Genomic DNA, 72,089 nt, shown 5'->3' with positions numbered 1-72,089 from the left:
TAGAGGCATGGAGCAAAGGGAACACTCCTCCATTGCTGGTGGGTGTGCAAATATGGACAATCACTTTAGAAATCAATGTGGTGGTTTCTCAGAAAATTGGGGATAGTCCTACCTCAGAATCCAGCTATACCACTCCTGGGCATATACCCAAAAGATGTTCCACCATACCACAAGGACACTCACTCAAATATGTTCAGAGCAGCTTTATTCACAATAGCAAGAAGCTGAAAACAACCCAGATGTCCCTCAATGGAAAAATGGATACAGAAAACGAGGTACATTTACACAATGGAATACTATTCAGCTACTAAAAACAAAGACTTCACGAATTTTGCAGACAAATTGATGGATCTAGAAAATATGATCTTGAATGAAATAACCCAGACCCAAAATGACATACATGATATGTATTCACTGATAAGTGAATATTAGCCCCAAAGCTCAGAATATCCACCATATAACTCACAGACCATATGAGGCTTAACAAGAAGAAAGGCCAAAGTGTGGATGCTTCAATCTCACTTAGAAAGTGGAACAAAATAATCACAGGAGGCAGATGGAGGAAAGGACCTGGGTGGGAGAGGAGAAGGGGAGGGAAAAATGAAGAGCAGGAACATGTATGGAAAAAGACATGAGAGAAGTTTAGAGGGTTAGTAGAATCAATAGACATATGTAGTAGTGGGGGATGGGGAAGGGGGGAACCACTAGAAAGTCCCAGACACCAGAGACTGGAGAGGCCTCAGGAACCAAAGGGGATAACATTAACTGAAATATTCAACAGTGGGGAGATAGAACCTAAAAAGATCACCCCAGTAGACCATCATGGCCCCCAGTTGAGGGAAGGGCCGCTCACCCATCACAAAATTTTTAACCTAGAATTGTTCCTGTCTAAAGGAGATACAGGGACAAAAAAATAGAGCAGAAACTGAAGGAAGGGGCATCCAGAGACTGCCCCACCTTGGAATCCATCCTATCTGCAGACACCAAACAGCCACAGGATTTCTCATGCCAAGTTCTTGCAGACAGGATCCCAGTAGGGCTGTCCTCTGAGAAACTCTGCCAGTACCTGACTGACAGATGCAGACACTCATACCCTATCTTTGGATTGAGCCTGTGGAACCCAATGGGAGAGATAGAGAACAACTTAAGGAGCTGAAGGGGATTGCAACCCCATAGGAAAAACAATATCAACTAAGCGGACTCTCAAAGCTCCCAGGGACTAAAACAATCAGAGTATATATGAGTGGGTCCATGGCTCCAGTTACATATGTAGCAGAGGATTGCCTTATCTGATATCAATAGGCAAGAAAGTGGCCCTATGGAGGCTTCTTACCCCAACAAAGGGGATGCTAGAGTGATGAGGCAAGAGTGGGTAGGTGGGTGGGTGGGTGGGTAAGTGAGTAGGGGAGTACCCTCTTAGAGGCAAAGTAAAGGGGGGATGGAACGGAGGGTTTGTGGAAGGGAGACCTGGAAGGGAGACATTTTAAATGTAAATAGATAAAATAATCTCAAAAATGGTTATATATATATAAAGTTAAACTAGTGCCTACCTAGAACTTTCACACTGATGAGTGTTCATGATCCTGGAAGGTACTCTGCATGCTATGAGAAGAGAAAGGTAAACAACAACCCAGGTAAACTACAGTCCCTTCTGTTTGTAGTGGTGACCTGCCTGCAAGATATACTCAAGCAAATAGTGGCACAAAGCACATAGGGGTAATAAGGCAAGACCTCACTAGATTTAAGGCCCACTCCATGAGATGGAACCCATCCTTGGCACTGCTCAGGTGGCCAAGAATCTGAGACTAGATAGGTCATGAACCTGGGGCAAAACCAAATAGTACTGTTTTGCTGAAGGAACATTGTAACAAAATGACTAGCAACAACATTCTGCTATTTCAGTATCTTCCTGCAGCATGGTAAGCTTCATCATCAGAGAAGCTTCTTCCTGTAGTAGATGGGAATAAATACAGAAACCAACAACCGGACAAGGTGAAAAAAGTGAGACACCTGGGAACACTGGGTCCTAAATACAATGTCTCCATCAATTCCTACACCTCATGGCTCACAGAACCCTGCAGAAGAGGAGGTGAAAAGATAGTAAGAGCCAGGGTGATAGAGGACATCAAAGGAACAAGGCCCTATAAACACAGAAGGACTGACTCACGCAAGAACTTACAGAGACTATGGCAGCATTCACAGGGCTTATGCCAGTCTGTACCAGATTGGGTCCCAGTTCTGAAAGAAGTGGACACATGCCCCCATCTCTAACCCCAAAGCCATCTCTAGTTGATAATCACTCATGAATAATTTTTTTCAATGGAGTCTAGTAGGGTCCACAAACCACTCTTATGGCCAGGCCTCACACCCAACAGTGGATGGCCAAAGTAAAATAAATTCAATGGTATTTTTGGAATTCTCTTTTTGGTCTCATAATGCCTTGTCTGAGTATTTGTTTTCTTTCTTCCTTCTATTTGTATTTATGTTTTCTTCTGTGTTTTTTTTTCTATTCAGGTTTGTTTTTATTTTATATTATTTTTAATTAGTACTATTACTATATATTATTTTAGATGCCTGTTTGCTAATGAGAGAGAGTAAAAGAAGGATATGATATTTGAGTAGGTGCGGAGGTGGGGAGGATCTGGCAAAAGTTGGGGGCCATACGTAGAATGTGTAAACTTTGAGATCGTTTGCTTTGGATGTTTTCAGGTTTTGTTTTTATTTTCTTTTCATTCTTTATTAAAGCAGTATTTTTATGTATTGATTTTGATTTTAGTTTTTTTTATCTTTGCCATTCTGACGGGTGTAACATAAAATCTTTGCATCTATTGTATTGCTAGTTCTTCAACCTAGAACTGACCTTAATACTTGCATGTAATTAAAATGGTATGAAAGCAAAAAGGAGGAGGGGGGATGGGATAGGGAGTTTCTAGGGTGGGGAATTGGTGAGAAAGAATGACATCTGAAATGTAAATAAATTATAAAAAAGAACTAAAAAAAATTAAAACATTTCTTTTTAGTGCTTCTCAACCATTTGTGTTTCCGTTTTTGTGAACTCTCTGTTTACATCTGTACTGTACCTACCTTTTTGTTTTGCTTTTGGGAATTTGTTTATTTTGTTCTTGTTTTTGTATTCATTTTGTTTTGTTTTTCAAAACAGAGTTTCTCAGTGTAGCTCTGGCTATTCTGGAAGTAGCTGTGTAGACCAGCCTGGCCTTGAACTCAGAGAGATATATCTGCCTCTGGCACCCAAGTGATGGGATTAAAGGAGCACACCACCACCACTTAGCTTGTACCCCATTTTTAAGTTGAATTATTTGTTCTCTTGATGTCCAGGTTTTTTTCTTTAGATCTTTATATATTTAAGATATAGTGCTGGATGTGTAGTTGGTAAAAAATCTTTCCCAATTCTGTATTCTGCCATTTTGTATAAATGACAAAAATCATGAGGTCCCACTATTTTATTAACATTTGCACTATGATCATATTCCACCCATCCTTTTTTTCTGTATCTGTTTCTTATTCATATTCTCTTCTTCCAACTGGTTTCTTTCTCTCCCCTGGGTTATATGCATGCAAGTCTTGTGAAGGTAGGTCCATCTTCTGTGTTCATGATTACAGCAGCCATTCCAAATTCTTAGAGATTCTTTCTATTCTTCAATTGTTTTACTCTTTCCAACCCCACTCCCATGATATTCCTTGAGCCTCATATTGACTGACATGAAAGTCTCATTTAGGACTCAGTGCTCAATAGTCACTTATGCTTCAAACATACACCAGATGTGAGTCTTTGCCATTAAGAAGCTTCTTTGACACAGGTAGATAGCATGATTACATGTGTGTAAGCATACATTTTTAAAGGGTACTGTTTTCTCCATTTATTTATTTATTTTATATCCTGACAGCTTCCCCACCTCCCAATTCCCCCCCCCATAGAGTCCCTCCCCATACCACCTTCTCCTCTGAGATAGTGGGCCCACCCTGGATATTTCCCTGCCTTGGCACATCAAGTTTCTCCAGGGTTAGGCACATCCTCTCCCACCGAGGTCAGACAAGGCAGCTCAGTTGGGGAATAAATTCCACAGACAGGCAACAGCTTTAAGAAAAGCCATTGCTCCAGGTGTTGGGGGATCCACATGGAGACTGAGCTCCACATCTACTACATATGAGCCTGGGGGCCTCTGTACAGCCTGTGTATGCTCTTTGGTTGGTGGCTTAGTCTCTGAAAGCCCCCAAAGGGCCACATTAGTTGACTCTGTTGGTCTTCCTATGAAGTTCCTATACCCTTCAGGGTCCTCAATCCTTCTCACAACTTGTCCACAGAGTCCCCGAGCTCCATCCAATGTTTGGTTGTGAGTTTCTGCATCTATTTCAGTCAACTGCTAGGAGAAGCCTCTCAGGATAGTTATGCTAGGCTTTTCTCTGTGAGCATAACAGAATATCATTAATACTGTCAGGGATTGGTGCTTGCATATGGGATGGGTCTCAAGTTGGGCCAGTTATTGGTTGGCCATTCCCTCAGTCTCCGCTCCATCTTTGTCCCTGTATTTCTTTTAGACAGGACAAATTTTGGGTCAAAAGTTTTGTGGGTGGTTTGTTGTAGCTATCTCTCCACTGGTGTTCCTGTCCGGCTACAGGAGGTGACCTGTTTAGGTTCCATATCTCACTGCTTCAAGTCTCAGGTAAGGTCACCCACATTGATTCCTATCAGTTCTCTGGCAAGTCCTAGAAATTCCCTACTTCCCCAGCCGCAGCAGCTGCAGATTTCCATTCATTCTCTTGGCTCTCTGGCCTCTCTCCTGTCTCTTCCAATACCTGACTCCCTTCCCCATCCCCTGTAGATATTTATTTAGTGAAATACCAGTAGTACATTCTTCCCTAGAGCCTATAACCTAGCCATAGAATTCTGATCAGGTTTAAAGCACCAAGCATTTGTTCATATAGAGTAAGCCTCAAGTCCAATCAGGAACCCACAGCACATGTGGATATATAAAATGTAATTTTTGTACCACTCTTATAGTAGTGGGCATATCTTGACTGTTATGAAGAAACTGTAGCAAATTGGCTAATTGTAGTAGGGTAATTTATGACTTTCAACCAGAAGTTTGCACTGCTTACATGTTTCAAAAATTAAGACAGAATATGAGAAGTTTTAACTGTATGGCATCTGCCCTGCCCCATTGCTCATGATTCTGGAGGGCTGGCTGCTTCGTTGCATGTCCTCTTCCCTCACATCTCCATGTGAACCCACCCTGAAACTGTGTGTGGGGTTGAAGGATGACTTTCCCCAGTAGAGGAGGGCTGCCCATCAGTCAAAAATATATGAGTAGCTGCATTCTCTGATAGAACACACAAAAAAGCTCTCAGAAAAAGGAGACAAAGATAAAAGATTTAAGCCATCAAAGAATATAGAACTGACGAAAATTAGCCTATATATCAATGGAAGAATATAAACTAAAAAAGACTAGTGCATATTTATATACTTTACTTGCACCCAGATCACAAAACTTCTCTTGAATAAAGAGTACTCTGAAAAACTGGTGCTACCGTATGAGATTCTCCTCAGGAACAGTAAATCACCAATCTTACCACAAAATATGAAATGAAAAAGTATTTACCTTAAAATTAATCATAAAAATAAAATGTAAAGGCTAAAATTATATAATAACCAAAAGATAATATAAATAAAATATCTAAAAATTTTGAGTTCTCAGTGATTTCTAGGGTAAGTGCAACAAACCTGAACCATAAGAAAGTATCAAAGTTTAAAACTTGGCCATTGAAAATTCATGACTAATAAAGTTAAATTAATATCTAGACAAAATACTGTGAATCAATTAACTATTAAAAATTTTAAATATGAGCTTTATTTTTAGAGTCCATATAACTCAATAAAAAATAAGCACATTTTTAAATAGACAAAACTTTTTAGTACAAAAATATGTGAGTAGTTAATAAACTATCTATAAACAAAATTAGAAGATTATCAGCATTATTATTCACTAAGTACATGTAAACTAGAAACACATACACACAAAAAAACCGCTACACTAGTGTTTCTCAACCTTCCTGATGCTGTGACCCTTTAGTACAGTTCCTCATGTGATGACTCCCCTACCACAAAATTATTTTTGTTGCTACTTCATAGCTTTATACTGTTATAAATAGTAAGGTAAATATCTGTTTTTTTCAATGGTCTTATAAGAACACTATGAAAGGGGTTGTGACCCACAGGTTGAGAACTGCTATACTACACATATTTTTTATATTCTTTCATATATTATGTCCCAACTACAGTTTCTACTCCCTCCTCTTTGCAGTTCATCCCCCAATCCCCACCACCTCTCTCCCATGCTTCTAGTTCCCTTCAGAATAGGACAGGCATCCCAGAGGGTCCACTGACCTTTTTTTCTTTTTTTTGTGTTTGTTTGTTTGTTTGTTTGTTTGTTTGTTTCCTCCTAGATCTTTGGGTTATCTTATAGGCAATATCTCAAGTTGGGACAGTTATTGGTTAGACATTCCTACAATTTATGTGCCACCTTTTACACACTTTGCAGGCCAGACAAATTGTAGGTTGAATATTTTGTGGCAGGGTTGGTGTTCTGATACGAGTGTGGGCTCCATAGAATATGAGTCTTCTTCTGGAAGTTTTGGCTATAATATGGAGCCATGGAGATAGGTTGCTGCACCTCCTGGTACTTTTGTGGCCTCCATTACAGCATTGCTACTACACACTCTAAAAAATATCTTTGAGATTCCTAAAGCATGTGGCCTATAATTCTACTCAAAATAAAACACATTACATAAATATTAATTCAAAAATGTTTCTGAAAGTTTTATTTTGAATAAGTAAAAACTACAGCTAATTTTGATATTTTTCAATAGATAAATGGACAAAAAGTGATACATCTATAGAGACACTAGTCAACAGTTGAATAAAAGAAATTACTGACACATGCAACAGCATTGATGATCTCAAATACATATCAAGACAAAACCTTTATATACAACAATGTTCAATAGTTGTATTAATTTTTTTATAACTCCAATTTTATGAACTCTTAAGAAACTGGGAATAAATGACAAGAGTTATATTATATTACATAAAGAACCAATGCTAGAGGATAGTGGAAATATTTTATATGTATACTTTTATTGATGATTTCAAGAAGCATCCATTTTTCTTTTCTTGCTTTTTCTTTTTTTGAATGTTAATTTTTATTGGATATTTTCTTGCATTTTAAATGTTATCCTCTTTCCTGGTCCCCCCCAAAACTCCCTAGCCCATCCCCCCTCTCCTTTTTCTATTAGGGTGTTCCCCCATCTACCACTTTTGCCTCTCTACCCTAGAATTCCCATACACTGGCGCATCCATTTTTCAAAGAGCATGAAGTTATATGCTATTGGTTATATTTAATACACATAAGATGTACTCCAATACCACTGATATAAATAATTTTAATAATGAGAAAAATATTTTAAAAGGTGCTATATCTATATAAATGTCAGGGGAAATTTACTTCAAGTTAAAGGTATTACCAGAGTAATTAGAATCAGAAAAATAAATAGTTTATATTACAGTATATTATAGTCATTTTGCATCTCATCTCTTTAAAAGTATAATGGCTATAAAGTACATGAAACAAACAATAGAAGAAATACAAAAATATGTAAAGAAATCTGGATTCATAAACATTTTAATGCACCTCTGACAAAACAGACAATAATTATAAAGTCAGGAAGGTTTTATGAATGATGTCATGAAAAGCAAAATATGTATGTATTTATCCCCATGCCATGGCAATTCAACTCTCTTTGGGGCTAGACAAAATCCTCTACCACTGAGGCCAGACAAAGCAGCCCAGCTAGAACATATTCCACAAACAAGCAACAGCTTTTGGGAAAGTTCCTGGTTTAGCTGTTCCAGACTCACATAAAGGCCAAGTTGCATATCTGCTACATATGTGCAGGAGGCCAAGACCCAGTCCATGTATATTCTTTGGTCTCTGAGAACCTCAGGTTATCTGACTCTGTTCTTCTTCCTATAGGGTTCCTAATCCTTTCTGGACCCCTTAATACTTCCCAGACTCTTCTGCAAGAGTCCCCAAGTTCCAGCTACTGTTTAGCTGTGTGGGTGTCTGCATCTGTGGAACCTCTTAGAGGACAGCAATGCAAGATTACTGTCTGCAAGCAAAACAGAGTATCATTAATAGTATTACGGATTGGTGCTTGCCCATGGGGTGGGTCTCTAGTTGGACAAAGGCTGAGGAAAAGGAAAAAGAAAAAGAAAGTTAGCAACATATAAAACAGTGACTCCTCATTAAGTGGGACACACCCTGGAAAGACAAGGCCAATTCAATATTCAAATACATCAGAGTAATTCAGCATACTTACAACAACAACAAAAGTAACCTTTTATAACCTCTTAACATGCCCATAACAGGAATTTTCCTTTCAAATACACAGCATTGGCAAAAATCATAAAATAGACAATATTTTATGATTTAAAGACAACAGACATGTTTTGCTCTAAGACAAGAAACAAAAAAACAAGACCTGAACAATGTTTTCACTTATTGTATATTTTTCTCATTTCACTTTATTATTTCATATATATTCTTTAGCAAACAGAGCTCCTCCTTGTATTCAAAGGTCCTTACTTGCCTTATACTTCATTGGTTTTTTTGTTGAATTATTTTTTATCAATGTATTCTCTACATACTCCCTTCAAATTATAGAACACTTCTCTCCATCTGGCCCTGTCTTAAAGCCTTTTTATCTTTCTTATCTTTTTTATTTTTCATGAAAAATCTCTTCCAGTAATTCTGCTGGTTTTTGTAATTATTACTTATCGAACATATATTGTAGTATGACAGTTAATTTTATAATTTCTTCTCCCCATTAGTTTAAAGCTCCTAGAAGAAAGAAAGTAACTTTACTGTCTTTCCCACAACACCCACTAAGGACTTTGAGTAAAGTTTATCATTATTTACTATTTCTTAAGCAAGATAAAGGTTATTACTGAATTCCAATGCCTTTCTTGTTATCTGTCATCTATAAAGCACAGAATCTTGCTACTTCATCCATTCAGTTAACATCTTTCTGCATAGTTCATCTTCTCACTGACATAGTTGTTGAAAGCTATATGAGGCATTAACTAATTGTGATGCAATTTTATATTTTACTAGTGTGCACTCCTGTCTTAGGATGGTGAGGCCTCCCTTTTTAGGGGCAAGGGTCTTAAAGTGTTCTCATGGCCATCATTGACTAACCAGCTTATCACGTAAGTTAGGGGTTAATCCTCATTAGTCTTGATTACAGAGGTTTTACAAACCCCTACATCCAGCCTGTATAGATGGATCTGTATAGGTTTCATTTGAATAGTGTCTATCTGTTGTCGTACAAAAGCCATCAGTTTGTTGAACAGCATGGACCCGAGAGACAAGAGACTTAACAATGCCTGAATAGTCAGTATAACAGCAACACTCTTTTGTAAGGGTAACACATAACTCCCACTATCAGAGGTGTAAAAAGTATAAGCCTCTTCTATTCTGTTTACAAATGTGTTATAGCAGAATCTAAATATATAGAAATACAGAACTGATCATAGCTTTGATCTTAACCAAACAAGTAAGGAAATCCTCGTTCTTGCTCCAGTCAATCTCAAACCCAAAAAACAACTATAGTAACTGTGGTAGTGGTTTTTCTCCTAGGTCTAAACAATGTTCTCCACTAAATCATAAGTTGGGGAACCAAGAGTCCAATAGAACCACCCTAGAGGTATGGGTGGTGATGTCTCCTTCCACATTGAGGACTTCCCAAGTCAGGTTTGCTGGTTGATCTGTTCCAGTTTGAAAGCAATTGAGAAGCATCTTCATGTTTCCTGCAAAGAAAAAATATGCTTCTCAGGAGGTTTCTCCTCCCTGGATTTGTTATTGTTGTCTATTTGTTTAATCAGTCTCTCTGGCAGCCAGCGATAGGGTACCATTCCCCTTTTTTAATTTTTTCAAATTGATTTTTCACTAGCAACTGAGCAGCTTGTAATTTTTCGGTTGTTAGGGACCACTGATCCACCCAGACGGGTAAGTCCCCCTTCCAGGTGATGGGATCCTCACAACACCCTAGAGGTGCAGCTGAATCAGTAGCCCTCATCAAAAATACCTCAAGCCTCTTCTTCCAGTGTTACAATGGACCTCAACAGGATGAGTAATCCTTTCTTCACTTTTTCCTAATCCTTTCCCTGGGGAAAATCCACAGTTTACCATTTGAGCCATGATTACTTCATTAGGGCTGCACATAATCAATCCCAACTAGGATAACAGATCTCGGCCCCAGAAATTAATAGGGAAGCCCAGGATGACATAGGGTTGTATATTCCTTGTATTGCCTTTATCTTTCCACGTCAGCACCTTAGAGCTTTGTTGTGGATTTTGACTTTGGCCAATACCCCTTAGATTGGTTAAGGTTGGGGTCAGAGGCCAGGTGGCAAGCCAATCACTCGGTTTTAGGATAGTCATATCAGCTCCTGTGTCAACCAAGCCTTGGAATGCCTTTCCATCCAGCCATGGTGTCATCATAGGTTTTTGTTTAACTATAGGCTGTACCCAGTATGCATCAGAGGGTACAGACCAAAGCCTTGATCCCCTCTCTTAGGACTCTTATATTTGTGATTAGTAGGGAACAATGGAAGTAACAATAGTTGAGCTATCCTCCTTCCTGTAGGAATGGTGACTATATTCTGAATTGCCTGTGCCATTACCTTAATCTCACCTTGATAATCATTCTCTATAACTCCAGGAAAAATTTGTAGTCCCTGCATAGTAGTACTGCTTCTTCCCACGATCAGGCCAAACACATTTGGATAAAGTGGTCCAAACACTCCAGTGGGTAAGGCCTGAGGTCCCATTTCTGGGATTAATACTGTGTGGGTGGTGGAACTGAGGTCTAGTCCTGCACTTCCTGGCATTGCTCGACTAAGTTCACACAAGGATTATTGTTTGCTGGTATGAAACTGACTGCTCCCATAAGCCTGTTTTGGCTTGTGTTGGTTCGGGGCCTGGAGCTGGCCCCTATTCCCGTTTCCCTGATTATGGAAAAGGGTGTTTCCTTGTGAGTCTCTTTTGGACCTACATTCACTAGCCCAATGCCTTCCACATTTGCAAAGTGGGCACAGCTTTTTTTCTGGGCTGTCTCTGGGTTAACTCATTTTCTGCCTTGCAATCTCTTGCCAAGTGTCTAGGCTTGCCACATTTAAAACAGACCTTTTGGTTTCTACTAGCCAAAAAATCTCTTACTGATTGTCCTTGCATGGCAGCCACTATAGCTAAGCCCTGTTGGTAGGAGGGACCTATGTCAGAACAGAGTCTGATATACCCCTTAAGGTCTGTCTTTTTCCTGTAGGGTCTTATGACTGCTTGGCAGGCAGGATTGGCATTTTCATGTGCAAGTTGTTTCACATAATCTACTCTTGCCTCTGCATTATCAAAAATCCTCCCTGCTGTTGTCATTAATCGATGAACAAAATCAGAAAATCGTTCATCAAGTCCTTGTCTGACTGCTGTTAAGGATGCATCAGGCTCACCCTTTGCCGGGAGTTTGCACCAAGCCTTTATGGCTGTGTTTTGAATTTGAGTGAATAAGCTTGGATCATATTGCATCTGGTTATCACTAGAAGCAAATTGTCCTTCTACTAAAGTATCAAAGGACCAACCATTGCCTGCCTGAATGTTTATCCTAGCTATTTCTTTACAATTCTCATGATACTCTTATTTCCAAATAAGATAGTCACCACTGCTAAGAACTGCTCTCACTAACATATTCCAATCACCAGGAGTCAGCCACTCCTCTGAGGCAGACTCTAAAATTGCAAGAGTAACATGAGCAGTGGCGCCTTATTGTAATACTGCATTTTTTAATTCCTTAATAATTTAAAAATTAAACCCTGTGTGATGTCTCCAAGCAACCCCTTGATCATCTCTGGTCTCAGATACAGGGAAAGCCTCAGCATCCCACTTCTCTGGATGATCTGTGGCTAATCTTAAGCTAGGAGACAGGGACTGGCTTTGGACTCCTGGTTGAGGAACGCAAGGAGCCAGAGGATTTTCAGTTTACCTCTTGAGACATCTTCCCTGTTTTTAATTTTTGTAGCTGATTAATTAAGTCCTGATACTCTTTTTCTAACTCTATTAGTTGTTTAAGAATAGAAATTTTGTCCTGTAACTCCTTTCTGGGATCTACAACCACCACCTCTATAGCAGGAGCACTTGGAGGTGGAGGTGTGTAGGGTGGGGGTCTTCGGGAAGAGGGCCATTCAGGGTCATAATGTTCGGCTGCCTCTTCCTCTAGGTCAGCACAATCTGGCTTTGACAAATCATCATCAACCTTTGGTTGTATTTTAGATTCTAATTTCGGATAAATATGTTTCTTTTTATTTTGAACATGAAAGACAGCATTCAAACAATGAGACAAAAGCAGACAATTAACACATGTGAGCAGCAAAAAACAAAACAAAAACAGAGAGTTGAGTTCAGGTTGACTTATTTCTTGCACCATTTTCATTAACATGACTTACCTTTCTCGGCAGCGTGGCAGATTCCCGAGGTAATCGCCTTCATTTCACTTCTGAATTTTCGGCAGATCCTTCTTCCAGTAATGTCCCTCATTGGGTCTCTCATTCTTGCTGCCTCATGATGGGTGCCAAAAATGTCTCGGACCCCTCTGCCCCTCGCTTGGGGGCCAAAATGTCGTGGACCACTCTGTCAATGTTGGAACCCACACTGCCAAAAGCCTTAGGGACTAAATTTTTAGAGCCTGCACTGCCCCAAGCTGCTCCAGTTCTTGGGTTGGGGGTTCAGCAAGAGAGAGAGTGAGGATGGACCCAAAGAATGGAGACCAGACAGAGTGTGATTCAATCCTGTTTATTCTTCAGTTTCTCTTCTTCTCTTCAAGTCCCTAGTTCCGAGTCCCTAGTTCCTAGCACCAAGTCTGAAGTCCTAATTCTAGTTCTATGTTGCTAGTCTCTTTCCCAGTTTCAAGTTTCCAGTTCCAAGTTCTCTGCCCCAAATCTCAAGTATCAAGTGCTTTCTTCTGTCTGCCTCTCTCTTTTATATGTCTCACTTCTAAGTCACACCTTTAAGTCTTGTCTTTAAATCACACCTTTAAGTCTCACACACCCAAGGGAAGATCCTGGGTATCTAAAACAAGATGTTATCAGAGAAAATCCTGGGTATCTAAAACAAGATGTTATCAGAGTGTGCTCAACTGTTGTAGGCTGTTATAAACAAGTCTTTTGTCAGAGTATATGGCTCAAGATGTCTGCAAGGATGATAGCTGCCTTCTGTTGGCTCCCCACAGATGACAGCACATAACTGAAAATCTTTACCAGTTCAGTAAGCAAATAATGCATTTTTCAAAGAAAAATTATAACTGAAATTCAAAAACCTCTTTCAAATGGACTATAAAGGGAAATTATGAAACTGATACTTCACCAAATTATATACCTTCAAAAGCCAAACAGAATTACAGGGGTGTAAAAACAGGTAACATATTTTTTCTGTTCATCTCACAGATTGGGAAGTCGCAGCTTTGTGTTCATCAGAAGTAGAGCTCCAAAGCAAAAAGAAAACAGATAATTCATTTATAATAAATTTCAACTAAAATGTCATTGAATTGTGTCAAGCACACCTCTAAATATACTTTCTAGTCACTATGCTGAGACAGAATTTTTAAGATTAGGTCAATATACGCAAAAGAAGATTAAAGACTTTAACAAAAATATAATATTTTCCAAAATATTGCTATCATGGTTATTGTCAGAAGGAATTCATTTCCTCTGATTTTGATACTCCAGTTCCATTGTCCTCCACAGAGAGTATGTGGACTCAAAACTTGTTAAATAGGTAGCATAAACGTATTTTGTGTAGTTAGCAATGTAATCTGAACATACTTTGAATGAATTAGGCAACAGTTGTTAATACACAGCATACTCTCAGAAAAAATGAAAACTATGAAGATTCCCAGTGCCTACAAGGTAAATAGTTCACTGACATTGGAGGAAAGGAAAAAAAGAAGATAAAGAAAAAAGAACAACAAAAATGAAGGTAATAGATCAAATCAATTCAACATAGATGCTTTGAAGTACAGTCATAAATAAAGATAAGTCATTAAAAATGAAAGCCACTATTCGGAAAGAAAAAAACTCCTCACAGAAGGCATAAATTAATTACTGTTCTTTCATTTTAAAATCCTCTAAACAGTTGTTGTTGTTGTGTTGTTATTATTGTATTGTTGTTTATAATCTCAAATAAGCCTGCTCAGGTTTAAGACCATTTAAAAAAATTTTTTAAACTTCTTCCTTAAATCATAGTATTTCCACTGGTTTTCCTTATAGGTTGTATTGGGGCGAAAAAGTGTTGGATTCACTCTCTTGCATTACTGCACAAAATTATAAGTGTTGGTACAGAGGACTCTCTCTCCTAATTATATAAATTATTTTACCAAGATTGTTGGGTTCTGTTCTAATGAACCACTGGTTTCAAGCCTTTAAATAACTGGAAATTATTTAAGGTAAACATTGATCTTAGTGAAACTTAAAGGAAAACTAGTGGAGGCAAACAGTTTCAAAAACAATAAGGTGTCTTCATTCTGTAGAATCAGAAAGGTTGTGTTTCTGCCACAAGAGGGCATGGTTGGTTGTGTCAAAGTTTTTTATCTCTGTAGTCTTTCTCCTACAAACTTAAGATGTCAGGTTGACTTAGCTGTCATCTGACCTAAATACAATTCCCAAACAGACATCTTTATGGGAAAGTCAATGTTCAGGATGGCTTAAAATAACAGCAGCACCATCAATATAGCAAGTGTATCTCATTATAAAGGACTATTTATTTCTGGTACATTAATCTTCTTGCAAGCTTCAAGTGTGTATTTTTTTTATGACAATTTGCTATTCTGTTTAATGACCTGGCCATTCAAATCTCAAGACTGTAGACAGAAGTAGGAAAATCTGAATAACAGAAGAATAACAGACAGGTTTTTTTGGCTATCAGCCTATTTTTTTTTTTTTTCTTTAATGTAGGGCAATGATTTCCTTTGGTTGGTAAGGTCAAGTGTGACTCCAAAGTCAACAGTTCCTGTGAGATCACATATTTAAAAGTACATCTGAGGGCTAGAGAGATGACTCAGCACTTCAGAGCATGGACTGCTCCTTCAGAGGATGTGAACATGGTTTCTAACGTCCACATTAGGTGGCTCACAACCACTTGCAACTCCAGCTCCAGAGGATCCTATGCCCTCTTCTGACCATTGTGAGCACTGTGCTCAAATACACACATAAGCACACACATATACATACAATTAAAAAGAAAATATGTTAAAGTATATTTGAAAATCTCCTTAAAATTTAGTGGTTTAGTATTTGAATGATTAAAATTGCAATTCATAATTTTTGAAAATTCAACTTTAAAGACTTTTTGTGCAGACATGGATTCTATTATGGCCAGAAGTAAGTACTAAAATCAGTATCCATTTGGAGTGTCTTTTCTGTAACCAAATAAAAGTATGTAGCAGTAACTCTTACTGTTCCTTTCAGTTAACTAGAAAACATAAAAAATTTTATGTTCACCAAGTAATTTACTATACTATTATACCAACAAACTGTAAGCAATAAGACACAGAATTAATAAAATAAACATCAATAAAATTAAGTAACATGCAGCATACAGGAGAGAGGGATCTTTATATTGTATTCTAGAGTGATTTTCATGATGTATTGTAGCTGCCTGCGGCCACAAGTCAACTGGGTTCACCTGAAAGGGGGGCTGGGAATTGAAGGGGGAAGGAGGGCGAGAAGAGATGAGGCCAAAACAAAGTTCTCTGATCAAGGCCCCAAGCTTTAATGTTCAGCTCTCAATTTAAAGGGGAAGACCCAACCCACAACCCCTCCTGGTTTCAGATGGGTGGGATAATCCATAGTCCATTCCAGGTCAAGGACGGAGATGTCTCAAGGCAAGCCCAGGGGCAGTTCTGCTTCTGTGCTCTGGGCAGCCAAGGTGGGTAACTCCACCTAGATCCTGTCACTTGACCTTGTGGTAAACAAGGTCTCTTCAGGCTTGCTCATGTTGGGGGGGAAGGGTACAATGTATCATTAAATAGAACCATAATTTCACCTATCCACCCACCAAATAATCAAGTCATAGCTCAGCCTAGTGACTTTCAATATCACATTTTCTACATAAAGTAATTAGACAATGATTTTAAGACAACAATAATAAATATGTTCAAGGAATTTAAAGAGGATATAAAAAATGCCCAAATAAAGACCATGAAAGAGAGGAAAGTGAAAATGGATTTGGGAGAATTTGAGGGAAGTATATCTATGATAAAAATATGTACTATGAAATTCTCAAAGAATTAATAAAATATTATTTCTAAACAGATATATTCAATTATATTCCTTTGGTTACTGCCAAGATATGTGTGTCACTACTACCTCAGTATACTTATTTGCCATCCCAGCTACTGTTGTGGTTCAAAGGCATCATAACTAAAAATGACTATCTGGTTGCTTCCCTCCTTTTGAAACCTGTGTGGTGCTTTCTGGTACCAAGAATGCAAGAATTCAGGGAGGAGACTTTTTATGTCAGACTCCATGCTGATCCTCCAAGTCTTGTGTCCAAAGAATATGGTCTCTTCACCTTGGACTTATCTTCAGTGTCTAGGGTACAGCTAAGGGCAACATCAATAGCCTAAAATGTTTTGGAAGTCTCTTGAACAACCTCAGCTAACAATTCAAAAGCTTCTGATGCCTAGTGTTGTGATTTCTGTTAGAAAGTCTATGGCTTCTGTGAGAAAACATTATCAACCCATATGAGAAATTTTCATTTGAACTATACATGCTGTAAGTATCTTTAGGTAAACAGTTAATTGTGTAGCTTCTTAAGACTTTCTCAGACATCCTTACTATTACTTTATCCTCCTTCTTCCATATTTGTCTCCCTCCCTACTTCATAATAAAGATCTCCCCAGTTTTTCCCATTTCCTTCATCATATCACTTATACCCTACTTGTACACTGTAATTCCCCTTACTATTACTTCATCCCCCATCATGGTACCTGTCTTAGTTAGGGTTACCATTGCTATGATGAAACACCATGGTCAGAAGCAACTTAGAGAAAAAAAGTTTTATTTCACTTACATTTCCACATTATTGTTCATCAACAAAGGAAGTCAGGAGAATGAATTAAAACAGGACTGGAACCTGTAGGAAGGAGCTGATGGATAAGTGCTTCTTACTGGCTTTCTCCCCATGGCCTCCACAAACTGACTCCTTCTAGCGCCCAGGGCCACCAGTCCAGGGATTGGACCATCTAAAATAGGCTGGGTCCTCCCCCCATAGATCACTAATTAAGAAAAATCTTACATCCTGATTTCATGGAGGCATTTTCTCAATCGAGATTCCTTCCTATCAGATATCTTTATTTTATGTCAAGTTAACAGAAAAGTAGACAAAATAATTGACACCTTATCAACTTGACACACAAATACATTATTTTTAAGCTGTGTCTCCATCAGTGTTTTATTGCCATGGAGCGGTATCGTGACCACAGCAACTCATAAAAGAAAGCATTTAACTGGGGTTTGCTTGCTGTTTCAGATGTTTAGTCCACTATCAATGTGGCAAGAAGGATGTCTTCAAACCCCATCTTCAGTGACATACCTTCTTCAATAAGACCTCATCTTCTAATCCATCCCAATAGTCCCACTCTCTGATGACAAAGCATTCAAATCTAGAAGCCTATGGGGGCCCTTCTTATTCATCACCACATTCCACTCCCTGCCCCACCTAAAGAATATATAATCATATCATGATGCAAAAATACATTCATCTCACCTTCAAAAGTCCCCATAGTTTATCACAATCTAATACTGTTTAAAAGTCCAAAGTTCAAAGACTATTCTGAAATGCACTGGAAATCATTTAACTGTAAATAACTCTTTATAAAATCAAATCAAAAAGCAGATCACATACAATGCTATAACATATACATTATGATTTTAAAAGAGAGAAAGGGGACCATAGAGAGGAAATACTGTGTTGCAGGAAGTATTAAAAGAACAGCAAGTTCCCTCACTATGCCCAGCACTGGCAGGCCACAAGGCCCCAGTGGAGTGTTCTCATCTCAGAAGACTCTCTGGCCTGGGGCCCCCAAGACTTCTCCACCCAGCTCGATAATTTCCCTTGGCAGGATCTACCAGACCAGCCCCATACTTCAAATCCCCCACTGCTTTTGTAGTGCACATCAGGCAAACCCATGCCTTGACTCTGTACCTTTCTCTCTTGAATCCAGTTGAGTTGCATAGGAAGAAAAACACCATACAAACTTAGTTTAGAAACAATGGTAACTGAATTTCTGGGTAAAACAACTAGAATCCTAATCTTGTAAGCCATATAAATTTAATTCCTCCAGTGGTGAATGCTGGTGCATTTGCCATGAGACTGGGAGAGACTAGCAGCTACATCTTGCCTTTATGCTATCCCCATCCAAAAACCCTAACTCTCTTTTGCTTCCTCTCTCCCCCATCCAACCCAGAAGTCCTGCCTATTCACCCAGTGATTGTCTCCTTTATTCATTAGGGGACTGGTTCACAAGAAGTTACCTAAGTACATGACCCTTGTCCTCAGCCCCTTCCAGGAGAGTGGAATTAGCATTAAAATACAAACAGCCCCTGTCTCAAAAAACAAACAAAACAAAACAACAACAAAAAAAAATACAAACAGCACCAGGCCCATACACAATACTGGACCAAAGTAAATCCAAAAACCAGCTGGGCAAACTCTAAATTCTGCATCTCCATGTATGGTATTAAAGAGCTCTTCAGATTTTCAATTTCTTTCAGTTTTGTAGACTACATACTGCTCTACCACCCCCCTGAGTTATTTCTACATCAAGTGTGCATCTTTTATTGGCAGGTTCCTCACAAATCTGGCATCTTCAATATACTGGGGTTTCCAACAAAACCCAGGCTTCACTTTCACAGCTTCACCCTATGTCCTCTCTAGGCTTCATTGCAGATACACCTCCGCCGTCTTCCTAGACTCAGTAGCTTACCTTAACCACAAAGATTCCACCACCACTTTCCTGTATCCTTGACTCTAAAGCCAGAACCAACAAGCCCAAAGCTTCCAAGATCTGCTGCTAGCTAGGGCTGGAACTTGTTCCCCTCTTTCAATTACATTTACATCAGCTTTCTGTTGTTGCTAGTTCCCTTCACTGCTTAAGCTTAGTTGGGTAGAGTCTTGCCTTAGATCATCACTCCAGTTGTTTCATTTAACATCAGGCTTTTCTTTAAATGTTTATTTTTTGAGCATTTAAATTAGCTCCATTACACTTCTTTGTGCCCCTTCTCTCCTCAAACTGCCCGTCTTATATTTTCCCTTGCTCAGATAGTTCATTTACATTATAGATCTACATAAGAGACTCATCTCCTAACCAATAGATCTACAAAAGAGATTCATCTCCTAACCACAAGACAAAGTCAATACTAGGCTGTCTTAAAATTTCTTTGTACCAACACTGTTAAACCCTTCAATTTAATCTCAGGCTGAATTTTTGCACAAAAACAGAAGGCAATCACACTTTCCACCAAAATAACACAAAAATAGGCTCTAGGCCACTTTATGATATTCTCCTCAGAAACCTCTTGAGCTGGACCATCATAATCTATATTACTCTCAGCACCACTGTCTTCCATTCTCCTATTATGACCCATTAAGCCTGGTTTAAAGAATTTAATTGCTTTCTGTTATGGTTTGTATATGCTTGGCCCAGGGAGTGGTACTATTAGAAGGTGTGGCCCTGTTGAAGTAAAAGTGTGGCCTTGTTGGAATAGATGTGTCACTGTGGGTGTGGGTTTTAAGACCCTCATCTTTGCTTTCTGGAAGCCAATATTCTGCTAGCAGCCTTCAAATGAAGATGTAGATCTCTCAGCTCCTCCTACACTTTGCCTTCCTGGACACTGCCATGCCCCCACCTTGATGATAATGGACTGAACCTCTGAACTTGTATGCCAGCCCCAATAAAATGTTGTCCTTATAAAAAGTCATTATATCTGTTCAACACGGTAAAACCGTAACTAAGACAGAAGTTCTTACCAGGGACTGGGGTATTGCTGTGATAGGCCTGACCATGCTTTTGTTTGGAAAATGTGGATTTGGAGACTTTGGATTTGGAGAACAGCAGAATTCTTTAAATGAGGCTTAATGGGCTTTCCTAGTAGAAATATGGGAGATTTTGTTGCTGAGAGTCATTTGAACTATGAAGACCTGGCCAAAGAAGTTTCAGTGGAGAAGAACTTCAGTATGTGGCCTAGAGACTATTTTTGTAGTATTTTGGTAAAAAACATGGCTGCTTTTTGCCCCTGTCTGAAGAGTTTGCCTGAGGCTAAAATGAAGAGACTCAGATTAATTGCATTGACAAAGGAAATCTCAGAAATGCCAGACACAAACTTTGTTCTCTGTTTAATTCTCTTGAAGAACATTTTGAGCATAGCAAGCTTAGGAAGGAAAAATAAAAAATATAGAGTTTAATAGTCAAAGGGTCACAAGGAAGTGTAATGGAACTGAATCCTGTGTTTGAAGATATTAAATTGAATTAAGTGAGTGGTGGCCTTGGGGCAAGATCTCACACAGTTAAATTTAGAACTGGTCATGGTGGTACACACCTTTAATCCCCGGAGACAAAGCCAAGCAGATTTCTGAGTAAAAGGCCAGCCTGGGACAGAGCAATTTCTAGGTGAAGAAAAGCTTAAATTCAGGCATGGTGGTACACAACTTCAATCCCAGGAGACGGGCATGCAGATCTCTAAGTTCAAGGTCTATCTACAGAGCAAGATCCAGGACAGCCAAGCTTAGGCAGTGAAGGAGTTGGAAAAGAGAAATCCGGTGATAATGTAATAGAACAAAGTTCCAGCCTCATCAAGCAGCAGAACTTGGCAGCTTCTGGGACAATTGAAGCTGGAGCTAAAATATTAGTGGTGATTATGAAGAGAGACCGACATCACTGAGAAATCCTCTGGGAAGTGTTTTCTGAGAGCACAAAGAAGCTATGTCCCAGAAATAGACAAGTTTATACATCTTGCCACAGCTGAACTTGGTACTGTGGAAGAGTCATCCAGGTGGTACTGGTTTTGAAGGTGTGAAGTGGTCACATTCCCAACTTGATGATAAAGGACTGAACCTCTGAATCTGTAAGTCAGCCCCAATTAAATGTTGTCCTTATAAGAATTGCCTTGGTCATGGTATCCTTTCAGAGCAGTAAAACTCTAAGACACTTTCCTAATACAAACTCCCAAAGTCAGCACTCCACCAACAAGCAGAATGGTTCAGCCTGTCATATTAATACTTTATTTCCTGGTAGCAGTTTCTGTCATAGTCAGTGTTCTATTGCTAAAATGAGACATCATGACCATGGTAATTCTTATAATGGTAAGCACTTAATTGGGGCTTGCTTACCATTTCAACATAATGCTGGAGAACTAGCCAAGAGTTCTACTTACAGATCAACAGATCTCTAAGAGAGAATCTGGGCTTGAAACTTCAAAGCCATCCTTGAGTGTCAGACTTCCTTCAACAAAATAATAACTCCTAAACCATTCAAAAAGTACCACTCTTTTATGATCAAGCATTCAAATCTATAAGCCTATGGATGCCATTCTTATTTATCTATCATGAACTGTAACCTTTTCTTTCTTACTCATCCTCATAATCATACACTGATAATAACATTATAATAGAAACCAGACAACACAGTATTCTTTTACTTTCCTAGTTTCTGTAGTTACTCCAGGTTATATATTCACATCTGAATACTTACAGCTCATAACTGCAGGTAAAAGAGAAAACACGGCATTTCTCTTTCTGGATCTGGCTTACCTCACACTAAGGATAATTTTTTCTAGGTCTCCATTTAGTCAAAAATTGCATTATTCCATTATTAAAATTATTAATAGCTGGATAGACTCCTATAATGGATATGTACAACATTTTCATTATCCATTCATCAATTTAAGGACACTTGGGATTTTTCTATTTTCTAGCTTTTGTGAATAGAGCAGCAATAAATATACTGACAAATATCTGTGAGCCAGGGTATTGAATCTTTTGGACATAAAACCAAACAGTGGTATAACTCTATAGTCATATAAGAGATTTGGTTTTGGTTTGTTGTCAATTTTCCACATTGGTTTCTGGAGTGAATGAATCAGTTTGCACTCTCACCAGAAGTTAGTAGGGGTTCCCTTTTCTCTACTTCTTCAGCATTTGTTGTCAGTTGTTTTGTTTTTTCTATTCTTGCTGGAATATGATGAAAGTCTAGGGCTGGTGAGATGGCTCAATGGTTAAGAGCACCAACTGCTCTTCAGGAGGTCATGAATTCAAATCCCAGCAACCACATGGTGGCTCACAACCATCTGTAATGAGATCTGATGCCCTCATATGGGTGCCTGAAGACAGCTACAGTGTACTCTGGGCCAGAGCAAGCAGGGCCAGAGCAAGTGGGGCCAGAGTGAGCTGAGGGGGAGGGAGAGCAGTGGAAAGAGCAGGGCCAGAACAAGAGGGAAAAGGGAAAGGAAAAAAAAAATGATGAAAGTCTAAAGTTGTTTTTATTTTGTTTTCCTAATTGATAAGAATGATAGACTTTTAAAGGTAATTATTAGCCATTTTATTTTTTGTGTGTAGAGTAGGGGAACTCTCTGTTCATTTCACATATACATTTCTAATGGATCAGTAGTAATCACTCATGAGACCCTATATATAGAGATGGCATCATACAGACTGAGTAAGTTGTACTTATATTATTTAGGGATATGAACATATCATATTAAAGAATAAGAGACCATAAACTTTTGAGAATGAAAAGTGGAACACTTGGAGAGAAGAAAGGAAAGAGAAGCAATTATTTAATTATAATTTCAAATCATAAGAAAAGATGTTAAAATATATAGTAAGTTGGTAAATAAGAGAAAAACATACCTGTAAAATGAAAAGGATATGTGAAAACCTATTTAAGATGGTAATTTATAGAAAGAAAAGGAGATGAAAATAAAAAGAAATTAACATTTGTTTCAATATACTTATGTTATAGAATGTGTATTCATAATCAACAAATGTGTTAAATATACACAAAATTAATTTTAAAAGATAATGTAGTCCATATAATTTGAAACATTTTCATACCTCCTGTCAAGTTAATGACATAATCATAAGAAATATTAAATAACTTTAAAAGGCTGAATGTTCTCAGTACAATTCACAAGGAAACAATTTTTTCTTTATGCCTTCCTGGTTTTTTTTTTTAATATTTCATAAGAAAAATTTTAAATCCTAAAAATTAAGACTTTGTCTTACCTAGAGGCACAAAAAGCACTTTCTACAACAGTACAAATAAACCCACTTGTGGAAAACAGAAAGTAAACTACAATTTTACTCAAAAGCAAATTTCCATGAGAAAACTGTTGTTTTGTATCTCTGTGTGCCATCTTTTCAAACACTGTTTTCTAATGAATGGAACCCTAGAATCCTTGAACATTTTTATCTTTGTTAGACTTCTGCTTCATCTAGAAAGAAGTTACTGTCTAAAATTGAATTCTACTGTGTTTGTAGAAACAAAACAAAACAACATGTCTTGGAGCCAATTACTAAGGAAAGAAAAAAAATTGAAAATTAAATTCAAATAACTTAAAAATAAATTTCTAGAGTTCAACTAAATTAACTTTCACATGAAAACTTATAATATAGGTCTTTACAAAAAAAGTATCAGATTTTTAAAATTCAGTTGATAATCAAATTTATTTTTCAGAGTAGGAAAATTTTTACACACACACACAGAGTTGTCATACTGAATGCTAATGGAGGATCACCTTCCTAGTGAAAGGACTGAAGGAGCTGAAGGGGTTTGCAACCCCATAGGAAGAACAACAATATCAACCAGTCAGACCCCCTGGAGCTCCCAGGGACTAAACCACCAACCAAAGAGAACACATGGAGGGACTCATAGCTCCAGCTGCATTTGTAGCAGAGGATGGTCTTATTTGGCATCAATGAGAGGAGAGTCCCTTGGTCCTGTGAAGGCTTGCCCCACTGTAGGAGAATGTCAGGGCAGTGAGGCAGGAGCAGGTGGGTAGGTGGGGGAGCACCCTCATAGAAGCAGGGGGAGGGAAGATGAGATAGGGGTTTTGCATAGGGGAAACTGGGAAAGGGGGTGACATTTGAAATGTAAACTAATAAAATAGCCAATAAAAAAAATGTCTATGGACTATAGCAGAAGGCAGAATAGAAAGACGGACATCTGGCAGATAGAGAGAATTTTGAAAAAGAGTCAGGTGTGTGAGATTCATCCCCCAAAAGGAACTGAAAGACTTATGAAACTGAGAAGTAACAAGTTATGTGTCAGACTTAGATTAGTATAAACAGGTTAATATAAATTAAGAGCTAGTTGGAGACCTATGTTATAAGCACTGTAAATAAAAATAAGCCTTCATATCATTATTTGAGAACTGGGGTCGGCACTAAAAAGCAAAGTTACAAAAGGTGTCCAGCATAAGGGCTTGTAAAATCCAAGTTCAGAGCCTGACAAAAAGTCCTGGTTGGAAAGCATGGAACAAACACCTCCCAGAGCTGGACATGTTTTCTAGCCAACTGGGGGAGACAAACCACAGAACTTCCCTGGCTGCAGCCTGCAGGACACCAGCCTGAGAAATAGCTGACACAGCTTGAACTCAACAATATCCCAGAACTGGCTCCTACCTATTGCCTCCAGGTATAAGACTAGGCTCTCATGGAAGGGCAAACAGTGGCTCAGGCCAAGAACCAGTCCGGTAGCCTGCAAGGCCAATCCAAGGGAGTGGAACCAGCCACCATAGACACGTGCTATTTGGAGATGCCTGTAGTCACACTGAAAGGCAGAGGAATTTTTCCCATTTTGTTTATTGTGTGTGACTGGGAAGCTTCAAAACTTCTGAACTGGTAATATATTAAGTTTTAGAACAATAAAAGATAAATCGATAGAAATGTTTTGAAAGATATAAAGATGCTAAAGACGGTAAAAACACTGAACATAGACTGTCATAGAAAGAAATACTGGTTTAAATATAAAAAGTAAAGTCTATGAAGGAAGAGAAGTGAGACATTTAAAAAAAAAAAACATTTTCCATAATAAAAAAGGAAAACGCTGTAGAAGAAGGTACTTGGACACTTTCTTTCAATTATCATCATACAATTAATTATATTTCCAATAAAAATGCAATTTTATATATGCGTTTTAAGAGAAATAAAAATAAAACAGACTTAGAGGAGGGAAAGAATAAAAATTAACTGTTAAAATGAAGACAGTAGAAAAGAGACTGGAAAATCCTCTGATTTAGAATAAAGAATCAGCAAAGAAATTCCATCTAAAGCCTACCTCGCCACCTTGTGCCACATTTGCAGAACGGCAGCCTATTCAAATGCTAGACAAAGAGACCTCAGCTACAAATCAACACAATCAGACTAGATATATTAATATTGTCAAGGATCAATTACTAGATGAAGCTCTATATGCTGAATTACAAATATAGTTTCTGTTTAATGAAACTACCTTAGAGAGTAATGTCATATAATAGCTTATGTATATTATTTTATAAAATTTGGAGAATTGAAATATGTACATATGTTAATGCATCATACAGTTGACACATATTTAGGATTTCAATATGCTTTTACTTTAAGTTCTGAATAGGAGGATTCTGATATTGCACATTTATTAGAGATTATGACTATCTTGGAAATGTCTTTGATGATTGGAGTTGATGATACTCCAGCTTACATATCCAAGAAAGTGCAGCAACTTTTTTTTAAACACTATGGCATAGAAAATGTTACAAGTAAATCCTACAGGTCAGGCAATTATGGAGAGATCTAACAATACCTGAAAAGAGATGCTCACAGAATAAAAGGGGGATAGGAGATCTCCCAGAGACAGATTAAAATTATTTAATAAAGCATTAGCTTTATTGACTTTAGATTTTTAAATGTCAATGAGACAGATAATACACATACTGAAAACACTGGATTTTGGAAAGAGCTGTTGAATTAAATCAGCATGTATATGTGATAACCTCAGAATGGAAGGAAGGAAATGTGTTGCATTGGGGGAGAGGTTTTGTCTTTGTTTCAACAGGAGAAGAAAAGCTATGAATAACATCAAAATAAATAAAGATTATATTTGACTTGGGAAGATGTCCTGAAATTCTTTCCTATAGAAACAAAGGAAGAAACCAAGGACATCAAAGCAGGTAAAGCATATGCTGATCCCTCTATTAGAGAACATCTCTGAAACTGGCGGAGACATGAATGTCTCCAGCCAGGACAACAGTTATCTTGATACAGAGCCCTCAACACTTATCATGCCATCCTATCATATGTCATGGGTGTAAATTTATATTACAGTTTAGATATACAGTCCAAGTGAACTTTAAAAATTTGATGCCTTTTTCCTACTCATAGAGCAGGGCATCATCTTTGGCTGAATTATACACACTGTACATTTCAAATATGTGTTAATGTGGAAATGTATATCACCTTTGAAAGTTTATGTTTTCAGAGTAAAAGGACCAGACACCAAAGACAAGTAGCCCAGGTGCTCCTACCTCAAAGACTGCCTCAGATGCTATTTTCTCAAAAATTTAAATCCAGAACAGTTTCAATACAGCTACATAAAATGGCCCAGCCTTACATACTGTTCCAACCACAAGCTCAGTTAAGCCCTGAACTTTTCCTTCACATAAGGATTGGACAGCAAATGATACAGCTGTTTTTCTTAGGATTTATCCAATATCCCAATTTTCTTATGGCCTTCAAAAGAAAACATTACTTCAAGACAGCAGGAAGAAACTTTAAGAGAACAATGAAACTTTAAGAGACAGGGTGGATAGTGTTTGATCCTTTGGTGGGTGATGATGTTTGTGGTCTTTTTAGGGGGGTTGGTTCTAAGTTGTTAGTAGTCAAGATCAGGGAGGCAACAAAGGAAAGGAAGTTAGATTCAGAGATTTCTTTCTTATTTTCTTTTTCTTTCCTCTGTTCTTTCTCTCCTATGTAATGTTAGGGCAAAAGGTGATGACAGATGAAAAGAAAAAAAGGAAGATATAGGAATGATAAAATAAAAGGGTTAAATATTAAATCTACTCTTAGACTAAAGATCAATAACAAGCCAAATATTATAAATTTGTGTGGATTTTATATATTGACACAAAGTAAGATTATATTTTTTATATTTACAGTTCAACTTTTGTTTAAGATATTGTACCTATGTAACTCATTTAAAGATGCAATGTGAAGTCCTTCTTGAAAGCTCCTATTACAAACTTTTGAGGATAATTAAGAAATGTAAGTTAGTAGTCAGTCAATCAAACTGGTAGTCATATTAGGTACTAGTTTAGTTAATTACAGAAATAAGCTTTGTTTAGCCTCCTGTAGATGTTTTCAAAGTTGAACAGATACTGGCTAAATAGAAATAGGCAATATTTGCCTATTCAAATGGTCTTCAAAAATCTAGAGATATATAGAATATGACATTGAAAGATATTTTATTAACATAAGGCTTATCATGACAGTGAGACATGTCTGTTTCTGGCAGCACCCCCACACAACTTCGAAGAAGATGGTGGGCATCAAAGAACCTTCATATGGAGTTTGCTTCAGATGTGGCAAGGCTAGCCACAGGGCAAAAAACTACCTGCAGAACATGAAGGAAGTTAATTGACAAGCTTTGCCAAGACAAGATAGACAAGTCCTTCAATAGTCCTGCTTCACAAAAAAGTCTGCCATACACTGGGCCATAAGGCTGAAAATAATGGTTCAACAACACAGAGAAAGGTTGGGTGATTATCCATGTAGCCATCAACCTCTGTCATTTCTTAGTTTTGGAAGCTGCTTGCTTTGCATTTCCTGTTTATTCAGGCAATATTTATCCTTCTCAGATAACCCCTTCTCTGATAGGGTTGAACAGTAGATAGTTATAGTCTCAACTTAAGTTGCTTAAGGCATAAGAAAATAATCTAAGATCTAAGGAAACATTTTATTACATTGCATTGATAAATGTAAGTTATAATAGAAAGAGAATTACGTACAGAACTTTTGACTCACTAAATTAGGATAGATAGTACTTTCTCTAAGGTTGTCAAATACATATAGACTTGACATTATAAATGTAATTCCTATGTAATAGTTTTCATAACTGTTCTTATATATAATTTATTGATGTTGGAAAAATAGCCTTTTATTGGACAAAAGGTGGGTATGCTAGAGTGATTTTTTTATACTGTCTCTATCCTTCCTTGACTGCCTAAGGAACCTTCCTTTTGGTTAAAATAAAAAGGGTATGGCTTATAGAAGAAGGTAGGCCATCTTGGAGAGAGAGAGAGGAGAGAGAGAGAGAGAGAGAGAGAGAGAGAGAGAGAGAGAGAGAGACTTTCAAACAGTCTGGAGCAGGAAATTCACTACTGACTGAGACAAGAAGGAAGTCAAATATATGAAATTGAGGAGAGGTAACCAACCATGTGGCAGACTTAGATTAGTATAAACAGGTTAATACTAATTAGCAACTAGCTAAGAGCTAGTTGGTGTAAAAGCCTAAGCTACAGACATAAACATTATAAATAAAAATAAACCTCAGGTCATTGTATGTAATCGTGGTTAGAGAACCACAGAGAGGGTTCCTCACACCAGGCTGTGGGTAGTTAGCTGGGAACGCTCTGGGTTTCTCCAGGCTGGAAATTAGGCCCGGCTGTTGTGGTTCACTAAAGGCTTCTTCACGGGCTCCTCACTGCATGGCCCCAATGACATGAGAAAGTCCATGGGTTTTTATAGGCTTTAATGTCATGGTGGATGGTGGATGGATCTGGATGCACCCTCCCCCCAAAACCCAGGGCAGACCTGAGTTAAATAGGGAAGGAGAGAGGGGAAAGGGGCTGGGGAAAAATGCTTAATTGGCTCCACCCTCTGGCCTTCAGGTACCTCATTAGTATGTAGATTTCTCTAGGGCCTGAGGCCTGTTCCTCATGACTGTTGTCCATAGAACTCTCTGTGGGCATGTTTGTGGAGGGCTGAAGCTAAATGAAAAGAACCAGGGCCTGGGAGCAGAGCTGAACTCCTGCCATTTAATAAGGTTCTGGGGTTCCAAGTTCATTCTCAACCAAGCACCCAGCTGCTTCTCACAGCCCACCACCCCACAGGTCATTATTTGGGAGCTGAGGTGGGCATAGAAAAGAACAAATGGTTACATATGGAAGCCATTCTTATTCATACTATCACATCCTACTCTTTGGCCACCTAGGCTTGTAGCTATTTCATAACACAAAAATACTTTCAGCTTAATTTCAAAATTTCCTGTAGTCTACCATAGTATTAACACTACTAAAAAGTCCAAAGTTCAAAGTGTTTTCTAAGACTACAGTAATCTCTTACTTGTAACCCTTTTTAAAATCTAAATCAAAAGGCAGATCACATACTTCCAATATACAACAACACAGTACACATATTACTATTCCAAAAGGGACAAAAGAACCATAGTGAGGAAATATTGGACCAAAGCAAGACTGGAAACCAGCAGGAAAAACTCCAAACTCTGCATCTCCATGTCGGAATTCAAAGACTCTTTAGATCTTCAACTCCTTTCAGCTTTGTTGACTGTAACATACTTCTTTTTCCTGGGCTGGTTCCATATCTAGTTTACAACTTTTCTTGGCAGGCATCTCCTACATCATGGGGCCTCCAACAAAATCCAGTCTTCACTTTCAGTGCTTCACTCTATGGCCTCTCTGGGCCTCCATGCAGGGACACTCCTGCTACTCACCTGAACTCAGTGGCTTTTCTTAGCCACAAAGAGAGATTCCACAACTACTTTCCTGCATCCTTGACTCCAAATCCAGAACCACAAGCCCATGGCTTCCAAGTTTTTCTGCTTGCTCAGGCCACTACTTGCCCCCCTCTTTCTATTACAGCCTTCTGTTGTTGATTGTGGGTCCACACTTCTGATTGGTTGTTGTATACTTGCAGTCTCGGGGTGTGGAAGAGCTGGGGAGTAGAGCCTCTTCCTGCCCTGAGTGAGTGCAGTGGGTATAAACAACCTGGGAGACTGTTTTTGAGGACAGCTTCTTTATTGAAATAGTGGGGATAGCTTATATACCTCAATCAAGGGAGACAGGAAGACAAAGAAGGAAGTGCTGCAGTGGGAGCAGGGCCTTCCAAGCATATCAGCTAGATTAGCAGACTGCAGGTCGCATGATTTCTGAGAAGCCAGTTCTCTGGTTGGAAAACAGAAACCTAATTGATTTTTGGTTTCTGTAGAGTTGAGTAGGCCTAAGCCCAGTTTAGTGAGGGAGCAGCCCCATTCCTGCTATGCTCTCTGAGAGCTGTCTAGGGTATGGGAAATTCTCTGTCATCTCTTATCTGGCTGGGAAACTCACAGTTCCCAGGTTGCTGGGAAATCCAGTTGATGGCGTTCTTCACTGCTTAACTTAGTTGGGTGGTGTCTTGTCCTGAGATCACCACTCTCCTTTTTCTCTTAAGCAACAGGCTTTTCTTTAAACATTTCATCTCCTTGAGAAGTAGATTTAATCCCCATTACACTTGCTGGTGCTGCTTTTCACTTCTAACTATACATTTTGTATTTTTCCCTGCTCAGTTTGCTTTTTGCATTAGAGCAACCATTAATAACTACATGACAGAATCAACAATAGGCTATCTTGTTATCTCCTTTCCTAAATCCATTGGTCCAAACTATTTGATTTAGCTTTAGGTAGATATTTTGACCACATTCAGAAAACCGCCATATTCTTTGCCAAAATACCACAAGAATGGTCTTAGGCCACTGAGACCATTCCTAGTATTCTCCTCTTATGAACCATCATGAGCCATACACATGCAGTTTAAATCACCCCCAGCACTGTTTTCCTTGTTCCTACTAGTGTGGCCCATTATGTTTAGTATGATCCAAATTCAGTGTCCCAAAGTCCACATTCTACCAACAAGCACACATATCTATTACAGCAATACCCCAGTTCCTGGTACTAAGTTCTGTATTAGTCAGAGTTCTATTGCTGTAAAAAGACACCACGAGTATAAAAAATAAAGTATTTAAATGGGGTTTGATTATAGTTTCAGAGGTTTAGTTCATTATTGTCATGGTAGGAAGCATGGTGACATGCAGGCATACATGGTGCTGGAGAAAGGACTGAGAATTCTACATCTGGATCTGCAAATAGTAGGAAGAGATAACTACTGGTCCTGGCTTGGTTGCTTTTAAAGCCTCAAAACCTACCTTTAATGACATATTTCCACCAACAAGATTATACATCCTCCTAATCTTTCTCAAGTAGTGCCACTCAATGACTATGAGCATATGGGGCCAGGCTTATTTAAACTACTATATGCTTTAACTATAAAATATACAAATATATGTAGTATACTAGTGGTTTAACTAAAAACTCCCATAGGCTCATATATTTGAATTCTTTGTCATTGGGAAGTAGAATTGCTTGAAAGGATTAGAAGGATTAGGAGGTATGGCCTTATGGAGTAGATGTGATATTGTTGGAGTTAAGTGTACCACTGGGTGATGCTTTAAAAATCCCAGATTGCCAGAACTTCTTAGGCGCCTTTCCTAGGAAGCCACATATTACTGTGTAAGTTGAGGCCTCTTCTTACAGTTCTTACCCATGTTAATAAAAGAATTTAGGATCTGACAAAAAAGGAAAACTTGGGGAAATTTTTCTATCATTAAAAAAAAAAACAGTACAGACAAGCTGTAAATCTCAACAGCTGGCCATAGGAGGAAAGAAGAAAAAGAAATCTGCTATTTGTCTTCATCTAAATGGTGCAAAGAGAGGAGGTAGCTTTAGAGAAGAATTTTTAAAAGCTCCAAGTATTAGAGAGAGAACATGAAAACTTATACCTTTCCGACTCCTAAGACGGTTTCATGGTAGCACCCTATGGACTGCTGCAAGCTTTCTAGAAAAAAAAAATGATCTCATTAAAGGGATAATTATTCTTACTATCTCTTTTGCAGAGCTTAAGGTGAGTCAGCCTTTTGGGGAGTGATCTCTACCAGGTGATTGACCAGGCCAAATAGATTAATTCTTCTGCTTTGGGTAACATGGAATGTTAGGTAATCTACCCAAGACCACTGGTAGGACATAGTCTTTGAGCTAGAATGGAATAGCTTTCACTTCACACATCTTATCAGAACTCTGGTTAAACCTACTATAACACTGGCAAATAAATTTCTCCAATACTAAGAAAACTCTTTGACAGATGTCACAAAATATTTTTTTCTGAGTAAGTGAAAATTGCTTATATTTGTGTTGCTCTGTTTTAAAATGAAGTATAGTTTCTGGGCTTATAGCTATGGCTTACCAGCCAAATGCAAAATGAGAAATTAACAGAGTTATTTTTACTAGAGCATGAAGTCATTTGCCATTTCTTCCTGTTTTCTTACCTAGATGTTTTTAAGAAATTAAAACAAAACAATTTCAACCACAGTTTCTATAAAGAAAATCCTACACTGCTGTGCCAAAAATTTACAGTGCATTAAAATTGACACTGGATTCAACTTGACTCTTCTCCAGTGTAGCTTTGAAAAAAACATGGGGGACAGTAAGATGGTTACTAAACAATAACTTATATCATCACTCTCTTAACTACATTAATTTCCATATTTAAAAAATAAAACAAATATTCCTTTCCCTGAAAGTATTGCTAAAAGAACCAAATATAGCAGAAATAAAACTGGAAGTAATCCATTCCTAACAAATGTGTGTCCAGTGACATTCTTTGCTGGTTAGGTAACTTGCTAAGGGAATGAGAATTCTACCTCCTCACTGTCTTTCTGTGATCCCATTGCCTCCAGAAGCCATTAAGCAATGGGTATGACTCAATGCAGAGCATCTTCATGAGATGGGAGAAGAGGGTATTTGGATGAGTAAATGGATAGGACCAGGCTAACTCACTTTTCACTATTTCCTGACCACAATGAAGGTAGTGGAAAGTCCATTCATCAAGTTCGTCTATCCCTCCATCCAGCTTTGTGGACATCACCACTATTATCATACATTCCCCAAACTAAGGAGGAAAGTACACTAGACATCCTTTCCCTCCCCTCTTTCTCTATCTGCCTCTCCCTATTCTGCTTAACAACAGCCCAGAGGGAACCTGGCAATGGCAGAAATGCCCTCAGAGAAAAAGGGTAAAGAGGAAAATAAGCAAACAATGATTACTATCTCCAGTTGCAAATTTTTATTGGTTATTTAGGAGATTTGTCCACTCCACCTACTTCCGTTAGATTGTTCACGTGCATAACTGACTCTAGTACTCACTATAAAATATTTCAATGACTTTCTGCAACAGACTGCAAAAGTGACCATAATTTCCTCCTACTTTTCTATATATTAACCAGGTCCCCTTGTGATGTGATATGCTGGTCTTCTTACCAAGAAGTGGAATCTCTTTCCTCTCACTCATGGGAACAGTTCTATGATCTATGAGCAAGCCTACCCTGACATGGTAGATAGGAGGCTTATTGACCAGTAGTTAATACCACTGTTAACCACCAGCCAAACACCAAAGAAGAGCCAATCTGTCACACCTAACTGAAGCACATGTAGCTGATTATACTACCACCAAAAACCCAGTCTGTGTCCCTTGTACTAGTAAATGGTTCCTATGTTTTTAAATTATTTTTTATTTAGTAATGAATACCTGATTCATTTCTCATTGCAATTTGAAAAATCAGAATTTCTTTTGTGGTAGTAAAGCACTTCATAAAGCAAATACAGATGAGCATACTTTAGGTTAAAAGGTCTGATTAGAGTTCTGCAAATAAGTGCATAACTTTCACACCTCTTGACTTTGCACATGAGGAAGGTAAAAATGAAGTTAAAATTAACATGCAAAATGTATATAGCATAGTACTAGATACCCCTTCATTAGCTGTCTGTACTATGGTTTTGAAGAATGAAAAATTATAAAAATCATTTTTTATAGAATATATACATATATAGATGCTCTTTAAGTTCTTTTAGGGACATGGAAAATTTTCTCTGAAGCAAGCCAGGCCAGTTTCAGGAACTGGCTGAAAGTCATTCAGGTGGCGAAACACGATGACAGGGCTGTGGCTCTACGGTTGAAACAAGTGAGAAATAGTCAGTAAATAGTCGGTAAATGACAGGGTAGGGCAGTGACATGGTAAAACCACATTTTTGAGAAGAATGAGTGTGCAGAGTGATTTTCACATGACTCTGGATCATTTGGGCTAGATTCCTCTGAAATGTTCTACTGTTCTTGGTTACCCCTCCCTCCCTTGGTCTTCCCAGTGCTATGTTCAAAATCTGTAAAGCAACCAATCATGTGTAACCGTGCGAAAATGCCTTCCTTTCCCCACCCCATGCTATAAAAGACCCCTTAGCCCGCCACTCGAGGTCAAACTCTGCTCTTGAGAGAGCTTGTGGTTTGACCTTGGTCAACCAACTTCCCTAATAAAGCCTCTGCTGATTGCATCCAGGTATGGTTTCTTGTGATCTTTGGGTGGTCGTGATTTCTTGAGACTTGAGGAAGGGTCTCCCGAGTTTGGGGGTCTTCATTTTGTGTGGTTGTTCCCTAAAGGGTCTTCTGTTGGAAGCTTGTCCTTAAATGTTAAGTGCAACTGAAATTTTTATCCCGTAGGGATTAGTGTAAGGTAATAAGGGCTTTGGGAACATTGCCTCCAGAAGGATTTAGTATTGAGTTGGAGTGAGTTTGAATCCACAGTTTCCTTATTCCTTGAGTTTTCATCTTGTTATCTTTTTGCACAAGCACTCACACCATGATTTCTGTAAGAGCAGCAAGTGCTCTTAAGGTCTGAATAATCTTTCCACGCCCAGGTTTCAATTTCTAAAAGGTTTTCAACTACAAAATGATAGATAAATATTTTGTAAAAGAAATAGCATCCATGATATTCTCATCACACTATCGTTTCTCAGTTTGCAGAGCAGGTGAAGAGTGGGGCAATCAGGATTTATTAGTATCTACACTTACAAGGCACGTGCTTATTCTATTGTTATTGTTGGATGTGGGACTGTGTTCAGGCAAAGGGGAGAGAACGTGAGCAGGCAGGAGGAATTGCCTCCACTGCTGCAGCTGCCTCCCTTCTGTTGCTCCAAGATGCTGTACCTGTTACTCTTCACTGAATCTGCTGGCCAGTCTGAACCAGTGGGAAGTAGATTAGCTAGCGAGAGGGGTGGGGGAGCATGGCTGGGGGAGACTTCTGGTGGTGTTTCAGGAGTACAGGTCTCTTCCCTGCCTATGGAGTTACAGAACTTATGACAAGCTCTCAGACCACCGAGTAATTCTCACACATCTTTATTTCTTCTGGATAGGATCCTTATATACATTTTTGGGGTGGTTCAGGGTCTGACAGTAGGTACTTCCTATTGTCTTGGTGTGAGAGTTTGGGAATACCTTATCTACATGAGGGAGAGCTTGGGGTACTGCCCCTATGTGACTGATGGCCACAAACCTCTCTACAGGGGTGCTGTGGCTACGTGACAGGGGCCTGGTTCGGGAAGCAGGTGATGTCCCTACCATCCCTTCAGGGTCCCTAGGGCTTCAAACTTTAGCTCAACCTTACTAAGGCTTCCTCTCACAGCTCATTGTCCCACAGTTGGACACATAAAAAGTCAGTACAGATGAATATGGGCTTCTCCAATTCAGCTCTCCATTTTGTGTTTTCTTCCTTTGAAAAATAATGCGTTTTATTTCTGTACTTTTCTTTTCTGCATAAAAATCCTTTTCTTCTTTTTTAAAAAACCTTTTCTGTGGTCCACGCTTTTAATCCCAGCACTTGGGAGGCAGGCAGATTTCTGAGTTCGAGGCCAGCCTGGTCTATACAGTGAGTTCCAGGAGAGCCAGGGCTATACAGAGAAACCCTGTCTCGAAAAACAAACAAAACACAACAACAAAAAAAATCCTTTTCTTCTATTTTTAAAAATCTGACTGGGGCTGTAGAGTTGACTCAGAGGTTAAGAGCACTGACTTCCAGAGGTCCCAGCAATAAAGAAAAAAATCTGACTAATTCATACTCATTTTTTAAAACACAATTAAAAACATAACCGCAGTTAAGGCAAAATAGAAATATTAGTGATAAAAAATAAGTGCTCACACCTCAGAGACTCAAACCTCACTGCCTTTTTTTGTGGTATATTATACTTAGTCGTAAGTTTTCTCTTTTTTGTTTTTTGGAATTAATTTTAAAATAATAATTGTATTTTATTTGTTTCCATTTATGCTGCTTAACATAATACTGGCTACATAATAAATGCTCATTAAATATTTATAAATTTACATTAAATATCTTTTTGTATTCCTGAAAATATTTTTTTTTTAAACTTAAATTTAAAAAGCTAGTTGGGATAAGAGGAGGATATTCACTAAAACTTCAAATTCTGCTACTTCTAAGGAAAACTGTCTGTTTTTTTAAATTAACTTACAGTGTACTTGGTGCCAACAATTAGAGAGTTAAGCACTCCTAGAAAAAGAAAAACAGCGGTAGTCTTTTCTGGGATGTTTAGAAAATGTTCCCATGAGTTTATACAAATAACAGAAGCACAGGAGAGAGAGACCTGCCTCACTAAGTGTGGTTATTAGCAAAGCAAAATTTAAATTTTTCACACTAAATATATACTTTAATATATATGTATATTTATATATACATATATAATTACATATGTATACATATATACACACACACACATATATATACACACACAAATATACACACACATATACACACATATACATACTTTGTAAAAGTTTATGTAGCTGATAAAATCATAATTACAGCTTTAGATTTTCAAAGAAATGTCAAGATTCTAAAGTAGCCTCTTCTGAAAGTCTGAAACTTCCACATGCAGTTGTGATAAGCCATTTTGATAGATAGCATCATTTGTAGAGATGAAAAAATGAATGTCATAAATTTCTGAACACTTTGAAATATCCCCCCTGAACTCACCTGCTGTTCTACAAGTTCAGGGTAGGGGAGACTCAAAACATACCGCTTGAGATAGCACTCCCTAAAGAATTTGCACCGATAAATGATTTAGCCTGAGTGACATATTTCAAGATTTAGTCTTGCTATTTATAATTCATAGGTTGAGTTTGTCCTTTACCCCCAATCAATTTGGTGATCCTTTCACAGCATTATTCCCAAAATCACAGGCCTGACTTGGTAGTTCTATATGTTACAAACATGGATGTCATTTCCTACATCTTCAATGGATTTCATAAAAAAGTTTGTCATGATTAATAAAATAGACTTGCTTATAGCATCAGTTGATATATGTCGAGTCATTTATCTGAATCAGGTTCAATAAAAAATTGTACATAAAAACAATTGATCAGCTCCAGAAATACATAAACAGCCTAAAAGCTTTTGAGTGTAACTGGAAGAAAGACTTTTACCCAGCAGCTACAGACCTCAAGTTGCAGAAAATCAAACCAAAGCTTTCATTATAAGTCTGGCTAAATTACAGCATGAATTCAAGGGTCAGCCTCAGAGGGTGTCTGCAGTTAAAGTAAGGACATTGATTATTAGTAAAAAAATGGGATCCTATAACTTGGGATGGAGATATATGGAGGAACCTATTGAAGCTAAGAACTTTGAACCCTCAGATTCTAAAGAGACTATCTTTCCTGTAGAAATACAGGCTGGTAGTAAAGAAAGGTAGTTATAAATACTATGGTCATTGACCAGTTTAGAAATAAGAATTATGATTGACACCAGTATTTCTGTTGGATTTTTATTAAGAATGTATTTGCACAGATATTTCTGTTTTCTCTTCTCAAATTCTTTAAGTAATGTAACATCAATTAAGAGAATGTTGATGGTTATTATATTTGAAATATTAAAAATGTATCTCAAAAGACATTGTGATCTATTCTAAATTTATAATGTGTTTTCAATTATATGAAAAATAATTATATCATCTTTAGCATACTTATAACCTGGTTAAATAATTATAGCATGCTAGGCATAATTGTGACCTGGTTATTGTTTTCATTTGGAAATTAAACATGACATAAGAAGATATGAATGTGTGTTAAGTTGCAAAGAGTGGACTTGTGTTGGAGATTATTGACTTTATGGGTCAACTTGACTATATCTGGAATTAACTAACACCCAACTGGCTGGATACACCTGTGAGGGTTTTTTTCTTAATTAAATCACTCGAAGTGGGAAGAACATTTCTAACCTGTATCTTTGAGGTGAGAAGATACATGTGAATCCAGATAGATCTTTTGAGATGTAAGATTCACTATTAATCTGGGCCACACTTTCAGCTGGCAGCCTATATAAAGGACATGGGAACTGAGTCTCTTTTGCCTGCTTGCTCTCACTTTGCTAGCAAGTCTATTGTTTCACTGATGTTACAGCCTACTTTTTCAGAATTCTGGCATATACTGAAGACCAGATGAGATATTCAGCCTTTTAAACCGAACAATTATAGTATACTTGGCTTTTCCACTGGATAAAAGTAAATATCCTTGAATTAGCTGGATCACAGCATATAATCTGTTCTAATTAATTATATATAAATATAAACATAAATAAATTAATATAATTATGTCATTTATAATATAATAATATATAACATTGTATAAATATATAATAACATCATTATATGTATTTATATTTATCTAGAGAACCCTGACTAATAAAATCTCCAAACTTTAATCTTCAGCTGTGTAAGGCACTAGGCTATTCACTAACACAGATTGGTTCTTTTAAAAAAGCAAAATGTTGACAACAAATAAGCTAAAGCATCTATAACTAAAGATATCAAAGAACAAGGTACAAAGTACATCAGAAGAGTGATGATGGCTTATGAAGAAGTTTTGAAACAGAATTCAAAAGTTGAGGCCAGTTCTACAAGCTTTATAGTTTTCTTAGCTAAATACTTTTGTTTGACTTCTCTTCCCTTTGCTAATTTTCCCTGCCTGAAATCACAATTTTTAATGGTAACATAAAAATCCTTTTCTTTACCAAGCAACTGTGATACTTCAAACAGAGGAGTACTCTTTGAGATTTGAAAAAGACAGCAAAAAATGACTCTTAAAGTTATTTTAAATCCTAGTAAATAACTAAACAGTAGAAATTCAGATAAAATAACACAGGAATAGAAATGTCCTTTCAGAGACTGTCGGGTTTTCCCAAAGTGATTTCATGTGTTCCTGTTAGGACAATTTTCCAACGCATAGTCAGCCAGAACTTGTCTTAGATATCAGGGTAAAATTTTATGCTGCAGTTCTGAGGTCTTAAAAATTGTTTAAAACTTCTACAGAATATCTGTCTCAACTACAAATCTCATATGAAATCTCCTAATTTCTTAAAATGATTGAACAGTGTCAATATAAAATAAATGAAGAGATAGCTATACTGAAAATGAAATAAATTTTCACTCTCCATTAAGCTATGTGTTATCTCTGTATAGAAAAGAATATATAAGAATCGTGGAACTGGCAGACTTAACAACAGCAAGTTTGCATGTTAAAAAAAAAAACAAAATAATTTGAAATAAGGTAGCATTTGCATTTTGTTTAGATGTTGACATTGTTAAATAAGAAAATTCCAAATTAGTAATAATTATTGCTCAAAAGTAATTTTTATAATATCCGTGCTATAAGATCATCCCAGTATCATTAGAATAGCAATGAGATCTAGATGATTACAAGAATGAGAAGAGATAATGCCTGTGAAAAGACCTTGCGAGTGGGAAGAATTCTTCACATGAGAGTAGGACATCATTGCCTGGATTCTAGGATTTTTCAAAATAAGTTCTATACTATCTCCTGATTTTGACATTTCCAATCTAAAAATGTTACTTTCCTCTTAAAATTTACTTTAGGAATACTTTCATTTTTACCTCCAGTACTACATCTCATAGGAATTCCTACATCTCGAGGAAGATCTACTCATTTCTTATCCACCCTATCTTTAAAAAAAAAAAGTTGTAACTCTCTCAGCTGAGATTTTAGAGAAAAATCTATAACTTTGCATGCCCAGACAGAAAGTGAAATGAGGTCCAGTTGTTAACTTCATGAGCTGTCAAGGTTATGGCCATAGGTACTATTCTACCTGAATGTCTGTGAGACTATGGGAATTGCCCACTTAAAGAACTGTAGACAGAAACATTTATGTGTGACTCTGAGCTCCATAAATAAAAGGTAGTAGTTTCTAAGAGCATTGTGTCCCTCCTCCTTTTGACTTGTGATTACAAAGGGCCAAGGGAGCTTCCATGGCAGTAGAAATACTTCTTGGGTAGAAAGTGAATCTTTGAGGCAGCATGCTGCCAGGGTGAGGTAACTCTGGCTCACTGCAATACATACCATTTTATTTAATACATAATTTCTTACTATGAGCAGCAACTTCAAATAACATCCATTTATTAGCTCATTTCTAAATTTCTAAATTTTCAGAAATTCAGACATAGACTAACTACATTCTTTGTTCAAAGTCTCACTGGTCTAAAACTAAGACATTAGCCAGAACTATAGTTAGTATCTGGATTCAAGGACTCTTCCACACTCCCTGACTGTTTGCAGAATTATTTATTGGTATTTCTAAGACAGAAGTCTCCTGTGCTTTCCTCACTAGCAGTTGGAAACTGCTCTTAGTAAACACAGGCTGCTGACTTTTTCTGGTTACATCCCTCCAACACACTCTCTGGCCCCAGATACTGGGCAAGATTGATGCTGGCTGTCTTCCAAGCCACTAGGGGTCAATCTCTCTATCTTTATTTTCTTCGACGGGCATAAAAATCTTAACTCTAAAGAGTGCAGATAATTAACTCAGATAAGTTTCCTTTCTTAAGGTTAACTCACCGAGAGTTTAATGGAACCTGCAAAATCCCTTTTTAGAAGCACCTTTGTTAGTGTTTAAATAATCCAGATGAGTGTGAATATCGCGGATTATTTTAGTAACTGTTCTATTGCTGTGAAAAGACACTATGAGCAAAGCAACTTATAAAGACAATATTTAATTGGGAGTTTGCTTACAGCTTCAGTTAGTCCATGATCATCATGGCAAGGAATATGGACACATGGTAATGAACGTGGTCCTGAAAACTTACATCTTATCAAAAGACATCAAGCAAAAAAATGCCAGACAAAAGCCTGTCCTAGGCTTTTCAAACTCAAAGCCCATGCCCAGTGACATACATCCTCCAATGAAGCCATAGGGCATAATACTTGATAAACAATCTACCAAAGATTCAAGTATTTCAACCTATTGGGGTCATTTTTATTCAAACCACCACAGGGGTGTCTTGCTGAGCATTTCTATTGCTATGGTAAAACACTATGATCATAAGCAACTTGAGAAGGAAAGGATTTATTTCAGTTTTCAGTTCTCAGGTCACACACCATTGCTGAGGAAAATCAGGGCAGAAACTGCAAGCAGGGCAGGAGCTTGAAGGAAGGAGCTAATAGAGTTGACTTGCTTCTTCTTGCTTGCTCACTCTGCTTTTTTATAGCCAGCTCCCAGACAGAGTTATTAAATTAACAGGCTGGCAAACCAAGGATGGGTAAGATTCTGCACAGAGCCTTACAGAAAATGTGGTTCTGTTAGAATGTAAAATCCAAAACCAGGGGGCCTGCTCCCCAAGAATCACACATGGACAGAGGATTCGTTGCAACAGCATGAGGTTTAATGGTATTACTGGTGCACCAGGACTCTCTCACATGTCAGCAAGAGAATCCCAAACATAAACTGGGAGTGGTTTTTACTCAGAGTGCATGAGGGCAACCACAAAGACCCCAAAGGTCAGGTCAGATGACTCAGATTTACATATAATTTTCTTCCTGACCACCTCCCATCCAGGAATGTGTCTCTGTGCTCTAGGCCTTCCCCAAGGCACAGGTGGGTTCTCTTCCCTGTGGTCTGAGGAATGTTAATCAGCCTCTCCCTTCCTCTTCTGAATGTTAATCCAGAAAATGTCCTCTGACTCAGGAATAATATACTCCTCCCAGAATACAGAATGCATCCTGGGGCAGTAAATTCTGAGACCTGAAAATCTCACATTTAGTTCTTACAGTTCATTTACACAATGGAATCCTACTCAACTATTAAGAACAAAGACCTCCTGAGGTTTTCAGGAAAATTGTTGGAACTAGAAAACATCTTGAGTGAAGTAACTCAGACCCGAAATGACACATGGTATGTACTCACTAATAAGTGTACATTAGCAAAAAAAAAAAAGATACAGTCCACAGGACTCAAGAAGGTTAACAAGCAGAAGGGACCAAGTGAGGATGCCTTAATCCCACTTGGGAGAGAAAAGAAAGCAATCACAGGAGGGGGAAGGGAGGGAGGGTACTGGGTAGGAAAGAGGACATGGAGGGAAAGAGGGGAACATGATCAGGTATTGGATGGAAGAAAAGAACTGAAGCCCTGAGGGCCAGCAGAAAGAATGGCAATAGGCAATCTCAGAGGTAGGAGTTGGGGGGACCTTCCAAAATGTACCAGAGACCTGGGAGGTGAGAGACTTTCAGGACTCAAAGGGAGGGACCTTAGATGAAATGCCCTACAGTGGGAAGAAAGAACTTTTACTGCCCACCTCCAGCAGAAAGACAGGGCAACAAGTGAGGAATAGTGTTGCCATCCCACAGTCAAAAACCCTGACCCATAATTGTTCCTGTCTGAAAGAACTGCAGGAACAAAAATGGAGAAGAACCTGCAGAAAACAAGATCCAGCAATAGACCCAAAGTAGGATCCAGCCCAAGGGGAGGTCCCAAGGCCTGATACTATTACTGAAGCTATGGAGTGCTCACAAAAAGGGGCCTATCATGACTGGCCTCTGAAAGACACAACAAGCAGCTGAAAGAACCAGATGCAGATATTTACACCCAACCAATGGACAGAAGCTGCTGAACCCTGTGGTTGAATTAGGGAAAAGCTAGAAGAAGCTGAGGAGGATGGTGACCCTGTAGGAGGAGCAGCAGTCTCAATTATCTTGGACCCCCAAGATCTCTCAGACACTGTACCACTAACCAGCCAGCATACACCAGCTGATGTGAGGCCTCCAACACATATACAGCAGAGGACTGCCTGGTCTGGGTTCAGTCAGACAAGATGCAACTAACCCTCAAGAGACTGGAGGCATAAGAGAGCTTAGAGGTCTGGTGGGGTAGGGATTGGGGGAGACATCCTTGTGGAGATGGGGGAAGAGGTATGGGCTGTGGAATAGTCAGAGGGTGGACTTGGAGGGGGATAAAATCTGGAGTGTAAAAAAAAAGATCAAATACAATTTGAAAAAAAAAGAAAGAAATATTCAACATCCTTAGTCATCAGGGAAATGCAAATCAAAACATCCTTGAGATTACACCTTATAACAATCAGAATGACTAAGATCAAAAGCTCAAGTGACTACATATTCTGTCAAGGATTTGGAGAAAGGGGAACACTCTTTCATTGATGGTGGGATTGCAATCTGGTACTAACCATTTTGGAAATCAATCTGGTAATTCCTCAGAAAATTGGAAATAGCTCTACCTGAAGACTCAGCTATGCAACTCCTGGGCGTACACCCTAGAGATGCTCCACAATTTCACAAGAACATGTGCTCCATCATGCTCATAGTAGCCTTATTCATAATATACAGAAATTTGAAGCAACTCAGATGTCCCTCAAGAATGGATATAGAAAATGTTGTTTATTTACACAGTGGAATACTACTTGGCTATTAAAAACAAGGACATCATGAATTTTGCAGGCAAATGGATGGAACTAGACAATACCATCCAAAAGGATATGTATGGTATGTACTTGGGCCTTCCTCCATCCTTGAGCAGGCCAGAAAGACCATGTTTGCCTCAAGACCTTAACTGTAGAGTGAAAAATTATAAAAATAATTTTATAAAATGTGTATAGGCTTTTCTTTAGGCCTCACTTTAAAGGACATGGAAATTTTTCACTGAAGCAAGCTAAAAATGTAGACTGGCCAGTTTCAGGAACCAGCTAACCACAAAGGGAAGAGAGGAATGCAAGTCATCTACGTGATGCTGAGAAACTAGTGACCACGATGACAGGGCAGGGCCGTGTCCGGAACAACTGAGAAATAGTTGAGCAAGTGACAGGGCAAGGCTGCAATGACAGGGCAAGGCCACAGTGACATGGCAAGACCACATTTTTGAGAAGAATGAGTATACAGAGTGTTTTCCACATGACCCTGACTCACTTAGGTTGGGTTCCTCTGGAATTTTCCACTATTTTTATATTATGTTTCCTTGGTCACCCCGTCACCCCCCTTGGTTAGTGGTTCTGCTCTATATAAACCCTCCACTCCCAGCCGATGAAGTCGACACTCCTCTGCCCCTGCGTGGGGTGGGTCATGAGTCTCGGCCTCAGTCGACTGACCCCAAAATACACCTCTTGCTGTTGCATCAAGAATGGTGTCTTGTGAGTTATTGGGGTGGCTGTGAATTCCTGAGGTTTGAGGGAGGTCCTCCCTTCGTGGGGGTTGGGTCTTACATAACAACCCAGGTGGAGTCATCCCTGGAGGCAAGTACAACTTCCTACAGGAACTTAGAAGAATAGACTGCCTGCTGAGCTTGCCTTGCAACATAATCCAGCTGAAACAAAGAAAGGGTTCCATGGGCTTGCCCTATTCTTGGCTCCTGGTTTCTCTCACCCCTCCATCTCCTTTTCATTTCCAGCCCTCCTTTCAGGAGAACCCATTTGTCCATGGCCACTGGGTGGTTATGTGTACTCATGAAAAAGTAGATATTAGCCGAAACGTACAGAGTACCCATAATACCTCCCATGGACCCTAAAAGGTTTAACAAGAAGCAAGGCCAAAGTAAGGATGCTTCAATCACACTTAGAAGGGGAAACAAGATAATCATGGGAGGCAGATGGAGGAAGAGATCTGGGTGGGAGAGGGGAAGGAAAGAGTAAAGGGAGACAGGATTAGGTATCAGTAGAGGCAGGAGAGAAATCAGAGGGCCAGGAAAATGAATCAAAATATGCACCTAATGGAGATAAGAACTGGAGGGGGAACCTCTAGAAAGTCCCAGCAACCTGGAATAGGGGAGGCTCTCAGCCTTAGCAGAAATGGCCAACAGTGGGGAAATGGAACATGAAGAAACCACCTCTCATAGGTAAAATAGGGCTTCTAGTGGAGGGATGAAGAATGTAGACTGAAAAATTATAAAGATCATTTTATAAAATATATACAGGCTTTTTCTTTACCCCTAGACCTGAGCAAAAGAATGCAGGTTCACTAGTTCTAGAAAGCAGAACTGAATGTAAGATTTCAGGCCTTCACTGCCCCAGGATACATTCTGGGAGGAGTACATTATCCCTGAGTCAGAGGATACTTGCTGAATTAACATTCTTCAAGCCTCAGGGAAGAGAACCCACCTGTGGGTAGGGAAGGCTCAAAGCAGGAAGACACATTCCTGACCACAAAGAAAAATACAAGTCATCTAAGTGAGACTGAGAAATAGTTGGGCAAGTGACAGGGCAACAACTGAGAAATAGTTGAGCAAGTGACATGACAAGACCACATTTTTTAGAGGAATGGGTATACAGAGTGTTTTCCACATGACCCTGATTCACTTAGATTGGGTTCCTCTGGAATTCTCTGCTATTTTTATGTTATATTTCCTTAGCAACCCTTCACCCTCTCCTCACTCTCCAGGTTTGTGGTTTCCCCCTTTAAAAACCCTTCTCAGACTGACTGGCTTTGTCAAATTCAGCTCCTGTGTAGGCAAGCAATTTGACTGTTGGCTAGCCAACTCTCCCTAATAAACCTCTGGTGATTGCATCCAGGTATGGTGTCTTGTGATTTTTGGGTGGCTGTGATTTCCCGAGACTTAAGTAAGGGTCTCCTGAATTTGGGGATCTTCAAGACACTAACCTGCCTTTAATTTTTTTGACCCAAAATTGTCTAAAAGAAATGTAGGGGGGAAATGGATCAGAGACTGAACAAATGGCAGACCAGTGACAGGCACAACTTGGGTTTATTGTGCCTCATTCCCATGAATGAGCACCAAACCCTGACACTATTACTGATGATATATTGTGCTTGCAGATATGAACCTAGCATGGATGTCCTGAGAGGCTCTACCAGCATCTGACTGAGATAGATATAGATACTCACAGCCAACCATTGGACTGAGGTCAGGGACCCCAATGGAAAAGTTAGCGGAAGGAGTGAAGGAACTGAAGTGGATGGCAACCCCATAGGAAGACCAACAATATCAACTAACCTGGACCCTGGGCACTCCCAGAGACTAAGCCACCAACCAAAGAGCATACACAGGCTGGTCTGATGCCCTTAGCACATGTGTAGCAGAGAACTCCTTTTCTGGCCTCAGTGGGAAAGGATGAGCCTAATCCTGTAGAGACTTGATACCCCAGGGATGGAGGATGCACCCTCTCAAAGGATAAGAGGAGTGGGTAGGGGTGGGGAAAGAACTCTGCAAGGGGAGACCAGGAGGGTGGGCAACATTTGAGATGAAAATATATAAAATATTAAGTTAATTAAAAAACAGCAAGATAGAGCTCAACATTTATCATGATCTGTGCTTTCAGGCATTTTCTCTTTTACATTGTGTCCTTAAATAGTATGGCTCTTTAATAAGGATTATGCCATAAGACCATGGCAACTGTGTAACTACAAAATGCAATAAAGTAAGAGCTTCTAAATGGTTTATTCCCTTCTTATCCTGTATTATGAACATTATTTGAATGAATTACAACAGACTCAATTAATTTTTTTCATATATAATTGTAACATTTTATCTAGTCTATTAAGTCTAACATTTAAACTATACATCCTGTTACCATAAATTAAATATCTGCCACTTTTATGGATATAGGCATATGTGAATCTCATGCTGAAAGATGAGCCATGAAGATTGTGAGAAACCAAGTTATATTTAGAAGCACATTACTAGAGGTGGCTATTTAAATTTCATCTCTTGGATGAAGTCCTTTTTCCATTTTGTAATAATTGTGTTCAACAGTTCTGATAATTGGATCACTTAACTACTTGGGGGCCTAAGTGACACTGTGGATTTTTATACAAACAATAGCAGTGCTGCAATTGTGATTAGTGCCACACAACAGCACCATGTTAGTCTTTCTAAATGCATTTGCAGCTCTGCAAGGCATCTCTGCTCATCTTTACTATGTTTTTTTTTTTTTTTTTTTTTTTTAACAACTCGGTACACTATTGGTGGACTAAAGAAAAGAAAATGAGAATGCAAACTCTAGAGGCTCCTTCTTTGCTCTGTATATACTTTACTCACTTTCCTTTCCTCAGATTTGAGGACTGTATTACCTGTGAATACTTACTATATGCCAAGTACTTTGCTGAGTACCTTTCTTATATGCTTTATCCTTACCTAATCTCATAAAAACTTTATGAAATAGTCAATAGCAATACACTTATATTACAAAAGAGTTACAAAAGAGATTGTATGATTTGCATATGGCAAATAAAACCATATAGCTAATATTAAGCCAATAAAGATTCAAACCCAGGCAGCCTCATGCCATGGCCAATATACTGAACCTACTGCAAAACCATTGTGTAGGTGTGACTAGATTAAATTTACACAGTTGGTACTGGGTTTGAACAAATTAGGAAAATTTTCCTCTAGTCTTAAAAGCCAAGTTGACTGGAAGGCACAGATTCTTAAAATGCAATGAGATGATGTGCATAAACATACTATCAAGCATACTTTAATAAGAAGCATTTGAAAAACCCCAGTGCTTTTTGTTTTCATACACAATGTGTGTTTATTAAGATATCAACAGTTGTATTATTAAACGTTGATTTTTCAAATAGAAAAATGTCTATAAAATTATTTCTGTATGTAAAATAAAAATAATGGCCACAAAAGCAACTTTCAGAAACCACATACTCCTAATTCAATTCTTGTTCATCACTTTTGAAAAATAAATTTAAAAATATTTCATATACCATAGAAGCATACCTAATGAGGTATACAGGTCAGACTTCTGAGTCTTCATCTCCTAAAATCACCAGCCAGTTCTCAAACCCTTTAGGAAGAGCTAATGTTTTATAATCTTTTTTGCAATCTTTTATAGAAGCAAAATGATGAAAAAGTACTACTGTGTACATTTATTATCTGTCACAGAAATTATCCTTTTGAAGGTTGCTTCTTTCTTTTGTAGGGAGCAAAGTGTTCTCAAGAATTAAAAGGTTTCTAAAGGATGATTCATAGTTCAACTGCTCTGGCTCACATAGTCTAAAATCAGAATACAAAGCAGTCTTTCAATCTCCCACATGGAAAGAGACACGCATATCAGTCTTTACAATGACCAGCAGAACCAGAGTCTATGTTCATCAACAAATAAAAGGATAAAAAATGTGCTTTTGTGTGTGTGTGTTTATATACATACAATAGAATTTTAGGCACCTATAAAGAAAATTTAATCCATGAAAATTTGAAGAAATGGAATCAACTGAAAATTATACGCCCAAAAGAAAAATCAATAATTAAAGACAAATGTTACATTTACTATCTCATGCAGAAACTAGATTTAAAATTCTATACATGTGCTCATATGTGTGTGTTTATACATGTGTGTTTGTATGTGGAAAAAAAAAGAAGAGAAGTGAGAATGGAACCTCAAAGGATGTGAAAAATAAAAAGTACTGGAATACATATTGTACTATGAAAGTGGAAAGGGGGAAGAAAAGGAGCCAGGAGGGGACATAGAAGAGATAATGAGGGAGAGAATCACAAATGAAAAATATAAAGTTATATGTATAAAGAGCCAATGATCAAAACATACTGCTTTTCAGTCTATTCTAAAAACTTAATTTTAAATATATAAATTTTTTTTCAGATAGATTTTGCAGACATGTTCCTTTCTTCCTGAAACTTCTGGGAATTTACTAGATGAAGCTAAAAAAATATAGCAATTAGGGACTGTGGAGATAGTTTAATGTATGAGGATGGGCAAGTATGAGGACATTAGTTTGAATATTCAGCATTTCCATAAGAAAGCCAGCCATGGGTCATGCATGTCTCTATCCCCAGCACCACCATGTGGGCACATCTCAGATGACAAGGTAGGGATAAGGATACAGAAAACACACACACACATACACACACACACATGTGCATGCACACACATATGTGTGGTGTATAATGTATATAACTGATAAAGATCTAATGTGATGCAAATGTGTGTGTGTGAAAATAGGAAGTGTACTGTTTATACCGTAGCTTATATGACAAGCTATGTTGAAAAAGAGCTCTGATTAAGTGACTGACCCATGAGCCTAGTGTCTTTCTTCTATGATAACTCAGTGATTTATTAGTTTGTTTTAAAATAATGTGCATCCTTGACCAATACAGATGCAGATACTCACAGCCAACTATTGTACTGAGCCAGGTGACACAAATAGAAGAGCTAGGGGAAGGGTTGAAGGGGATTGTAACCTAATAGTAAGAACAATATTATCTAACTGGACCACCCAGAGCTGGGGTGTACTTGAATATGAGAAGATGCAGGGCGTTTGAGGAAGAATTTATTTCTCCTTGTGCTGTTACCCTGATTCTCATGGGCAGTATAAAAATCCTCCTAATTCCAGCTGATGACATGTCAACAGTAACCATCCAATGCTATGTGGATGCCCACCTTCTGGCTTAGGAAGACATTGAACTGAAACCTGTAGTTGCAGCTTCATTTTCCTGCCTTTGTCATACTCCAGTCCTTTGTTTATTGGCCATATTTTGTTAAATATAAGTCCATTAGTTCTCTCAAAACTATGTACCCTAAAACATACCTCAGCATTTTTTCAAGTCACATATAAATTAACAGCAACCAAAAGAATAATCACAATCTTAAGCCAATATTAGGCTACCTCATTTCACCAGTGGTATCTCACTACTGTCACTGAAGAATGCCATCCTACATACTATCTGATGCCTTCTCTAAGAGACTTGGAAAAGTAAAATAGTGATCTTTGGGGTTGATAGAAATATGCCTAAGTTGTCTACTTCCATTGCTTAATTTCTACAGTCTCTATTCTAAGAACATGGGTGGCCAACACTTTTCATAAGCTCAGAGTTGGTCTCACTGTTTCTTCTTGCTTCATTTTTCAAATAAATATTGTCACTATATCAGTTGAAAGCTAAGCAGCTTAAAATACCCATAGTATATTCTCTCTTATATGTCCCAAAGCTTAGAATTTGAAAGGGGTCAGCAAACCTTCACATGTTTGATAAGATGAGTGTCAGCTTCAATTTCTGTTTCCTGTTCTCCTTGGTCAAATAAATTCTGCAGACATAAAATCCAAATTCAGGTCCATGCTTGTCTGTACCATATCTGCTATCCTGTCACTGAGAGAAAAAAAAAATGTTTTTCACTTACTATGAAGCCAAACCAAGTAAACAGTGAAGTACTGTCCACTCACAGAGATGAGAAGGAGAAATAAGCCATGTAACATCAGTTTCCAAAGAAAGTACTCCTTTACACTATCAAGCCAGAAACAAAATCAGGTAATACGTCAAATAAATCATCCTCCAGACAATAAAATGTCCAATATTTAGTCCAAGAGTATGGCAAAACCCTTTACTGATTCAAAGTTTATTCTTAGCACTATATAACTTTACAATCTATTGACCCTATTTTCAACTATGGATGAAGACCAAATTAATAATATGTAGTACAAGCAACAATTCAATAGTAGGGGCAATCAAAATTTTTTATAATCTATATAAACATGCCAGGAATAAAACTCTAGTAATTAATAAGACTTTCTAAAAACAAATCTTGCCAGGTATAGAGGTATATACTTTTAATCGAGCACCCAGCAGATAGAGGTAAGTTGATTTCTGTAAATTCAAGGCCAACTTTGTCTACATAACATGTTCCTGGCCTGCTGCATCTATGTAATTTTATACCCTGATCAATTTATTTTTAATTTCAAAGACAAAATCATAACCTTTCCTATAGCTTTGTTTCAGTGAACACTCATCATCCTTTCTAAATGGTCATTGGTACACCACTAATTTGTTTTGCTTAGCGAGCATTCACTTGCTCCAAAATCCAGGGTCAATGAATCAGAAATGAATCTAGTCTCCACATATAAGACAATGTTATGTGTCATGGCAACTTTATACCTTAATTTAAGAAAATCAATAAGAGCAATAGAGGCAATAGTCCTATCAGTAACAAAAATCAGGAATGAAAATGTACTTGTGTGAAACAAATAGCAAAGGGACAATCTGAGGGACATACACATAAACTATAAAACACCAAGTGAAGTCCCAAAACCTGCCACCATAAGTTATTACTACCATCAAGTGTAAAATCAAAATGACAACAGCAGTGACTCAAGTTAATTGAATTCTGAGCTTCCTTATTGTTATCTTTACACCCAAATTGGTATCCAGGCCTAAGAGAAACCATCTGTGTAAAGCTTTCCATTCACTTTTTCCACAAGATGTAAAACATAAATTCTAATTTCCTTCTGCAAGCATCATGGGCCCTTTGTTCAATATGTGTATAAAACTGTTCTCAGTTCACACTCATCTTTTTTAAGCTTTGTGCTAGAGATTATAATTGTCTTGAGAATATAAAGGTAAAAAAAGAAATATGGGCCATTGATTTACAGAGTTCATAATTTGGAAAGAAAAATAGACAACAAGCAATAAGCAAGTGAAAAATTGCTCCATGTGTCTTAATATGCTGATAATTGCTATGAATAATGTAATGGTGGATGACACTGGAGACATAATTTCAGATTTGGTATTAGGAAAGATTGTTCTGTGAGTGAGTATCAGTAAAGACAATATTGTCTAAGTCAATAATTCATCCCCATTTCCCAGCATGGTTGGCTGCTCTGAGACAAAACATTTTAGGGTACCTGAAATCTGGATGGTTACTCATCATCACAGCCTGGTGAAGATCTGTCACTTCCTTGCACCTACACTCATTACTTCGTGTAATATGGCAGAGGAACAAAGACTGGAAGAGAACACAGAGAGTGACTTTCCATTGTCATGCTTTCTCACAGTCCATTAATCAGAAATAATTACATAGTCTTCTTGGATACTATATTCATATGCACTCTGCCCTCGAAACCTTTGTGTATACTTTAACTAGGTGCATAAGGACCACTTTGACCTGTACTCTATTCACCATCCTAAACTTTTCCCCTTTGAAAGGAAAGTATGACTTTCACATATTTGTTTCCACCCCTTTAGAAGTTTTCCTGCTGTCAATCACCTTCCTTACTTTCGCTGGTGTTATTTCTAACTTACACAACTCATGGTATGAGTCATCTCTTCTGGGATGCTTGCTGAGACTATTCACGTTTGAGTTTGTCTTTTCTCCAGTGTCTCCTTAGTAGAGTATTCTTGACAATTGGGAATCTATTACTTGTTTCTCTTCTGGATTCTCTACTAAAACCAAAGCAATGAAGATAATAACTGTGTCTTCCTAATTATTATACTACAATATAGACCCTTAAAACAAAGAAGATGCTTGAATATCTTTTTTAAAGGAAAATTGTACATAAATGGGAGATTTTGCTTTATTAAGTATAGTTGGCAAATAATATGGTAAGAATTATAAAGCCAAGAAAATTTGTTGCAAAAAGTAAGAAAACTGTATTTTTTCAAATCCCTGTCATCTGCTAAATCCAAAGCAAGAAGTGCTATGAATAGTCATTTCAGTTTCAACCATAATGAAATCAAGGTGCTATGAAAACAGTCATCAGGACATGTAATCATGTAATTGAATCAGAAGCCCATTTGTCTTGGACTAAGACAGAGTTCAGAATTAACCACTTCACTTCATCCAGAATTCATGATATACTACTCATTCAAAAATGAGGTTTTCCTCCTAAAACTTAAAATTTCCCACAACTCGTTTTTATTCCTCCCCCTATAATTTCCATGAAACATTAAACCTACAATTTCTGAGAAGAGTCAGAGATAAATGTATGATACCAAAGAAAAGAATATTGTGAGCTAAAGAGGGAGGGGTAACTAAAATGGGAGAAAAAGAGAAAATGTCAAGAGTCAAAATTAGCATGGAGTCTTGAGGGAAAAATAAATTGTAAATCAAGGGGAAAATATAGGAAGCAAGAAATAAGCAACTGTTATATCATTGTGATGAGTTGTGTTATATATTATAGTATTGAAATATATATCATTGTTATATATTAAAGTATTGCCAATAGCAATACCTAAAAATTAGTTAGGACTTGCTTAATAATAAAACCTAAAAAATTCTACTTCTGATTAACTACTAGAAAAAATTATTTATCTATGAAAATGCTGCTTCTGTTCGATTTTCTCTCATGTCATGCATTTTTGATGCAAAGACTAGTTAAGAGTCAATATAATTCTGGCAAATACATTGCATTTACTGTGTCTGGGAGACTGCAGAAGAACCACTCTGATAAAAACCATTCAATGCTTGCTTCATGGCATTGGTGGAATTATAGAGGCAAGAAATCTTTGTCCATGTCAGCTGAGATCCAGTCCTGCATATATTACTGAAGTAGTGTTATCGTCCAAGCCTGGTTGAGTCTAATTTCAATCATCTAGAACTTGGAATAGACTGACTTTTCTCAAATTAGGCTTGTTTTTCTGAAAATCTAAAATGTCTCTGTTTCCTTTTCTAGAAAGCCCTTAACCAAATTATTCTGCAGAATAAGCTGTATGTGCTAAACTTTGGAATAAGCAAAGTGAAGCTGCTATTTGTACTATAAGATCTCGAAGACTTGTATGGGGTCCCAGGTTCGATTCCTGGCATCTCCAAGGTGAAAGAAAGAAAGAAAGAAAGAAAGAAAGAAAGAAAGAAAGAAAGAAAGAAAGAAAGAAAGAAGAAAGAAAAATCTTGAAAAAATGTAATACAGTAGTTTCCACTGTGTTTTTTTCTTACAAGCAGATTTTCTTTGAGGCATTCAAAAAGCTATTTGACCCTATGATCACTTTTCCATGGAATACATCTTAGGAATTATTAATCTACCTTGCAGCATGCTGCCATGGGTCACATTCATATTTGGAACAGAGTTTGTGATTGGTATGACATAAGCACAGTCTGTGAATCTGATCTGGTAACAAAAGCATTGAATTATAATTAGTTTTATGATTGTAAGTACACAAATCATCATAAAACAAAAATCTATGAGAACCCAATTCAGGTGAGAAGTTGAAGCAGAATTTCTCTGTTATGGCATTTTTAAAATTAAGCCCAAACCTTGAGGATGTATGCAACTTTGTTAGCAGAAGAAAGGTGATAAGAGCTTCCCAGGTAGAGGAGGCAGCAAGTCCACTGGATCTGAAGCAGAACACATCATACCTAATCACAACAGCCTGTAACAGTAGAGCACAGCTAAGGGAAGGAGAACAGCCCTCAGAGAGCATGCTATCCAGCTAGAGCATGTGGACATTAAGTCTGGTTCTTTCTCCCAGCACCATGCTCTCAGAAATATGACTCAGACAGAAAATATATTTACAATTACCTTAGCCATAGAGATAAGCTCTTCTCTGACTAGATCATAAATTAAACAATTTTTAAATCTATATTCTGCCACGTGACTGGTAATCTGTGCTAATGAACCATGTATCTGTCTCATCACATCTTCCCAGGTGACTCTCTTGCACACCACTGTCTTTCGGAATTGTTTCTACCTCCCTGATGTTCCACCTCCTATTTTCTACCTAAGTCATAGGCATCAGATGTATTGTTGACAGGAGCCATACGCATACACACATAAGATATTCTCTCTATAAGAGAAATAACTTTATACCAATAGTTCTCAAGATTCCTAATGCTGTGACTCTTTAATACAGTTCCTCAGGTCGTAGTGACCCCAGCCATAAAATTATTATTTTGTTGCTATTTCATACTGTAATTTTGTTACTGTTATAAATTTCAATGTAAATGTCTTATATACAGAATATCTAACTAATATCCAATATGTTTTGGGGGTTCCAAACCACGGATTGAGAACCACTGCTCTACACCTCCTGTGGAGATCAGAGAGAGCCCTTGTGTGACTGAAGTCCTCGGTGAATGTGCACTGTTGACAAGGACATGGCTTCAGACCCATATAAAATCTTATTCTTAGATCCATGTAAAAAATGGCAAGGACCCTAGGTGGGAGTAGTGAGGCTCAAAGGGATGGCAAAACCTTTTTTTTAGTCCATGTGTGTGTTTGTAACATGTGCAATACACAGCTTTTCCCCTGAGACATTTAAGGTCTGAAGACTGCTTGCTCCCTACAGAGATTAGCAAAGTCTGTCTCCTGAATTCAGTTATAAAATAACCCTTGCCTCCTTGTTTGTCTACATGCAATAGCACTACCTCCCTGATCAACTCTATATAGTAAACATACTGAGTTTCGAAGGTACTGTGCCTTTTCCATCACAGTGCCCAGTCCATCCAATGCTAGTGTTTCTGTGTCCATGTGTTTCTGTCTTTTCTTTATTTCCTTGGTGCTCCTAGAAAAAAAGGTAAAAATTAAAATCAATGAGGCCTTCTGTTAGGAAAATCAAAAGTCTAAGCACAAACAAACAAAACAAAATAAAACAATAAAACTCCTACTATAGATCAAAATGAACTCTCTGGTGAGTGTTAGGTCTAACTAAAGATTCTTTAAGCTCCAACTTCAAGCCATCTCATTCTCTACTTAGAACTCCCTACCAAAGCAAGAGGAAATTATCTCAGGAGGATGAGAACCATAACACCTTATGCTTTACCATCTTTAGTACAAGAAGGTACTCTGCAGGCTACCAAAAGAGAAACAAACACCATGTCAGCCACAAACCCTTTAATCTACAATGGTGACCTGCCTGCAACATATACTAGGGTAATAGTGACATGAAGCTTGTGAGAGTACCTAACCAATATCTGATTAGACTCAAAGTTTACTCTATGATGTGGAACTCAATCATATCCCAACACTGCTTACTTTCTCTAATCTTGCAACTGACTGTGTGCTGTCCTTAGCACGTTTAGAGAAAGTAAGCTGGAACTGAGCTGGAAACTTCCTCCCTTCTGTTTTCATTTTATTTCTATTGCTGTGATAAAACACTCTGAACAACAAATTTGAGTAGAAAATAATTTACTTGGCTTATACTTTCATAGCACAGGCTATTATTGAAGGAAATCAAGGCAGAAATTCAAGCAGGAATCTGAAGCAGAAACCATGCCTGCTTGAAAGCTTATTCAGGTTCATGTTCACCAAGCTTCTTTATATGACTCAAGATCATCAGCCCAGAGAATGGTACCACCTGCAGTGGAATGAATCCTCTCACATCAATTAGCAACAAAGATAATCCCAGATAGATGTTCCCACAGACCAACTTGATAAGAATTACTCAATTGATACTCCTTTTTTCTGATGATTCTATATCATGGTGATAGTTAATAAACTGTTTAACTAAATAAGACATCAGCTGCTCTCTGATTGGATTTAAGGCATATTCAATAGAAGGGAATCCATATTTGGTACTGTAAACTCAGGCAAAAACTCATACCTTAGGAGGTCATAGACAATGGGGGTAACTGTTGTTTTGATAAGCTGACATAGTAGCAGTCTGCTTTCTAAATATGTATGCTTATATACTTAGATAAATTTTACTTCTAAACTATTAATCAGAGAAGGCTTTCTTTACAGTGAATGGCACTCTGGTAAACCATTGGCTACTTACAAGACTCTAAGGGATCTGGATTTCAAACAAATGTTAGCACATGTGTTACGGCTCTTTTAATTATCAAGTTAAAAATACTTTTTTTCTTCTACTGGATTTAATGTAAGTTGGATTGATTGTACACCTTCTAATTGTGTTTGTGTTTTGAAATTTGGAATGTCAGTTACAGAGGTCTATCAACCAGCTTTTGTTTTAGTGCCGAGTATCAGAGAACCTTGGTATTCTAAAAATAACTTGCAAGTACTGGAAGAAATGAGTCAGAATTTAAGTAGAAGCAAGAGGATAGTGGGTTTGATTATTGCTGCTATAACAGCTTTAATTACATTAATTGCTAGCACCACTGCTTCTGCAATTGCTGTGACACAAGAAGTTAAGATAGCTACTTTTGTTAATCATTTAGCAAAAAAAAAAAAAAAATGCTACTAATGTGTTAAATATACAAGAGGATTTAGATAGGCATTTGGAAGAATGGATTGATGATCTTTATCCTATTCAAATGATGGGAAGGAAGTTCAGAATTTAAGGGTAAGGAGCCATCTTGAATGCCATGCCAAATACCATTGGATTGATGTTAGTGCTAAATTTACAGTGATAGTCATTATAATTAGGAAAAAGTTTCAAGACACTTGTAGTGTATTTGGCATAATTCTAATACCTCTCTTGATGTTTTAACATTACATAATGAGCTTATGAATTTCAAGAACGCTGATCTGCTGAGCATTGATGCAGTAGATACTGCTGAAAAAATTACCCATGACCTGAGGTCAGTATTTTTATTTTGGTCAAGCTTCAAGAATGACATATATAGCTTGATCATGTTAGCCTCTTTTGTCCTGTAAATACTTGTATTCCTGCCCATTGTGTTAAAGCTTGTCTTTAACAACATCAACATGTTGGCAGCCAAAGTACATAGCTTGAACCTGAAAATGAACCCCCAGACACAGTTATTAAATTAACAGGCTGGAAAGCCAAGGATGAGTAAGATTCTGCACAGAGCCTTACTAACCTAAGACAGAAGTGCATTGCTTTGGATAATGCATATTTCATAATGGGTAAGGAAGGTATTCCTGTCAGAATGACCTAAGACAGGCTCAGTCTTGTTAATGAAATAAAGGGGGGGGGAGGCAGATAGCCTTTGGGGCTGCTTGGCAAGAATCTGACAGGGGCCAAGTACAAGGAAATGTGCTGCTTGATAGTAAAATGACATTGGCCAAAGACAAGGAAGTAGTCTTCGGGCAGGAATCTGACATTAGGCTAGAACAAAGAAGCAATTTCAGACAGTAATCTAAATTTTAGGCTAGAACAAGAAAGTAGGCTTCAGACATGAAAATGACTTTGGGATAGGACAGGGAAGTTGGCTCAGATATTTTGGTCATCCTGATAAGCCCTTAGAAACAATGGTCACAGGAGTGTTCATGTAATTGTGTTTAATGCCTTGCTTGTTCTTTGACTATTTGTGTTTATTGTCATGATTGTTCCTCGACTATTTGCATCTATTGTATTGCTAGACCTTCAAATCCAGAACTGACCTTAATACATACATGTAATTAAAATGGTATAAAACCAAAAAGGAGAAGGGAGGATGGGATATGGGGGTCTAGGGAGGGGAAATGGGGAAAGGGTATGACATCTGAAATGGAAATAAATAAAATCCAACGGGGGAAAAAAAGACCCAGAAAAAATTAAAACCCATGGTAGTTTCGAACAGAAGAATAACCAAAGTTAGAGGTACATATTAACACCAGAGATATAGTCCAATATAAATTAAAATTGACTATGTTAAACAAAATTATATCCTGATATTGAATATGTTTCTGTGTCTGTCAAAAAAGCTATTCATATCCTTGGAGGCAAATATAAGGTTCTTGCGTTATGAATGAAGTAGTAAGTGAACATACTATCAAGCCAATTCTTGATGACTTATCATTACACCCATAAATTAAAGCATCTCTCAGCCCTCATCAGAGGAGCTTCTATTTAAAGTACTAGTTCCCATGTTGTCTTTGTGCTAATTCCCATAGTTCTACATGTTCAACTTTGTATCCTTTTTTTTTTTAAAAAAGGGGGATACATTGGAACTAGCACAAAGACGACAACTAGATAAGATATAGAGAATAAGAGGCCACAAAATGCTCATTCCTAAAAGGGACATGTATATCACAGCCCTTCTCCCAAGACTCAGGGATCATTGTTGGAGGTACAGCAGAAACATTTTAAGAGTCAATGGCAGTGGATGAATACCAATAAACAACAGGGTAACTATACATGCAAACCCACAGCACTTGTGATGGCAACCCTTAACCAAGCTCAAGCCAGACATCTCAGCATGGAGGGAGAAGCTAGATATGAGGTAGCAGAGGAGATATTAGAAATCTAAAGCTGCTGGAAGAGGGAGTCGGCTTTTCTTAACAATGTTGCCCTTTGTAAGTCAATCAAGCTCTGAAAGAATGCCACACATCCAAGAACAAATGGCCATCACAAACTGGACTTGAACGGTTTTTTAAAAAGGATACAAAGTTGAACATGTAGATAAGAGAGTAGATTTGAGGGGAGTTAGGAGAAGGGTAAATATGATAAAAACACTTTGTATTTACAATAAACTATTAAAAAGAAAGAATCAAAAAGCACATTCACCATCAAGCTTCATTCCAGACACAGAGCTATAGTTCAACATATGTGAATGAACAAATACCAAATATTACATAAATGAACACTATAACAGCAATCACATGACAATTTTAAAAAATATATTTAAAAAATATCTTGACACAAAATCTCACATTCTTTTTTGATAAAAGTCCTGCAAATAGTAGTAATAAATAGAAGGACAGACTACAATACAATACAGGCTGCATATAACAAATTTATAGTTAACAGTGATGATAAATGAGGAGAAACCCAAAGCATTTCCACTAAAATTAGTAGCAATGCAAGTGCCCAACTTCCACACACTTAATCACCATTGCACCTGAAACCTGAGCTAGCACAAAAAGAGGAATAAAGTGGATACAACATAGGTATTGTACAGAGACAGTTGCACACCAGTGTTTTTTGCAGGAATGTTCACAATAACTAACTTGGGTAACCAACATAAGTATTTGTAAACAGAAGAGTGGATATGCACAATCATAATTGGATTTTTTTTTAACCGTACAAAAGAGCAAAACAAAAAGTCAAAGTTCCTTCATTTGAAGATGATATCATTTTATATTAAGAAACCCTAAAGAATCCACCAAAAAATTCCTAGATTTAATAAACATTTTCAGAAAAGTGACAAGACATGAAATTAACATACAAAAATTAGTAGCCTGTCCATATACTGAAATTCAAATTATAACAACATGGAGATTCCATCTCACCTTAGCCAAAATGGGAGTCATTCAGAAAACAAATAATAATAAATTCTGACAAGGATGCAGACGAAAGAGAACCCACCTCATATGCTTGTGATGAAAAGGTAAACTAGTCAAGGCACTATAAAAATCAGTGTAAAGATCTTTCAAAAACCTGAAACTCTATTGACTATGTGGTCCAGTTACATCCCTCCTGGCTATTCACATAAAGGACTTCAAGTCACCATTCCACAGAGATATTTTCACACCAGTGTTTTACGCAGGAATGTTCACAATATAGCTAACTTAGGTAACCAATGTAAGTATCCATAAATAGAACAGTGGATAAGCACAATCATAATGGGATTATTTTTTCACCCATACAAAAGAGCAAAGTCATATTATTTGCAGGAAAACGTATGCAATTAGACATGATCATAGTAACTGAGTTATGTCAACCTCAGTATGACAAATACAACAAATTTACTCTCATTTGTGGCTCCCACATTTTATACATATGCAAAAATAATGTATATGTATATAAGAAAATAGAAACTAACGTACTTAATGGAACTGTAGGGGACAGGGAGGGAGAAAAAAACAAGGGGAAATATGCTTAAAGCACATTTTATACTTGTGTGAAAATGTTATATAACCTAGTACCAGGTCTGATTAATATGTGATAATGGATTTTTTAAATTCTAAATTGACGTTTACTTCTACAATAACTAGGTAAATACTGAACTCATTTTCCAGCATGGACAAATAGAAATATAGATAAATTCTATGCAACAACTGTCTGCAGACATTGGAAAAGAAGTAGCACAGACTATAATCCTTATCAAAAAGAAAAATAGATGAGTAAGGGTGTATTTTTACCCTGAGGTTTTCTCATGGGTCATTATTAAAGCTACAAAAATTTGTTTAAATCCTTTCTGAGATAAAGGCTTAACCTTTCCTATAGGAGAGATCTCGGTGAGTAGAGGGGCTACAAATCAGAGTAGACTATGATGGCCAAAATGTATACAACAAAATACACAAAGAAGGAATCCACATGGATGTAGAGCCAGAAATATGCATCAGGATCCCTTGAGTGTACTGCTAGCTAGTAAGCTCTCTGCGCAGAGGAGAAAACCTCTTTAAAATCAGCAAAGTTTTATTAACAGTCATCTAACCAAAGAACATGTGAGGCTGGGAGACATTGTTTTTCTAGCTAGTCAGTTGGTAGTTGTAGCCAGTGAGGCCCTAGGGTCAGTGTTGCTCTAAATAGATTCTTTGAAAAAATTTTTAAAACAACAAAAACAACAACAACAAAAAAATAACATAAATCTTTGAAACACTCAAGCTGATCCACAAAAGGAAAACACAAGAAAATGTGTTAATCTCACATTTACAGCCTAACCAAAATCAAAACTCTCTGGGAAACATGTAGGATAGGCCTGTGTTCAGAACAATGACCTTCTGCTACTCTAGTCTTCTAACACAGAATGAGAGCAACACTGTAGCAATTTAACCCAAGTCTCATACATGACCCGAAACTGTTCAAAACCCACGTTAAAAAATCAAAGCACGGATCAATTTCATGTAATTTACTTTATTTAACTTAATATACTCAAAATATTTCATAATGTAAGTGATTTAAAGTTATTATTAAAATATTTATATTTTACTGTAATATCATTGATATATAATATTTATAGTTGTACAATATGTGTTTTTTTTCTTCAATTTATTTCTGATTAAGCTTCAAGCTGCAGATATATAGACAGATAGTAGCTACCATGCTGAGCAGCAAAGATTTAACATAAAGAAGTATGGTTTGGGGAGTAGCATCTTTCTGCTCTAGCTGCAGATAGAAACTTTACCATAAGGAACTGAGCTTGAATGCAGCCCTGTAAGATTTTCCCAATCTGTTTTGGGGCAGTACTGCCTGCCATATCCTAAAATGGTACTGTTAATATCTAAAGCATTTAATTAATGTTTCTGCCTTTTCCAAGAACCTAATTAGACTGTAAGATAAGCAGAAGCTATGCCCTGCAGAAATTACCAGTGCTTCATAGCTATTGACCTCCAGATGTCATTAATGGTAATCATACAAGAACTGATAAGGATAATTTCCACTCTAGATCAATCATGTTTAATATAGGCATGCAATTTACTGGGCTGTCATCTGTCTCCTTCACGACTACAGAGAGTAGAAAAATATAGTATAAGAATAAAAATTAGTGAGAGTGTCCCCTCCTGGTATGGAAATCTTTTAAACCAAGGCACTTAGTTCTAAATATCATACATGTAGCAACCCACCCATTTATTTAAAACTATAGATGGTTTGTGTTATTCAGTGTTCAATAGACACTTGCTAAACAGGACTCAACTTCTAAATATTATACATGTAGGATACCACCAATAGACACTTGCTAAATAGTACTCAATTTGTTTTTATTTGTTTGTTTAGAAATTTGAAAATTATGCCTCCTTTTCTATTCTCATCCAAATGCTTTTCCTAGGCATGTTCCTAGGTTGAGTCCGCCACTTAGTGTTCCATGAAAAAATGATCATGTTATAACTCACCAAGCTAAAGAAAATTTTCAATATTTTCATGCTTTTAGTGACCTTGAATCAGTCTTAGGTGTGCCTGTACCTACTTTGTACCTAATACAAATCAAGTTTTAAAGAATAATATAATATGAGGTGATTTATTGGCATCTCCCTACTGGGAAGAAACAATTTTCCTTCCCACTAAGTTTACACTCCCCCAAGAATCTAAGAATCAGTCATCCTAATGTAGGGTCATTGGTATAGCATGAGGAGGCTTAGCCCTGACGCACATTCCTGTCTTCCATTTTCTGTATTTCTAGTATGTAAGCCGATAATCACCTGATCCTGCTCAAGTTTCTTTCAAATGTACACAGTTTCCTTTTGATACTATGAATTTCTTTTTAACATGCAGTTCACTGGTCTAAAAAACATGTTACCAAAACTGGTTCCAAGACATCTTATTTACAGTAGTAATTTGCTTCCTTTTCTTGCAGAGTAATGGTGAAGTATTCCCTTGAAAACTTAACTACAGAAAAGTTGTGATGTCTCTGAAACAGGTAAAATCAGATTAATGGCTACAATTGATGGTTCTTGTATCTGGTAAATTTGAATGGCTTCACCAAAGCCTTTTTTTAAAAAAGATATTTGATAATAGTCTGATATTCTAACACTGGGAGATAATTTAGCATCTTCACAGTTCCACATTTGTAATGAATTATGATCTATTACATTCTTTCCTTAATTTAAAGGCTACATTTTTAGGCTATTATAACTGGGGACTTAAAACTTGTCTATTAATTTAATTTTCAGACCAATAGTTATTCATTATTAGATAAATCTTTCTATAAAAGAATGTGGGACCGTGATAGGATGACTTGGGTTTTGGTAGAATCGCTGGCTGGAAGTAGCCCAGAGACCCAACAGGTGTTCATGGCCTGTGAGGGATGGGCATATATTCTGCTGTGCTCCCAGAATCCAGGCTCCTGACACATGGAACAGATCTCCATTAACCTGGACCATTCAGTCACGTAGGGCAGTGCAGCCCCTCCCAAAGAGCACAGGTAGAGAGCATGACTACAGGCCTCAGCCCTAGAGAGATTTCCATATTGAGTTACCTAAAGGCCAGAGGGCATAGCCAATTATACATTCCTTTTTTCAGACCCCCCAGACCCTCCTTCCTTCTCCTTCCCTATTTAACTGAGGCCCACCCTGACTTAAGTGGGGGTGCATCCAGACCATCTATGATCTGCCATGTCAATAAAACTTTTGGAACCCCAGACTTCCTCGTGTCACTGGGGCCTGCCATCATGGCAAGCTTCTCTACATTTTCTGCTGTGGGCCAACCGCTTCTCACAGCTCAACACTTGCGTGCCCACAGTCTCTGTTCATCCGGGCCACCCCCAAGTGGTGCCTGGGAGCCCCGAATGGAGACACTGACCTACAGGTCCACTTGAGAACCCTGCCCACCCACGGAACTTTAGACTGAGTTCACTCCCTGCCCAGGAGCACCCCAGCAGCTTCTCATAGCCCAGCTCCTGCCCGGTGGCATGGAAGGGGATATGCAGGAACTACAACACAACAGAGATCTGCACACGTCCACACAGACAGGCCATCGATTTTTCCCCACAAAAGAATGCCACTAAAACTTCTACTTATAGCTCTGACAAATCAGTTACTACCCAATCAGCAATCACACCAAAACAACTAAAAAGTTTTGGCAAATTGGAAAGTAATGATAATTTGAAAATTACTGGAGAATCTCAAATCAGGGACACTATGAGACCAAATCTTAAAAGAAGAGGAAGAGAAGAAAGAAAAGAATATCAGCTCAAAAGCTTAGAGAATATTTTCAACAAAAATCATAAAAATAAGCCGGGCAGTGGTGTCGCACGCCTTTAATCCCAGCACTTGGGAGGCAGAGGCAGGCAGATTTCTGAGTTCGAGGCCAGCCTGGTCTACAGAGTGAGTTCCAGGACAGCCCGGGCTATACAGAGAAACCCTGTCTCGAAAAACAAAACAAAATAAATCATAAAAATAAAATTTCCTAACCTAAAAATGGAAATGCCTGTAAGATACAAGAAGCTTACCACCAAATAGAATGAACCAGAAAAGAAAGTCCCCATCACATGATAATTAAAACATTAAACATACAGAAGAATGAATATTAAAAAGCATCAAGGGAAAAGGATCAAATAACATATAAAGAGAGACCTATTAGAATTACACCTGACTTCTTGATGGAGACCCTAAATGCCAGAACTGCCTAGACAAATGTCATGCAGACTCTAGGAAACTACAGGTGCCAGCCCATACTTTGATACCCAGAAAAAAAAATTTTAATCTCCATAGATGAAAAAAAATATTCCATGATAAAGTGAAATTTAACTAAAATCTGTCCACAAAACCAGTCCTACAAAAGTTACTAGAAGGAACACTCCTACTGAAGGTTAACTACACATATAAAAACTCAGAAAATAATAATCTCACACTAACAAAAACAAAAGAAGGTAAGTACACACACATACACACACACACACACACACACACACACTACCACCACCACCAACAACAACAAAATAACAGGAATCAACAATCAATGCTCATTTATATCTCTCAATATCAATAAACTCAATTGGCCAATAAGAAGACACAGATGAACATAATGGATGCAAAAACAGGAATCAGCCTTCAACTACATACAAGAAACACACCTCAACATCAAAGATAAACATTACATCAGAGTAAAGGGTTGGAAATATTTTTTTCAAGCAAACAGATCTAAGGAGAAAAAAAAAATGATGTAGCCATTCTAACATCTAACAAAATAGACTTCAAACCAAAAGTCAGTCAAAAGAGACAGGGAAGGAAACTTTATACTCATCAAAGAAAAAAATCCACCAAGATTATCTTTCAATTCTTAACACCATACCTGATTTCAAGTTACACTACAAAGCTATTACAATAAAGTTGTAATAGATGTTGTGATAGAGCTGTTATAATAAAAACAGTAAGGTATTGGCACAAAAACAGATTGATCAATAGAATCCAATCAAAGAACCAGATATATATGCAAACACCTATAACTGTATGGTTTTTTTTATTTAAAAAAGCCAGAATTAAACAATGAAAAAATAAAGCATCTTCAAAAAATTGAGCTGGTCTAACTAGATGTATACATGCAAATAGATCAGTATTTATCACCCTTAACAAATCTCAAGTCCAAGTGGATCAAAGATACACTGAATCTGATAGAAGAAAAAGTAGGAAGTAGCCTTGAACACATTGGCACATTGGCACATTCAGGCACAAAGATAGCTAATAAATTGGACCTCAAAGATTTAAAAGCTTTTGTAAAGCAAAGGACATCATCAATAGGACAAAATGGCAGCCTATAGAATGGGAACAGATTTTAACCAACTCCACATCAGATAGAAGGTTGATATCCAAAATATATAAAGAACTCAAGAAACTGATATCAAAAAACAAATAGTACAATTTTAAAAATCAAGTATAGGTTTAAAGAGAGAATTTTACAGAGGAAACCAAAATGGAGGAGAAACAAAGAAATGGTCAACATCCTTAACCATCAGGAAAATGGAAATTAAAACTACTTTTTTATATGTGTCACAATGACTAAGATCAATAACACAAGTGACATCTCATGCTGGCAAGGATGTGGAACAAAGGGAACACTATTCTATTGCTGGTGGGAGTGAAACCTTATATAATCACTATGAAAATGAATATGGATGTTCCTCAGAAAACTGGGAATGGATCTACCTCAAGAACTAGCTGTACTACTCTTGGGTATATACCCAAAGGACACCTCGTTCTACCACAAAGACATACAACTATGTTCATAATGGCTTTTTTCATAGTTGCCAGAAACTGAAAACAACCTAGATGTCTCCCAAGTGAAGAATGGATAAAGAAAATGTAGTACATTTATACAATGGAATATTGCTCAGCTGGTAAACAAAGAACATCATGAAATTTGCAGGCAAATGGATAGAACTGGAAAAAGTAATCATCCTGAGCCAAGCAATCCAGACCCTGAAAAACATGAAATGTACTTTCTTACAGGTAGATATTAGCTGTTAATTAAAGCATAATCATACTACAATTCGCAGTCCCAGAGAGGCTAAGCAAGAAATAGGGCAACACATAGGGAGTGGGTATGGAGAATGTGTGGACCCCCCTTGATAAGGGAAATAGAGTGTATTAGGTGGGTGGATTGGGGTTGGATGGGTGGGGATAGGAACAGGAGAAATCTGATTGAGGTGGGAAGAGCAGCGGGAAAGATTATAGGAAGAAACAACTGGTATTGGGGAACATTTGGGAGGGGGTCGATGTGAAACCCTAGAGCAGTGGAAACTTCCTGGACCTGTGAGGGTGACCCAAGTGACAACTCCTAGTAATGAAGAATACAGAGATTGAACCAACCATCTTCTGTAACTAGGCAAAGTATCCAGTGTTGAGACTGGGAAACCAACCCAGCCACAAAACCTTAGACCCACAACCTGCAATATGTGATCAGGAAATGGTGGCGCAGAGCTCGTAGGAGTGGGCAACCAATGACAGACATAACTTGAGGCCCAAAGCAGGAGAAAGGAGCCTATGCTCTATATTGCCTTGATGGCCAGGAACCAGAAGCTGAATAGCCCAGAGACCTAGGATCAGTGCCTAGCCCCATTGTCATCAGAGAGGGTCCCTCTGGCAGCTAAGAGCAGATGCAATGCCCCACAGCCAAACATTAGGTAGAGCTTGGTGAACCCTGTGGAAACTGAAGAGGAAGGACTGTAGGATCCAGAGGGGTCAGGGACATCTCAAAAACTATGCTTACACAATCAACTCCTCAGGACTCATATGACCTCACACAAAGACTAATGCAGCAGTTATATACCTTGAATGGGTCTGGGCTGGGCCTCTGGAAATATGTTATAGCTGTTTAGTTTGGGGGTTTGGTTGGGCTTCTAATAGTGGGAGTGGGACTCTTTTGCCTGCTATTGAGGTTATTTTCTTCCTATTGGTTTGTCTAATTCAGCCTTGATATGAGGGTATGTGCCTAGTTTTATTGCAGCTTATTATGCTCTATTTGCTTAATACCCCTGGGAGGCCTGCTCTTTTCTGAAAAATAAAGAAGAATAAGTTTAAGAAAAGAAGGAGCAACAAATTTGGAAAGAAAGGAGGTGAGGAGTGTCTTAATTAGGCTTTACTGTTGTGAACAGACACCATGACCAAGGCAACTCTTATAAGAACAACATTCAATTAATCAAGGCAGGAGCACAGCAGTATTGAGGCAGGCATGGTATATGAAGAGCTGAGAGTTCCACATCTTCATCTGAAGACTCCTAGGAGAAGACTAGCTTCCAGGCAGCTGGGATAAGGGTCTTAAAGCCCAGGCCCACAATGACATATTTCCTCCAACAAGGCCTCAGCTACTCCACACCTCCTAATAGTGCCATTCCCTGGGCCAATTATATTCAAACCACCACAGGGAAACTTGGGGGAATGGAGGGATAGTATGCTGTGATCATACATTGCATGAGAAAAGAATAAGTTTTAGAAAAACACAGGATAAAGTCTGGGTATCATTGTATGAAGTGGACCTTAAATCTAAAAAGAGGGGATTATTATAACATTTGTGCCACTATAAAGGCAGTGGACACCTCTTGTTATAACTCAGAGAACTGATAGCTGGGTAGCACCTTCTGGAACTATGAATGCTACCCAATACTGTTGAAGCCTCCATTTGAATACTAACTAGATTTATCTGTGTTCTGCGTCATAAATACGTAGTATCCTTAGTAATAGGGTCTTACTATCAAGTTGTGAAGGATAATCAATAGCACAATTCAGAAAGTTGTATGGTTTTTTTTTTTTGATAGTATATGACGTCTAGTGGGGGTATTGTCTCCCTCATTATATGGTGACTTTATTTTAAGTCATTTGATATGTGTACATATTTTTGGAACCTTCTACAGTAGTAGTGTATTTTCATATGGCTTTTCAAAATGCCTGTAGTGTTAATTATCCATCCCCATATTTCTTCCTTTATTCTTTATTCCCATCCCCAGACCCTTTAATCCTTCTACTCTAATCCTCTCTTTATCTATTTATTATACTATATTCTATATCACCTTGAATGAAAGATCTCATTCTATCCCCAGGCCCCTTATTAAATATCTAACCTCAATGGGTATTCTAAGTATAGTAGTTCAAATAAAAATGGCTACCATAGCCTTACATGGAGTGGTACCCTTCCTGAGAAGTGTAGCCTTCTTGGAGTAAGTGTTGCCTTTTTAGAGGAGGTATGTCACTTGGGGTGGACTTTGAGATTTTTAGTACTCAAACCAAGCCCAGTGTCACCCACTCTCACTTCCTGATACCTGCTGATCCAGATGTAGAAGTCTCAGCTACCTCTTCAGTACCATGTCTGCCTGGATGCTGCCATGCTTCCTGCCATGATGATAATGAACTAAATCTCTGAATTGTAAGCCAGCCCCACTTAAATACTTTTCCTTTATTAGAGTTGCCATTGGTTATGATGTCTCTTCACAGCAATAAAATCCCTGACATTTAGTGAAATTCATATATCAAAAACATAAATGCTAATATTCATATATAAGAGAAAACATACATTTTTTTCTCTTTGTCTGGATTAACTCACTCAGGTTGATTGTTTTTAGCTCTAGCATTTGCCTGAAATTTTCTTAACTTCATTTTTTAATACTTAAATACTATTCCATTGTATAAATATATCACATTTTATTATCCTCTCATATGCTGATGGACTGTTTCTAGTTTCTGGCTACTATGAATGAATGAATGAATGAATGAATGAGCAAGTAATCAACAAAGAATATGAATGAGCAGATATTGTGGCTATTCTTGATTTTCAACTTGACTACATTTTGAATTATCTAAAGACCAGAGTCCCTGGGCATATCTGCGAGAGATTTTTAATTAACTGGATTATTTGAAACAGGAAGACCCATCTTAAATCCAGATAACTTCAGATCAGAAGACTCGCCTTTACTTGTGGTACCCTATATGAAAGACAAAGGAAAAGTCTCTTGCTCTATTCCTGCTTGTCCTCATTCTTGTTCCATTGATATTAGGTCCTACTTCTTCAGGATTTCTACATTTACGGAGGACCAGCTCAGGCGTCCAGCATGGTGAACTGAACAGGTACTATATCCTTGAACTTTTCCTTAGGTAAAAGTCATTGTTGAACTGGCTGGACCATAGCCTATAAACCAATATAATAAATCTCATGTATATTCATTCATCAGTTCTGTTCCCTAAAGAACCCTGACTAATACTATAGGTATTTCTGTAGTAGAATATAGAGTCCTTTGGATATATGTCCAAGAGTAGTATAGCTGGATCTCATGGTTGATCAATGTTCAGTTTTGGGGGATCCTCCAAACTGATTTCAACAGTGGCTGCACCATTGTACACTCCCCAGCTATACATTCTAAGAACAATCCATATTGTGGAGAAATAGAGGTTACAAGGCTTTTATCTTATTTCCTTAGAGTTATCTCACAAGCTCTCAAAAACCTCTTCACACAGTGTTTTAGTTACAGCTTTACTGCTATGAACAGACACCATGACCAAAGCAAGTCTTATAAAAAACAACATTTAATTGGAGCTGGCTTACAGGCTCAGAGGTTTAGTCCATTATCATCAAGGTGGGAGCATGGCAGCATCTAGCCAATCCAATATCCCATAGAAATAAAATAATTAACAACTATTATAAAGATATGCTTCATTATACAAAATCAATTGGGAGATCCAGAATGGCAGATAATATTCAGGCAGGTTGTTCAAAGTGTCTCATGATAATCTGGGGAAAACTGAAAAACAATGCACCATCCAAACAACTGAAGAAAAGGCTATATTCAGGGTGGCAGCAGCAATAGCTGGATTGGCTGGGGAAAACCTCCCTACTTGGTTATGGCACTAGCAATTGCCAAAGCAGAAGTGAGATATATAAAAAGGACTTCCCAGAGCTGTCAAGATCGCTTAGTGGGTAAATGTACTTGCTTGTCACCAAACCTGACAACAACCTAAGCCCAGTTCTTCCAATCAATGTGGTGGGAAAATAGAACCAACCCGTGTGAGTGCACAATGATATGAGTGCCCCAGTACACACACACACACACACACACACACACACACACACACACACACACGAAATAAAACATGAACAAACAATAAAGACTTCTACTATGCGAGAGCAGGGAGGCAGGATTGGGAGGATGGTGGGAGCACACTCTTTTAAAAATTGGAAGAGGAGGTATGGGATAAGGGGTTGGGGGGGGGGAGAATGGAAGAGGAAATAACAGTGAAAGATAAATATGTAAAATATCCAATTAAAAAAAACAGATAATGGGTCTGGCAAAAAAAATAGTTTACTTATTTCAAATGATTTTCAAAAGTTTCCAGGAGATGCTTATTGGCTAACATCTTATTTTAAGCTCTTCACAAAAGAATTTAAGTCTCTGTTTAATATTCTCAAGAGAGATGCAAATCCTAATTTCCCTCAACAATTAATTGACAAAAGAGGAGTAATTTTACAAAAAGTAGAAGAAGCTTTCATTAAGCGATATATTATATAGATGGATTGTTGGCTGTTTTATAATAGTCCTTTGATAAAAGAGATTGATTATTACTAAAGATTTATATTTCTTTAAATACTTTCTTCATGACTCTCTGAGGGTGGAAGGAGTGGCTGTTAGCACTTTTGCCCTGATTCTACAAGAACTCTGAAAAATTGGCTTTAAAAACCAAAGAGGAGAAACTGTACCCCCAGAATAAGTCTCCCAAAAATACTCTCCATCATGCCTTGTTCACTTTTAACTTTCTAAAACTGAAAGCTCATGGCAAATCTGCTGCTGACTGCCTCTGGCATTTTGATACCAATAAAAACTATGTCACAGCTATGTGAAAGGACCCTCTTACCCTTAAATGGAATGGCCAGGACCCAGTTCTCATATGGGGCTGAGGATTGATATGCCTGTTTGACACCACAGAAGGCACAGCTAAATGGCCACCAAAAAGATTAATGAAATAAATAGATACCCCCACAAAACCAGGCCCAATTATAAATAAGATGAATAACAATTGACATCCAGGGAAGAGAAATGTCCCTGAGAATTCCCTTCTTTTTTCCTTTCCAGGTAAATATGAATCACCCACGATGTCTGCTGTTAGGAGTTCTAATCCTGATGCTGGCCTCTGGACTTATACTACTCAGACCTCCGATGGACCTTTGACAAGGACATCAAACAGCTAGAGACTGACATCACTAATCTGAAGAAATCCCTCATTTCGCTGTCTGATGTGATCTCCAAAAATTGCAAAAGACTTTATTGAACTTGATTTCCTCTTTTACAATAGAAAAAAAATGTGTACAGCTCTAAACTGTGTATA

At 37.8% G+C, this 72,089-nt stretch overlaps 1 long non-coding RNA gene across 1 annotated transcript; it reads right to left on the bottom strand.

The window, feature by feature from the left end:
* Window positions 1–47,840: 47,840 nt before the first annotated feature.
* On the bottom strand, window positions 47,841–52,075 carry LOC143435288 (uncharacterized). The gene is made up of 2 exons (XR_013105438.1): window positions 51,975–52,075; window positions 47,841–50,445 (listed from the first exon to the last, which is right to left on the bottom strand). It is a non-coding gene; the product is annotated as an uncharacterized LOC143435288 (long non-coding RNA).
* Window positions 52,076–72,089: the final 20,014 nt, after the last annotated feature.

This window comes from Arvicanthis niloticus, chromosome 20 (assembly GCF_011762505.2).
Source record: "Arvicanthis niloticus isolate mArvNil1 chromosome 20, mArvNil1.pat.X, whole genome shotgun sequence".
Lineage (NCBI taxonomy): Eukaryota > Metazoa > Chordata > Mammalia > Rodentia > Muridae > Arvicanthis > Arvicanthis niloticus.
Note: the sequence above shows the minus strand (reverse complement) of the source record. Positions and strands in the feature narration are given on the sequence as shown.